This window comes from Agelaius tricolor, unplaced genomic scaffold (assembly GCF_023055355.1).
Source record: "Agelaius tricolor isolate 1412-34295 unplaced genomic scaffold, bAgeTri1.0.p SCAF_8, whole genome shotgun sequence".
Taxonomy (NCBI): Eukaryota; Metazoa; Chordata; class Aves; order Passeriformes; family Icteridae; genus Agelaius; species Agelaius tricolor.
Genome location: NW_027269268.1, coordinates 15,838,733 through 15,910,821, shown reverse-complemented (window position 1 = coordinate 15,910,821; position 72,089 = coordinate 15,838,733). Strand labels below are relative to the sequence as shown.

The 72,089-nt window shown below is 40.0% G+C and overlaps 1 protein-coding gene across 1 annotated transcript; it reads left to right on the top strand.

The window, feature by feature from the left end:
• Positions 1–48,335: 48,335 nt before the first annotated feature.
• Positions 48,336–65,132, top strand: FAM241A (family with sequence similarity 241 member A). Its single transcript, XM_071431752.1, has 2 exons — positions 48,336–48,602; positions 61,412–65,132. The coding sequence occupies exons 1-2, from the start codon at positions 48,501–48,503 to the stop codon at positions 61,655–61,657; spliced, it is 348 nt and encodes a 115-aa protein (XP_071287853.1). The 5' UTR covers positions 48,336–48,500; the 3' UTR covers positions 61,658–65,132.
• The last annotated feature ends 6,957 nt before the right edge of the window (positions 65,133–72,089 follow it).

Genomic DNA, 72,089 nt, shown 5'->3' with positions numbered 1-72,089 from the left:
AAATTATTGGGACTATTTCTAATCTGAAAATAGGCTTGTATATCTTATGAAAAAAATGTGCTGTATTTCCCACAGTCTCCACACCCCAAAGCGCTCTATCTACTCTTTGTGCCAAATGCCAAGGAAACTGTGTGTTTATAGGAAAGTAAACACTATACAAGGTACAGAATGTGGACCTAACAATCTGTATGGAAATTTAATACGTGCCTAGAGATGTCATTCCTAGTTTGGTAAAATCCTGGCTCCACTGAAGGCTGGAAATTTCCATTGATTTACATGGAGCTTGGATTTCCTCTACATCCTTTTCTTGCCATATTATAGAAACATTTACCAATACAATTGAATTTGAGAAAATGAAAGTAGTTCTGTAACTATATTGATGGGATAACGGAGAATTTCTTTGAAAGATTAGGTTTGTGGGATTGTTTTTTTAAAAAAAATCCTTTCTATTTAGAGCCTACAGGACTTTTACCAAAGTTAATGACATTAGCTAATGATATTAGCTTTTATTAGAAAAAAAAAATTGGATAATTATTGGAGTTTATGGACATTAAGTTAGAATATTAGAGTCTAGTTTAGCTACCTTAATAATAAAAGAGAATTATTTTTTGTCATTAGAAAAGGACACCACTAGTATGAGTTTCTGATTATGCATCTAACAAACATTGAATTGTTCTTTTGGGGAGTGTCCCCCATCATCTCCTTGACTCATCTGCATTAGTTGGGTGGACAAACAAAAGCCATTTTGGTAGGCTTGCTAAAATGATTACTTAATTCTTTGCACAGTGCTTCAAACATAGCATTGCGGATATGTGTTGTAATTTTATTGTCAAAAACTGGGATGGGTTCCCCAACAGCTGGTTAGCTGTCACATACAAGAAATACTTCTGCAGTGCCACACAAATCTGTGGCCTCATGATTATTTCCAAAGCTGTGTTCACCAGCAGTAGCAACAAACAATTAATTATGGCTGATAAAATGTTTTCACATGTGAAAACATTTTTGTATAGAAAAAAAAAAGCCAAAACCTTTTTGTGAGATGATCATCTAATTAATATACAGTTTCAGAAATTTTTATATAAATTTATCACTGAAATCATCATCTTAATAATAAATTTCTAAGTAATAGAAGTTATGGGTTTAGTCAATAAAATAAATCTAAAACCATTCTTCCATAGGTTTGAATTTTAAAAAAATAAAGTGGGATATTATTTCTCTGAGCCCTTTGCAAGAGAGTTTGAAAAAAAATCACTGAAGTGGCTTTTGTGTATCTCAAACTAGTAGTTGCTAATCCTATATCAATTACCTACCTAACTACCAAAACATTTTGACCTAAATCATAAAGCTTGAATTTCTTTGAAAATCTTTAATTTAAAATATTTTCACTGAAGGAATTACTTAGATCAAAGGGACCAGATTGGACACAGCTCCAATTCAGATTATTATTTAGAAGGACTCATTTAGTGAGGACCTGGAGACTTTGGCAGGCAATGTACTTCATTCTATAATTTTTCAGGTATGCTTTCGTAGCCTGCTATTTTACTTGCTTGCACACTCTCTTTTTCTCATTAAAAAGTTTAGAAGTAGAAACTTCCTCAGCCATTCTTCCCGTAGGCTTGCAGAGTTGACAGTATTCCTGGATGAATGTTCTCCCTGTGCAAGCATTCACTTTGGTTCCTTGAAGGGGGCTTTCCAGCCTGTCTGCTGACACACACCGTGCGTTGCCAAGCAATAATGGAAATGAACCCATCAACTCATGGTTGCCTTCCCAGGATAATCTGCTACCCCATCTGTGCCTTCACAGCAAACTTCTGCTCTTCCAACATCTGCCCAATGGTTATTATACAATCCATTTAATATATTCCCGGGGAGCCATAACCACCGCTGTGCCTAGACGGGAGACCAGGGAGGCCTCAGCAGACATGCCAGAGCAACCTCTCCAGGGGATTGAACAGGAGCCAGATTCACCACAGTCAGTTAAGTACACATTCCTTTGGTACATGTGTGGCTAATCTACTTTTAATTGAGCTCCATTGTTTTCATATATTTAGTAAACAAACGTGCATAGGTACAAAAGCTGCTGCTTGTTGACAACACAAACAGTATGCAGCTTGCTGGAGCTTTGGGCAGGCACCCTTGGCAGTAGATGTGGTAGAGCGTTTTTCATGAGCAGACATATTTCTTTGTACTTTGTGCTTTTTGCCTTTTTCTTTTTTCTTTTTTTTTTTTTTCTTTAACATATCCTGGATCTTTTTGTCCCAGCAGCCTATTCTATGTGATTATCACAGCTGAGTGTAGGTGCAAACACAATGTCCTGCTCCATGCAGAGACATCTGTGTGCCAGCATTGTTAGAGGGTATGAAGTGGATTTTGTCTAGGTTTGCTCTCACTTTTTTTGATTAATATTAAGCCTCTTTAGACTGGGCTGAAAAGGCAGGGTTCTGCCACTGTGGTGACTCTTTTATTGCCTTATAGGGAACAGAGACATGTAATTCACTTTTCACCTATCTTTGAAAGAACAAGCATTCTATATTTTTGTTTCCCTATTGTTATTCAATATTCTGCATATGATATCTAGAGAAACCTTGACATCCTTTGTTTGGTGTGTTAGATAAATGCTTGGTTGCCAAAAGAACAGAGCAGCTCCAAAACTAGGTTCAGGTCATTTACTTCCTTGTTTTGGCAATGGCTTTAATTTGCTTTCTATTGCATATAAGGTCCTCTGGGAAGACATATCTACATCAGGACTAGTACCTGATTCCTGTTTGTGAGGGATGAGAGATGTTTGGGGCAGTTTCTGGATCAGTACTTTGATTGGATCCATCAGATCTCCTGTGGAAGCCATGGGGAGCTGCCCAAAAGCCATCCCCCTTCCTCCCAAGCTCGACCCTGTTCTCACTGTCACTGCAAGGGAGGACAGGATGGATTGTTGGCAAAGGCAGTGGTCTCCTCACTCCTTCCCTTGAGAGCAGTAAAAAAGATTTTAGTGGTTGGATAATCTTTGCAGGTACACATGTGGCATGATGGCAGCTCTTCTCCTGGCAGGTGGTCATGCATCTGTAAGCAGTCTCATTGTGCTTAATTCACCCCAGGGTAACATCCTACCGGGGGCTCCTGCTGCAAGACAGCTCTCAGCTCTTTGCAGAGCTGGGGGGGGAGGGATGCTGCATCGTTCATCAGGATGCTGTCCTTCATCTTAGCAAAGTCTCAAAGTGACATCTAGTGGAATACCTAGTCTCTGTGGGGAAATTTAATTAAACCACAGTCCCCTTATACCAGCACAAATATTGTGAAGGAAAACAACTCAACTCCTTTGACATTTTTACAAATAGGTTCAGTGGAAACTGCTGTGTTTACTTTAACTGACATTTGTTTTTTCAGTCAATTATCCCTCAGCCTTTTTTTCTTCCATAATTTATTACATGCTGCTCAGCCATAATAATAAATACAAAGTTGTTCCCCCTTTCTGTTGTTGTCTTGCAAGCTCTGCTATGAACAAATGAAATAAAAATGAGTGCCCCTAATCTCCCTTGCTTTTCCATCTCTGTGGTAGCCTCAAACTATTTATTATGGACCTTAGCAGTCTCATATGGAACAGAGTTTAATCCCAAATGTGAACAGAAGATTAGTCTGAAACTCTAGTGGTTTTTTTCCTCATGCTTATGTCCTGCTTCAAAATGCATGAAAGACACTAAGGGTTGTTTGGGTTTTGGTTTTGTTGTTTTTGTTTTTTTTCATTTCAGTGGTCTTTTGAGCAAGCCCTTTAACCATGACACTTAAAAACATCTTTTAGCCAGATGACATCTTTCTTGCTTAGTTGCTCTCTCTGAACTAAGAGACAAACACTTCATCATTATTCAGTTCTTTACTTCTCACTTCTATTTTTTTTGCAAGAATTTCAGGAAATCTTTAGAACTCTCCAAAGAAAAGGTACCCCAAAATCCAGCTTGTAAAAGGAAGGCCCTTATAACGGGGGTTGGAATCACAGGCTGGACTTCGGTTTCCATTGGTTTCAATGCTTGGGTTGCAGCTAAAGCTGCAATGAAAAATTGTTTTTCAGGTTCTTCAATGAAAAGCTGTCTGAATAGAGAAAAAACATTTTTTTTTATTTAACTTACTGTTTTAGAATGAAAATAATATGATTGCAAGGGCAGAGCATGTTCTTCACTCTTTGTCATGAAGCAGCTGTGCTTTAAGTGATTTAAGAAAAAGCAGTGAAACAGCAGAGTGCACTATGCCGTCATTTAATCCATCTGGTACTGTCATGCTGCTAACTTTCCTTTGTGCAGAGAAATAATCTGATCTTTAGTTAAAATCTTTTATTGAAGCAAACCAAATATTTTACAGCCAACATTCTTCAGGTGGTCATTTTATCTGAAAATGTTTCCATTTTCTGAACAGTTATTTTTCATAAAATCCTACCGGTCAAAAGCTATTTTTCTTCCTTTATTCTTCATAAAGAGCAAAAGGAGAACCTCAAGAGCTACATAAAGCTTTATATTCCATCTGGGAAGCTCATCAGCCATCCATAGAAATGAAGCTATTTAAAGTAACAGTAAATAGAGATGTGAACATTTGGAATTTGGAAAGCTGAATCCACTGGAAATAAGTTATTTTTCAAAGTCCTTTTCAATATGGCTTTTGCCAATAATACAGTGAATCTGGGACATATCTAATGATTCTATAAAAATCCTTGATGTTCAGTCTACCAAATACTTAGGAAAACAGAAGGACCATAAAAGAGAGGAGGAAGGAAAATTTATAGCAAATCAATATAGAAATCAGCTGTTATTTTATCAGGATGTGACAGTGTTAATTTTTTTATTCCTTTAGCCTTAAACTTATGTGTATGCTTGCTTAGAAATGCTTCCTTGCCATAAAATGCTTAACAATGAAATATTTAGAAAACCAGTTAGGAAGAGGAATTTCCTTTAATCAGCTTGGACCTTAACAGTTCACTTATGTTTTAATTGGGATATACTGGAAAATGCCCTTCACATTACAATTGTCCTTTTGAGCCATAGGTCTACTTTGATTTCTGCAGTAAGTTCCACAGGTGACAATGGAAAGGGCTTGGTATGGCTCCTAGAGGAACTGAAATAAGAAAAAAAATAAGGAAAATCAAAACAAAAATTAAAAATGTGGTATGGGCTTACTGCCCTGGCTTTCCTATGAGTCTGTTTTTCCTGATCTGATACTAAACCTGGGTTTTGCCATGTGTGGATGAAGAGCTTAACTTCTCTTACTCTTGACTGACTCTGGTGGGGCATCAAAGAAATCCTCTGACTTACATTGATGTAAAAGCAAACCAAAGACTAACTGGGACATGTATAATTAAGTTCACCACACAGAATGCATGAGGTCACACCTTTGCTAATGTAAATTCCCAAAGGAGCTTTTTAACTGGAAAGGGAGACAAACGGTGAGAGTGCAACACAATACCCTGGGGAAAGCTGAAGTGGGTAATGGTAATCCTGCTCGGAGGAAGAGTGGAGCAGCCCAAAGCTTGAGGTTGTCTTCCCAGGTAGAACACTGAAACAGAGCAGTTGAAAATAAGAGAAAAGGATCTACAGTCTGCACTGACATGTTTTAATTTAAACACTTCAAATCAGCTTGCTTCTTTCTTTCTTTCTTTCTTTCTTTCTTTCTTTCTTTCTTTCTTTCTTTCTTTCTTTCTTTCTTTCTTTCTTTCTTTCATAAAGAAGTTGGCAGCTTCTTACACGTTGGTTTCACTGAAATTAAGCATTTGAACAGCTCTAAAAATGTGACCCAGAAAGGTCACCTCCATTGACATTGCAAGCACAGCAAAATAGCTGAGATATCCTACTGCAACTTTTGTGAAAAGATGAGTTCAAACCTTGAGACTGAATAGCTAATTTTGTATCAAATTATGTAAAATGATATAACCTTTTTATGAGGTACTATTTGATAAGGATTTTTATTAGTTTTAAGTTTAAGGTAATTTGATTGAATGTATTCATTGAGATAGGATTTTTAAGTTGTCATTCTGCATTTCAGGTTGCCTCCTGAAAGAAATAAATGAATGAATGATCTTTGCTTCAAATACAGATGTTTATCCTAGAATAAGGGCCAGATCTTACCAGTTCAGCCCAAATCAGAGACAATAATTCTAAATGTGATTCTGGCCCTGGAAACAACAACAACAACAACAACAACAACAACAACAAAAAGACAAAAAAATTACAACCCAAGAGAGAACTACACCTGTGCTTGTCAATAAGCAGTTTCTTCAGAGAAGTTAGACAAGCATGTGACACAGACACTACTGCATATAATTTCTAATTTCCTGAGAACCAGTTTACTTTTGACCACCAGCAGGGTTTCTTTGTTTTTCATTAGGACATGACTAAAGCTTTCTGTGTAACCATATCCAGATTGCTAATGAAAAAATATTGTCTGGAGTCACACATGTAATCTGCAGACTGTGGGTATAATGAGGGTAGGGAGCAATGTATCAACCTGTGCATGTACTGAGTGGCTTTGTTACAGTACCACTGCCTCAACTGAGCCTATATTGTGCTGCTTATTTTGACAGATGTGTGTGAAAATCTGCCTCTAGGTGGAGTTTCCATAGACTAGTTCTTTCGCAGACTTCGGGCCCTTTCATCTTTCCTTCCTTTTCTTTTTTTTTATTTTTGACTTAATACCCTATCCTCACTAGTGAAAATTGAATTGAATTCTATTTAACTTAATAGAAATAGCATAGATTCTTATATTCTGGGAAATGTAATGCATTGGAACAAAATTGCCTCCATTTTTCATATTACCCTTCAATTGCAAATGATGCTCATCGTGTACTGTCATATTTTTTGGTGAGGACTGACAGATTTCCTGAGACAGTTCTGTGCAGTAAAAGCTGTATGATAAGGCAGGCTGGGCTGGGTTGTGGATAGTAACAAATCTGTCATTGCTTGTACAGCCACAAAAGCACAGACTCCTTCACAACTACAAAACCAGTGTGGTGCAAACAAAGGACAGATGCTTCTTGAAACCAGAATAAACCTGATTCTGATGATCTGGGGCCCTCTGAACTCACCCTCCATTTTTCCATCCAATGCCAACAAGGCTGTAGTTGTTGTAAGATATACCATGTGCTTCTAGGGTGCTATCCTGTCCTCTTATTTGCCCTCTGCTCTCCCATGCATTTCAGCCAAGTTTTATCTACAAATGCCTCCTTCCAGATCAGACCTCACCTCGTTCTTATGGTGGTGTAAAGTTGATGCCCGGGGCACACGGGGAGAAGAAGCAGAAGAGGGAAGCAATTATTCTCTCCATACGTAGGCGCTTCCTCCTTCTCTTCCACCCCTTAGAAGCACAGGAAGTTCATCCTCAAACCATATGGTACCTAGAGATATGCTGTCTTGGGGGAATGCCAAGGGCCCAGCAGCACCCTCAGGGGCCAAGGGGGTCCTTTGCCTCACCTCCTTTCCCCAAGTTTCTATGGCGTGCTTTCCTTCACAAGTTCCCTTATCACACTTCTCCCAGTGCATCTCCTCCTGGCCTGCAACACCTGTGCTGCATTACAGTGCAGAAAACAATACCCACACTGAGACAGGCAAACTGTATTTCATTTGTCAGCCTTGCTCAGCTCCAGAAAAGCCACTGGAATTAATCCACTATGCAGCCTTTGATAGCCTGTTACTGAGAGGCTGGGTGAAGGTTCTGGGGGCACTGCAGGAAGGGTCAAGGCCTTTGGATCAACATTTGAGCACACCAAGTTGTGCTTGAAGTAACCAGCAGTAATTATTTTGTTCCTGTGATGTGCTTGTTTCTCTCTGAGCTTGCCATTAGCAGTGATGTAATCAAAGTCACTTGGCGTGGAGTTGGGGAACACACAATGGTTTGTCTGCCTTGGCATTTGTGATCCACTTTGTTAGCAGGACCTGCTTATAATTTGAAATATATGATTTCCTTCAAAGTGGCATAGTTTTGAAAAATAGCATGTGATGCACTAATAAATTATTCAGCCTTCTGAACTGGCTACATGAAAAGCACATTTTTCCATCTGCATCTGGCTAGGCATTTGCAACTGTTTCTCTTGGATCTGTACCGCAGCCCACTTAGCCCTGGTTTTGTGACCTCCAGGAAGGATTAATGCAATATGTTGTGCAGGGGCCTGCTAGTGAAGGTCACTTGGAAGTGCAGGCCAGTGTGACATGTGGCTGCCCACCTGCTCTGTGCTTTGGCTGCAGGGAGCACGTTATCCCATGTCTCCAAACTGCTGTGAGCTCAGGCACGGCACATGACAGACAGAGGGACCCACTCCTTTCTAAACATATTCCAGTTAAGTGCTACAGGGTTTGCTGGCACTGTTTCTCATGGGACCAGTAGTAAGAGACTGCCTACAGTCATATCTACAGCTACAGGTAATGCAATGCCACTTAAAGAAGTCAGACCTTGAGACCAGACCCTTAACACCACTTCTTGTGGAGGAAAGGAGAACCTGCTTTGAGCGCTGCCAGTAGGGAGGTCCTTTGCCAATCCTGTTGAACTTACACAAGGGTTTGGTACTACTCATCCATTAACAAAACCTCATCCTTTGTGCTTTGATTCACTTTCAAGAAGTCAATTCAGATTAGACACTATTTTTGTTGAGTTCCGTTGCAGCACTCAGGACTCCAGTCTAAACCCAAGATGTCCTTAAAAGAGGGACATAAGGATGGTGTTAGTCCAGGGCAACTGAAACCTCAGCAGCTTAAGACTCCTTTTTACTTTCTCTTCTGCCTGGGAAATAGCATTGTTTAGTCTGCTCTGAGATAGGAAGACTTACGGGGAAGATGGCTTTTTTAGGACCTTATTAATTAATTTTTTTCATTGTGTTACCTGCTTTCTGCACTTGGAGGTATATTTCATCAATCAAACAAGAAGCATTTGTATGTGAAATGACTACTGGAGCAGTTTGCAACAAGCTTTAGAAAGCCAAAATTATCTCTGTACCTTAAGCATACTGATTTTCATAGGCAGTGTACTCTGTTGTTAGGCACTGGATAAACAATGATGATACAGACTGAAAATAGAGCTACACAAACATTTTATTTTTGTGACAAAAGCTGCTCAGTGTGCCAGAAACATAATCATGATCATATTCAGCTAAAAAATATCAGGATTTAAATGCCCTGGGCCTTCATTTTGATGAAAGACTTTTGCATACCACCAAAAAGAGAAATAATCAGTACTGCCTAGGGTCTGGCATCAATCAGGCTCAAAATTATTTCTTTGCCAAGGAAAATACATCTTCCATATCTTGGGCTAGGCTGGATGTCTGATGTGTTGGTACTAGAAGAAAACAAAAATTGGGCATGTTTAGACTAAGATGAGAAGCTTGAGTTCTACATGACAAGGAAAAGGTGCATATTCTTGTTAACTCTGACAAATCTGAGAAGTCACATTTGAATCCTCGTTAAATGTAAAATAAAAATAGCATTGATGAAGAAAGATTTGCCAGATTATGCCTTCCTATTATCTTAATGTGTGATTTAGTAGAAGGAGTATTAAGACAGGCTATGAATGAATATGATATACTGCACTTTGGCTAGACAAATCAGGCACAGATTTAAATGGAGAAAGGTGGGGGAATGAGTTATCGCTTTTTCTCCGCCATGTGTATCACCACAGTGGGGGAAATGCAGACAGAACAGCCACGATCATGCCTTTACCTCCCAGCTCAGACAACTGGTCCTCAGCTCCCCTCCTTCTGTCCCAGCACCACACTGTCCCTTGCTTCAGCCCCACATCCACAGTACAGAAAGGCTTTGTCAGTCACTCCCATAAAGGCACCCAAGTTTCCAAAAAAGCTTCCAGAAAATCATAATTACCCAACTGCCATTAGTACTACTGTCTTTCCCAGGTTACAAGACCTGCCTGTGCATGGAGTGATACACAGGATCTCACACACAGGCAGAGAACACCTTGAGCCACTTGGCCATGTGTTCTTCTGGACTTTCCTGCTACTCCTCCTGCCTTGCCCCCCCCCCTGCATGAAACACATGGAAAGGCATCGTGGAAAGGTCTTAGCCTGTATCGCACAGACACAAGGAACATACATTTGGTATAGAAGTGGCAGAATTCAGTGAGACTCAGGAGTGAAGAAAACTCATGGGATTGAGGCTGAGAAAGGGTCTTTCCACTCAGAAGCTGTTATTGTCCCAATAATTTTGGTGGTTGGGGAATACAACTTTTTGTTGTCTTCTAAATGGTGAAGCTTGCATTGCCCATACCACATAACTCAGCCCCTGCATGTGTCAGCAGATGGCCAAAGGATGATATTTCACAGATCTGCAGTAGTTGGGCTAACCTTCTACAAGGCTCTTAACCTTGAGCTAATAAGTTTTACTCCTTCAAGGGGTAAAACATTTAACTGCAGCTGTTTACTATTTACACAAAGGGACTGACATGGGGGCCCTCCCGTCATGCAGTTTGGTCCATATGAACTCTGTTCAAAAAGAAAGGAGAACAAACATTCAGATTTTATTACATTTGCAACTTACAGAGGGCAGACTGTCCTCAGCTGTGTCACTTGTGAGCTTTTTCTTGAGCTTTGCTCATTGTTAGAGACAATATTAATTTTTTCAGTCATTTTCCATTTGCTGTTCAACACCAAACCATGAAAAATGAGCACTGACGTAATGATTGATCATGGAGCTGGGGGTTGAAAGTGAGCACTAGAACTGTTGGGCTGTATATGAAAAGGGTTTAGGATTTTTTTTTCTTTTTTTTTGGATGATAATATATTGTTTGTGAATGGGTTATTTATTAGAGCCATGTGTAGCCTAAAAGGTTTCTAAAGATGATTACTAAAGCATATCCATATGTGGAATGTGTGTGCATATTTGTAAACTTGGCAATTCCTCCAGAATTTCTTTTTCAATGTTTGTAGAAAAAAGGTCCCTGAAATTGTGTAGGGTCATTCTTTTTCTTAATAGTAAACAACATATTTTCAAAACTATTGTGCTTTGCATAACTTTTAATTTAGTTCTTACATCACATGCTTATGTACCATTGTATACTTCTAAAATTATTAATTATCTAAATATTTGATAGTCTGGCATCAATCTTAGCATAAAATTTCTTCTTTGACAGCATAGTGTATTCTCCAAATACTGTATTAGATCAGATACAGACTTCTTAAGGCATCTCTGTTGGAAGGTAACAAAAATTGGGCATGACTAAACTACTGTTTAGTAGATCTGGACTGCTTTATTACAATGGAAATTGTCATGGTTTTTGTTAAATTTTGGAATCCTGGAGTATCAGATTTTTCTTAAAGAAACATTTGGCCAGATCACACTCCTGTGAGTTTTGTAAATAGAAACTTTGGCGTCTCAAGCAACAAAACAATATTCTGGTTTCCTGCTCTTCACTAGTGGGTCTAAATGCAGAGCTGTTCCACTACTGTGAGCAGAGAAGTTCAGCTATAGCCCTGGTGGGGCTGAGAGCAGGACTTTTTCTGTCATATGTTCCAAGACACCCCAAATGGTAACAGGAATAGGTTCTGTTGGGTCTGACAGCATTAAATCAGGCTTTTACAAGATCTAAGCGTTGTACAAAGGAGACCGTCCTGCCGAGCACCTCAGAGGCAGGCTGCTATCTATTAATCTCATTTTAAAGGAAATGAGGAAAGCAGCACAGACAGGTGCTCCCTAGCAAGGCATCACAAACATAAAAGGAAATCCATGAGCTGATACTGCAGAGAGGAAATGGGCCTGTAACTCAACATTGACAATACACAACCAGTGGAGACAAACCCAGGTACTTCTGCGTGCAGCTAAATTCAGGCACAGGGCTCTGCTGAGGCTCCGCAGCCTGGGGAGTTTGCCATCATCTGCAATCATCTCCCCTTGTGGCTTTTTGGAGCTGTGCAAATGCCCTCAGCTTCCTTCTCCAAGTTGCCCAGAGCAGCACTGGGCTGTCACTCTGTGGATTGTCCTGTGAGGTCCATGTCTTGAACACCTTTGTGAATATTTTCCAGTACGTGTGTAAATTTCAAAGTAAGAAAAGAAATAGGTAAAAGCAACTTGGGAAAACAGATCCCTTCCATGTAGTTGAGAGTTTATATTTCAGGAATAGGGATGTGATTAAATTATGCATTTATTTAAGTGTCTTGTTTTAACAAGGTATAATAATTGATTTACAATACTCTTATAAATGAAGGCATGGATCATTTAAATTCATTTTCAGTTTGCCAGAATGCCTTGCTGGTTTGGACTGGACTTAAGAAAGATCAAAAAGTCATGTCACAAACCCAGCAAATATATAGAATACAGGTTTACTTGAGAAAAAGATCTAGTAAACAGAGCAGTCTGAAACTAAATGAGAAACTTAAAAGGGATTTGGGAAGTCAAGCACTGGAAGCTATGATTTGCTTCTCATGTTAAAAATAGCATCTCCTTCGCATCTCTGTAGGATCAGGCTTATTTCAAACAATTCTAGTTTATGGAGACTAGTCTATGGAAAAATATTTAATATATTAATTTTCCTTTAGGCAGACATTTCAGCTGCAATAATAAACCATACCTAAATTTCATGAATGAATTAATTTCACATCAAAGCGATGGTTTATGCCCATAAAAAGTTTCATGTTACAGCCCAACATGGAAAAGCATTTAGATATCCTGGAAGCATTTAATTCCTAAAATATGCAATAAATGTACTTGAAAAAGGTATGAAGTGTGATGTCAGTGATGCTGTCATTTATCTTCAGCTAGCTATTATTTTGGGGAGCAATTTAAGTATATAAATAATTGTAGACTTTTTAACTGCAAGTTATGAAAATATATAACTAGCTTCTTATTCTTCAGCTTGGTCATAAATAGTCTCTAATTTTGTACCAACTATTTTATGAAGGAGGTTTGGAGGGGGTTGCAGTTACTATGTATGAGATTGATGCCAGTTTAAAAGTCTTCAGAGCTGGCTTGTTTCTTTTTTGTCAAAGATCAGCAATAGTTACACAAGGTTTAAACCATTACTGAGTACTTAAAAATTTCTTACCAGATGTCTGTATGATTGTGTTTTCTAGTCTAATATTTAACTGGGCATCAAAGCAGGGTCTAGGATTTTTTGTGTTCACAGAAATGAAATTCAAATCCTTACTAAATTCATCAAATTAAATCCTTGATACATCCCATTGCTTGGTGTATTGCTCTCAAGGAAAATTTACCATTCTATTTCTGTCTTAGATTCTTTCATTTATTCCATAACTTTTTGTTTGGTGATTGTCTAGGGCTTCTTTAAATTCTTTGGATTCTTTAGGATCATTAGTGTTAAATCATTGCAGGTTGTCCTCTGTACACTGTGATGTGAACTTGCCCAAGACATATTGGTGGCTACTGTAATGTATCACTTGATCAACTGCTCCTTCCCCTGGGCTTTTGTCCCTTCTGTCTGAACTTTTATTAGTGCCTGTTAGATTATGGCAGTACCATTAGTGCCTAACAAATGTCTTTGTTCTCCTGGAATTGTCACTGTTTGTTGGTCTTCTCCCAGCTGCTGGTTACATAGTTTCCAATTTTGCCAGTTGTAGTAGTTTGCCAGTTTTTCATCTCAGATGCAGCTCTGGCTCGACTTTGTTAAATGCAGCACTCAAACTTCTCCAGCATTGTGTCAAGATATTTTCCCACCTCTTCTACATTGTTTATTGAGTGCCTCTTTTTCCTCTTACCTAGATGGTCTTGTACACTAGGGGAGGAGTGTAACAGAGATTACTTTAGAAATGTTTTCACAAATCCTGTTAGTCATCCATTCAGATTACCATTGTTACCAGTATGAACTCTAATCACTGTATCCATTTCTCCCTTGCACACCACTCCTTCAGTATACATGTATGATTTATTTTATTATCTTTGCTGACAGTTAAAGGTTTCTGGCATTTGAGAAAGTAAGTGTTGGCATTCCCAATCTTGTGATCATGAACTACGGATAAGCATTCCCCTGCAGATACTCAGGGAGAATTGTGTTACTTGCTAACTGAGCTGATAGGGCTGCAAATATATATGCAATGTAAATACAGGTTTTGAAAGCACCAGTGAGCAGTTCCTTCCTTTTTCCATTTCAAATTATACGTGAGAATGTCTGTGCCAATACCAGTAATTCTTGCACAACAAATACCAAATATCAGGTTTTTCAACTGAAGTGGTAGAGAGTAAGAAAGATCATTGGGTACTAAGACTGCTTGCTAAAGCATCATAGTCACATTTCTCAAAAGAATGTAACCTCAGTATAAGGTGGCCTTTTGGTATCTATTGTCTTGCTGGTAGGCTGCCTACCTCCTTGCTGTGTCACTTGGCAATCCTTTTATACAGAACTCCCTCTTCATCAGAGTAATAAACACCAAAAGCAATGAAACACATGAGATACAAAGGTTTTTCTAGTGAATTGTTTTGCTTTCAGTGTCTATGATCTGTACTGCATGTCTGAACCAAAGTCATGAGGCCACACTTTTGCCCATATACATGACTGATGAGGACATATCACTGCAGAAGCTTGCAAAAGATTGCAAATTTTAAGTCCTAGGTACTACAATGTGATTATTTGCTCTAGCTGGTTTCTAGTCAGTGTAGGACTGAGTATTAGTGGTACTCTAGGCTGAGTATTAGTAGTGTAATTTTAGAGCCACTGGAGGGCTGGGGATAAGAGGGAGTGAGAGGAAAAAGGAATCACTTTTTATGGATTGACTGTTTGGCAGTAGTCATCCAAGTAAACACTGAGTGTAAGCTATTCAAGCTGCATCACACCTTTCTAGGCACCTGTATGGGCAACACTCATTTCATTTAATTGAATGATAAACAAATGAAGCAGATGGATAAACTGAACATGTCACCAGCCTTCCTGAAAGCAAAATTATGACCCTCTTATTGACCCTCTTACTTTCATTCACATACTCCAGTGCTAGTCAAAACATCTCTCCACTTTCCTAGCAAAAATTATCAAATCCTAGATAAGAGAAAGAGTGTATCAAGCCCAAGCACAGGTCATATATTTTGTGCAAATGCTGGAGGGAAAACTGGAGAATACCCGAATGACTGTTTTATTACTGAACAGAACTCTTTGTCTAACCTGTCAGCTACCTGGCTGGGAATCTCTCATCTTGACACAATAACGAGAGAACCAGTTTTAGAAATGAATGTTCAGATGCTGAAAAAAGCAAGTCCCAACTCATATGCTCCAAATGTCACCTTTCTGTTTAATAAGGTGTAATTTAGATGCCAGTTGGGTGGAGGTTTCACCCCTTGCTTTTTCACTTCCAGGTAAGCATGTCAGTGGGTTGAGATGTACATGCCCTGCAGCTGTGGCAGTCTTCCTTGATGACAAGCATAAAAAGGATTAATGACAAACACTTTTTTTAAAAAATATTCCTCCCCTTGGTTGGCTAATCTTCCACTCAAAGTTCTCATTTTATTCATTTGACTCACTGCAGTAAGGTTTAACATTGGAGTAAGGTTTGACATTACAGTAAGACATAAAACTCCCTCCTCTGGGAAGTGTGATAATGTAGCTCTCACTGTTGCAACAACACTGTCCCAAGTTACATTTCCCCAGGCTCTGTCCATTCATTTTTAGGAAGTCAGACAAAAAAACTGCAAGTCTTTTCTCCAAAGCCTGATGAGCCTTCTGCATGTGTCAGCTGTCTGTCAGGTTGCTCCATTCAAGTCTGTAGGATTTGTAGTCTTCTCCAGAAAAATGATCTCACTTGTTTTGTCTGAGGTGCCTTTTACACCCACAGCTGGAATAAGTGTGCATGTGCAATCCCTGTGATTTTAAATGTCAAAAAAGAGAGATGTTGGATGTGGGCCCAGCTTCAGACAAAACACCTCCTCAGTAATTTGTAATTGCAGTGCTTGTGAAGGTTTGACAGCTCTGCAGGCAGAGACCAGGTTGTGGCTACTACAGAGGTGAGTGATAAAAGAACCCTCCATCACTGAATGGTGCCTCCACAGAATGGAAGTGCCCAAGTACCTTGAAATTGGGCAGGGGCCCTCCCTCAAGGCATCAATTCTCTATCAGCAAAATGAGTGGAGGTATAGAGGGACTAAGAAAAATGTGGGAAAAGCTAATGATGATGAACATAGGATCAGTTTCTGCGCTACCAAATGAAACAGGTCAAGAAGGAGGAGACTAACAGCAGCCTGAATCAGTGGCTGGAGTCCAAACAACAAAGAGGCACAAGGTGCAGGTGACAATGAAGGGATACTGGCAGATACTGTGCCAAGAAAGGAACAAAAGTTCAGCATGGATGGAGGAGAGAGACACAAGCCATGTAGGAAACAGAGAACGATGGTTTCTTGGAGAGGAGAGGGAATCCCATCCCAATGAGAATGACAGACTCTTGGTGACAGAAGGGCTTTTCCTGAGGGATGAGTTGATCAATTAGTTAGCTTTACTGCAGCTTTTCTAGAGATGGATGAAGCATTAGACCAAGGTAAATCAATTGCTGACAGAATCTGTGTCCTTCCTTCAATGTTGGCAGACATAGCTGTGCCTCAATAGGGAAGGGAATTTTGTCAGAATTTGAATTCTGCCAGTGGCCACCTGTTTCCCTACCTGTAGCTTTTTTGATTTCAAATATGGCCCTTATTCAGTTTTATTCACAGTTCTCAAACCTTATTAAATGTTCTTCCACTGGCCTTCTGGTTGATCTTGGAGACTACATACCTCAATTTGTACATCTTTAAAGTAAACGTAAAATAACTCATCTAAGGATGTCCTATTCACTAATATGTGGGAGTTCTGAACTTAGAAGAGGGAAAAAATATTTTTATTAGATTAAGTTACCTTTCTAAAAATCAAAATATTCTTGTAATACATTTCCTTTCCATTTGAAATCCTTTTTAATAAGTATTGCATACAATTCATTAGATATGAGTTGTCACTTATCTACCTTATTTTCAGGTTTTTATTTGACTGTAGAACAATTTAAATAGAATCCAGAAAATACCAAATATTTGTCTGATCTGTCTCTGATATTGAATAGCTACATTGCAGGAGTTGTGCCTATCCAACCAGGACATGTCTATAATGATGACAGGTCCTGACTTTTTGTAAAAACAAGGTTAGCTTATCTGACACTAAAATCTCTGGCTCTTACACCCAAAACTGAGAAGCCCACTGGGTGTCTGAGAAGCATATGTTCCAAATCAGCTGTCAGTAAACAACAGAGTAAATGCATGGAACAACTCAGACATTCTTCACACTTTGCAAATGCAGACACTTTTTCTTATTTTTAAGTTTTTCCTTTACACTTATTTTTATATGGAAACCTCTCCAAAAGCCAGGTAACATGGTGCACAATGGGAAAATAGCACTGAAAGTGATTGATTGCAAAAATTGGAAGATGTATTGTGTAATCATACGCCGGGAGAAGGAGCAGGCAACATGACTTGGTTTCCATTTCAAATAAATAGACAGTGGAACAATCAAGTAACTGCCAAAGTAAATTAATTCAGCATGGTTGGAACACCAGCACATCGCTGCCTCAGAGAAGGTTGCTGTCACAAGTTACAGCATTAGCAGTGAAGGACACAGATTTTCTGTTTTATTTTTCACTTTCTGAGCCACACTCTGCTCTCAGTCAGTCTAACTGACATATGGAGGAACACTGCTGAGTTCACTCAAATTAGTCAAAAGTTTAAATTATTTTAAAACAGATCAGATTTCTGCCCACTGTCCTTGAACCCCTGAGATATCCAAAATGTATGATGGACTCTTTCTCGTGGGGATTTATACACTGATTTAACTGTTCCCAACAACTTCTTTACCACATTATGAGCTTTAGGGGAGAAAGAAAAAAATCTTTTACCTATGAAAAAGTGATAGAAATAAAGAAGAATTAGTAGCTCTTCATGGAAATTGCAAGAGGTCCCAAGGCCATATCAAAGCACATTATTTAAATTCTTTTGGCTTTCACCCACAGAGCTGAACTTCTCTTCCAACATGTCCAAATCTGCATTTGATCTTGTAATTTGAGATATGGTAAGGTAGAGGTTATCATACCCCTTTGCTTTGAAATCTGTCACAGAGCTTCTTGTAAAAGGCTTTGATTTTGTATAAGGTGAATATAAAATCACAACACGCACAACATGCTTGACACCAAACACTGTCTTTACAAACTTCAGCAGTGTTGTGCAGGTGTGAGCAAGGATTTACCAACACACAACGTTTTTTACCAATACACAGCTTGTGTCAGAAGGGCAGAGCACTCAAACGGTATCGCAGCCTAATACCTGACATGCTTTATGAAAGCAGGACACTCCTTCATTAGCTGAAGGTCACAGATTATAATAATGCTTGGCACTTACAATCCTGGAGGCGTTGTACTCCATCTAATTAAAATTGGCAGATATGTCAGCTTTTATGCATAGGGAAAATAAAGTCGAGATTTCCCTAAAGGCAGAGACAGAAGAGGAAAGAATTCATAGGCACAGAATCCTAATTCTATTTTGGTTCCTTGGTACCCAGTTCTTCCTCAGATTCCTGACCAAGCTTTCTAATAATAAGGGGAAAATTTGAATTTCATTTAAAAAAAATTGAGGAATAAATACTAAATCAATCATTTATACTAAACCAGGGCACAATATTTTGAATAGCAAAGAGTTTTTTCAGGGCTATGAATAGAAAAGCAAAGCATAACCCCCACTGGTGTTAAAATTCACAGGCCTATTACAAGCCAAAAGTTATAGCTTGTTTTTCTTAATACTACTTACACACCTTCTTTCCCAGAGCAAAATCTTGGAGTATGAGCAGAAGCACCACATATTCACCCTCCTGCATTTGTGAACATCTAACACATTCATCTTATATAGACTTTGCATGTCAATGCATTTATTAAGCTGGACACCATAGCATTACTCTTTAGCTTATATTAAGCATGGAAGCAGAAGGGAAACCCAAATCTGAACAATTCCATTTTTATATGTTTTATTCTTTTTTCTACCAAGTTTTTCTAATAGATGAATACTTCATAATTAATCACAGTTGCATGAAGCTCACTTCAGCTGGGAGTACAGCTATCGGTCATTCTTCATGCTAGTACTACATGATGTGAGAGGTCTCCACAAAGTCAGTTCCCTTGGTGCTCTCCATGCTCATTTGAGGTTGGCTGTTACTGATATTTGGAGCAGCAATGGTCATATCCCTGAGCTGCCAACTGAAGGGACACATCTTTGCTCAGAAAATTCCATGACATCTACAAAGGTGTCCTGGTTTAGGGCAGATTTGGGAGAAATTTGCATAGGACTAAAGGTAAAAAAGCATTTAGGAATTTCTCTGCAAGCATAGACAGTCTCAGCTCAATCTGGCAGAGTAACACCACTGATCTTCAGCAGACCCACTTGGAGGAGTGGGAGAAATGCCCAAGTGTCCTGCATCTTTGGGATGCAAGCTGGCAGTATTAATCCATGCAAAATGCCATGGAACTTGGTTTAAGTAACAATGTATGTTAAGGCCTATGTATCTTATTAATTAATAAAGAGAGAGGCTGTAGAGTGCAGAGTACATGCACTTGGCTGGCTGTAGCTTGCAGCTCATAGAATCTGTTATTCTGTGTGGTAACAGCACTAACTAGAAATGTTTAAATAATCACATGTATTTTAGTATGTCTTCCCCACTCCTAAAATTGAACACAAGACCAACTCTTCTAAAGAACTTTCTCCGTCTCATTGCACACTGGCTTGGAGAGTGTCTCAACACTTAATAAATACTGTGGACTTTTCAAACCATACTTTGCACTCTTAAAACATTGTGCAATCATTGTCTAGAAACATCTGAAATAAATGGAGAGATCCAAGTTAAGTAAAGTGCATTATATATGCCTCTTACCCTTATTCAGTGGCTATAATTTCAGAGCAGGCTGCTACACCCACATAGTTGTTTTTTTGCTACCAACCTGATTATTTTGTTCAAACTGTAACAATCAAGAAGGTCATTTCTAATTAAAAGCAACAACTATGGACAAGATTAATTGTATCCAATTATTATTTTTTCAAGAAAGCAGAATGTTCTCTTACAGTGTCTTGTATCTCCTTGTTTTTAAAACAGAGTAATACTCTGGAATAACTTTTCTTAATAGGCCACGTGTGCTTAAAAAAATAGTGAAAATGATAGTGTGGAAAGTTGAGAAGTTTTTTTCCTCAAAGCAGTAGGTAGAAAATATTTCATGTAAGAATGTGAAAGATATTTTTTCTTTGAGTTGAATAAGCAGGGCCAGTTATTTATACTGAAAAATTCCAAAGATTAAGCTTCTGCTTTTTAACGTCTCAGCCCTAAAATGTATGTGATATATGTGTTCAGTTTGTTCCTTTTTACATTTGCCCTTTAAGTGCAGCATCCATTGATAGCCATCTAGAAAGCACTTGAGTGCTGTGTGTTTTAGCAAAGCTAACAAGAGAGAGGTTTTAGATATAAGGACTAGTGTTTAAAACAACCTTGTGAAATTGCTGGTTTCTGTGTGCTGCCAGGAATCAGCCTGGGGTGGGAGGGGAGCAGGGAAGCTTCAGAGGAAATCTTAAAGTGAGCCATAGCCAATGCTGTCATCAAGGCCAGTGAGAGTCAGACTGGCAGTTTAGTCAGGGTTTAGCTAGTGTCTGGAATTTAGACACCTCTGAACACAAATCCTTAATGCCAGGGAGCTCTGTAGCTGACTGGCACTTGAGCCAGACATACAGACATGGAGTGGTTATCCTGCTGCAGATGGCATGTCCAACCTTTGGAGAAAGTAAGAAATGACAACTACCTGCTTGTTTCATCCTGTCACATGAGATGGCCAGATCACATTTATCCTTCTCTAACAGTTGATTCACAGATACTATTTTTTTCTCCATATTGCTCCTGCAAGGAGTCATCCTTGTTGCTGAACAAGGCAGGAGATGTTGCAAAAGTATTCAGTACTCTAGAGATGTGTTTAAAATGTAAGCCACCAGGTTTAATGAGGGGACAGGCCTTTTCCAGCAGCCACCAGGTTGCTGAAACTTTTTGTTTACCTTGTCTTGCTTGGTCTTGCAAGACACCTTTTATGGCAAAGGTTGCGTGTAACACAAGAGTTTCTAGAGAGGAGTGCACATTTGACCCACTGCAATGATTTGATTGTGGTGTTCCTGGAGGCTGAGTATGCCTGAAATGCCTGAAAGTGTAGTTAATCTTCTGTGTTATTATCCAAACTGGTCTGCCAAAGTCATGAAATTGAGGCTGGGGTTCAGTGAGGCTTGCCACTGCCTTTATCAGCTGCAGAGGAACAGAGTTCCAGGGGGATTGATGGGAATTGGTGAGTCTTGATGTTTTCTCTGCATCAGATCCACATCCCTTTCAGGATAAATATTGCACCGTAATTGATACAGCTTTCAAAAATTTAGACTATATTTGCACCCTTTTTTTTTTAACCTAAACTACAAAAGCCTTGGTCTGAAACACTTCAATGGCATGATAAGCTGTCAAGAACTGGTGGCCTAGGGCACAAACTTGGACTATCAACCCATAGTTAATAGTCCCATTCATTCCCAAGAAATGTCCAGTGATCAGGGTTGCTTGATTTGTAGTAATCTCTCAGGAAGTTTCTCCCAAGCATGTTACTTTCCAAACTGCGTCCTTTAAAAAACCTTATTCACATTATTCTTTAGATTTTTGACCTCCCATTCATCCTTCTCCTGTCATACAACAGATGAACTTCAGTCCAGCATGAATGATGTCACGTGTTCATCTAGCAGGAGTCCTCATCAGCATTGCTCTGTTGTTCAAGGCAGTTGTTCTGCCTTGAAAATACCACGTTTCAATAAAAACGAGAAAAAATGCCTTTATCCTCATCTCTCTGTGAAGCACAATTTATTTGGAGGATAAGCCTAGATTTGTTATGTTAATCATAAATCAATTATATTTATTGCAAACCTGTAAAGCATGAAAATACCTTCTTTCCTAATTGTAAAATCCAGTAGGATATTCACAGTAATTAAGGCTTGTTTTGTACAAATCATAAGCTCATATCATAATCATTAGAGCTACAAGAGAGTATTTGTCTATCTTAGAATATTTGAAATGTCTGTTTCAATTGCAGTGGAGGTTTGGGAATTTATTTATTTTTGATAGCTAAAGTAAATCCTTCCATGAACCAGGTTTTCCCTTTTTATTCCTCATGTAGCCTTTTGAATTTAGTCAGATTTTACATGACATGAAGAAAGTGAGAAGGGAACTATGAGGTTAAGCCTGTAAAATACTGTCTCTGCCCAGTACCATTGGCCATTGATTTGGCAGATAAGCACCCTGCAATATTGCTCCTTACACCTTTAGTCTGTAAATAGATTATGTCAGTCAAGCTGTCCCCACTGTTTGTTATTACTAGCACTTGAATCACCAGGTTCAGACCTCCTCAGTGTTAAGGAATGTACAAGGAGAGTCAAAAAAGCTCACAAATAAAGAAAATATGTTAGGAAATAAAGAAATATTCTTAATTCTGCTATATGCATAAGTGGCTGAGATGCAAAGTAAAGATACCTAATTTTCTTCATGATCCTTATTTTTTGCAGTAGGGTTTTTTGAGGGTGTTTTCTTTGTATGTTCATTGGGTAGCTTAGGTGTTTGGAGATTTTTTAGGGGATGAGGAGGGATTGGGGGATGGAATTTACAGTTCTGATCCCACCCGGTAAGCAGAGGTTTCAGCTTACAGGAAAACAGAAAAAGTTTATTTATCTAAAATCTGTAGTTTCCACATACTATTCCACACCCATGTCTAAAAACTGGCTAAGTTCATTGTGGGCTTCAACACCCTTAAAGCAATTTACCCCATTTGATACTGAGGTACTGGGTTTGGCTCACATTGTGACAAACAGTGCCAGAGAATAAATTCTCTGCATCTTTCCTCACAATTCAGTTGCCAAGATATCAAATAAGTACACTTCTGCTTATGAGAGTGCTCATTTCATTGTCAATGTCTAGAACTCAAGCACCAGAAATATCCCATTATTCTGTGTTCATTATTAAGTGTGTGTCATGGACTCATTTCTCCCGTTCATCTCGTACTCTGTGGAATGTAAGTATGATCTTATGGACAGGCCCTGCTGCCCTTTGGCCATTAAGTACCAAACTGTCAGAATGAATGGAAACAGGTGTATGCAGAGAAAAAGAAATGGCTATATCTGAAAGAGTGACTTTGATTGTTGTTGCCATGGTTGAAATTAAACCCGGCTGAGAAGTGCAACCAAAATTTTCAGGCTCTTTTGTGCACCACCATGGCTACTGACCATCATGCCAGCAAGCATGTTAATAAAAGGGCATTTCTAAAATTCCTTCTTCATGACAATACCCAAAACAGTTGTGCGTTATTTCTTTTTGAAGCTTCTGGAATATTTTGTCTTTGTTGTGTCAAAACTTCCTAATGAATAGGTCAAAAGACTCAAATGCAGCCTTTATATTTCTTTCAGTTCCCTAAAAATTACTAAAAAATCAATCCCAGTGAGGTTGTGTGTAATTGCCAGTGCTGAAAAACAGGCACCTGAAGTATCCCATCATTTCTCAAGCACTGTGAGGTCTGCTCTGCCTGGCTCAGGCTCTCTAGGTACAAAGTGCTCTTTGAGGTTATGTGCTCTTCCTACAGGCTGATGCTATTATGTCATCATGGATAAAATCAGCTGCTATTTGAGTCAAAGTACAGATATGACAATTAATTTTACAGGATATATAGCATAATGAAGAACTGCATCACTACAGACAGGTTTAAATTGACAATTCAAGTCTTTTGTTATCCTTTTGGTGGGGAAAGAGGGACATCTGGTGGGAGGTCTTTGTAAAAAATTGGGCAATGTAATTTTTTATTTGCAGTAGGATACAAATCCCTAGAGAAGTTGTATTGTCTGTGTAACCCATAGACTTTGCATAATTTCTAACCAGGAGAGTTGGTTAATTAATTTGTACCAAACCCACACAGCAAGATGTGGTGCAGTGGTGCATACTGTAAAGCCCTCACTTCCCTTTATCAAGTTCACAAAGTATAGCTAAGGCTGGATAATGTCCAGTACCTGCTTGTCATGAGATTTTCACAAAAGATCTGGGAGAAAAGTGATGGGATGAAGACTCATCCAGAAAAAGCACTTCATACTTTTTGTTCAGAGTTAGAAAAGAAATATTAGGAATCCTCTAGCTTGCCTGAGTACATAAAAAAGCAAGACATTGTGGCATTACTAAGCCTTGAGTAGACATCTTCTAAAGGATTATAACCTACTTAATCAACCTCTGGGAATGCAACAGAGCAGGAAGCAAAACATACACTTATACTTGAGCATGACACTTAAAGTGCAGCAGATTAAAGGAAGACATAAGAATGTGGCACATCTATGTTAAAATGCCCAGGATGCTTGGGCCCATCGGGTAAATAATAACTAAAGATTGCATTTATTGATAAAGAAGAGGACAACTACAAGTCTTTGTTGTTTCCATCTTCTTTGGTCCTTTCCTAGCAACAGTCAATCTGGAATATGCAGCTTCGCTCCTTCTGCTGCCATTTCAGAGCTTCTGTCACATTTTGGGAATGATCCCCTTCAGAAAGCATCCTACAACGAGGTGGCTCCAGGGTCACAACAGTCACAGGGTGAGAGCTTCAGTCTTGCTGTAGAGGAGCAAAGCTGGAAAATCATTCCCTGCACAGCTATTGCTGCATGGGGCATTGAGGAGAAGACAGCCAGCATGAGGTGAGACCTTGCCACAGCTGCTCACTCTGCCAGGCTCTTGCTTTACAGCTGAGCTATCTACCCACTGCAAACCGGGTGAATTTAAGTTCCTGGGAATTCTGTGACAGAAGCATTTCACCAAAGTCAGCACAAGAGATCTGTTGCAAGCTGAGAATTGAAATGAGTGTACTTTTTTTTCCCCCTACTCCACTGCTATATTTAATTTCTTTGTCTAAATCATTTCATAGTCTGTGTCCCATGGCAGCACTGTTACAAATTCAGATGTTTTTTTAATATTTCTCTGTTCTCACTAAAGGATTCTCTGAGTGCATTCCAGATTTATCTGCAGCCTTTAAAGTGCAGTAAGGGACTATCAGTGCATCTAATTTATGCTTGCATTTGTATTTAAGTTGTCATTAGCATAAGGTATTAAATCAGATTATGATTAACTTGTTTTTGCAAAACTAAAGCAGAACTTTCTAAGATCAAGTGCAACTCACTACTCTCCAAAAAGTTATTTCCATATAAAGTATATTTATTAAATGTGCTGAACTGTTATGTAGTTCCTTTAAATTTATGAAAAGACTCAGAAACTGCTTGGCAAGAATACTTGAAATGACAATATATATCATAAATGCCTTTCATACTATATAAAGAAGAGCATGTATAAAGAACAACTAAAAAAGTTTAGCATGTTCACTTATGCTCTGAGTATAATATAAGCCAAGCTAACTTCATTTTATATGAGGCCCTTTTTTATTCAAATATATCACTAAGCTTTATTTTATCTGTTGCATTTTCATTATTTTTGGCCAAATCTGAAGTGAGAGCATTCAGGCTTCTAAGCTGCCTGATAGAGAGGAATTTAAGAATGGAACAACATTCAGAACTGATGGATACATAATTTATTTTAAAAGATGGGCTCCTGAGCTAGCACAAAGAAGCAATGCTAATGTTGTGATCCTATCTGGAATGCACATTGTAATTGTCTGGACTTTTACTGCAAGAAAATTTTCACTTCTCTTTCAAAAGCGAGTGATGTCATAGTTCATGAATTTTGGCAAACACAGAGCAGTTTAGTTTTGAAACATGCTACAACTGGTAAGATAAGCCATTAGGAAAATTATTAGAGCTAAGTGCCCTTTTACTGTCAAACAACGAAGAACATAATTTGTTGCATGAAATCTTCAATTCCCACTGTTTCTTGTAGGGTTTTGTATCAGTGATGCAAACTCATTTTCAAAGGCAGGGTCTCCCAGCTGATGGTGGAAAACAAAGCAGCTCTGTAGAACACCAGTGCTCATCAGTTACTGCACCCATGACTCTTCATCAGTGCTTCAAGACCATTAATCAAAGAATAAAGTTTTAGCACTGAATCTGAACTTGCTCCCATATTTGACAGGGTGACACAGGGAGTGGCAGCTGTGCCATTTTTGAGAAAAACTCAGTGAGATTGTTCTGCAGGGGAGAATACATTGGCTAAGCTGTATAACTTAACACTTTCAAGACTTGACCAGTTCAATTGACTAGTTCATGGAGTTTTTCATTCTTAGAAAGGTAGTTGAATTTCATCAGCAGCCTGATATGTTCCTCTATTTCTACCTCATATTAGTCTGATGGGATTTTCTGGTTTTCTGTGGGACATTGATTACTTATGATTTGCTTGTGAAAAATACCAGCCTTGATGGAAAAATCATCCAGTACCTTGTGGTGGATCTGCCTTTCTGAGAGCCACAGTAGCTTCAGAGCCAGGGTAATTGCTTGCACTACCAGAGGCCAGCTGGAGAGTCAGTTAATGCTTGGTGAGGTGTACAAATGGCATCATCCCTAAGGACTGGTGGGAGTTTCCTTACAGAGTCCAAAAATTAAAAGGTTTTCATGACTCTCCATTGTGTATGTGAACATACGAATTTTCAAAATAATTTCAGATCATTTTTGTGGAAATGAATCCATCGGTAAACTTGTTCTTTGTCTTAGTTGTGCAATTTTCATTGTCCCAGACTGTTGCATGAAATAACAGGTGGTCAAGATGTAGTTGCATTAGGAAAAAGATAGGTCCCTTGTGGTAGTAGATTGCAGAAATCTCCAGCTCAAAAAATAAGTGAACAAGTGTTTGCAATAGACAATTTATGGATATAAAAGAGATACTTTCAGTGATTTGGGTTAAAATTATCTTAGAGTTAATGCTTACCCACTCTTTTCTTAGGAACAGGACAATAAAGAAGATTTGTCTATTTTTTCTTTTTAATTGAGATTATGTGTCAAATCTTGAAAAAACAAATCCAAACTCTGTCAAACTCTACAAGCAGAATCCATGACAGAATAATTTTTGGTATGGATGCTTATGAACATCACACACAAGTGGACCCTCTGTAGCAGACTGGCTCCCGGTGTAAGGCTGTTGACAAATGACCTGTGTGCAACATGTACACAGCTGAAGGTGTGCAATGCATGCATCCATACTTTTCTTCATAAACTCTGCATAGGAGTCTTCCATCTTCCTGGGAAGTTGACTCTTTTTCTTTGGCTGCAGAGAGGTGAAAGATACTCTGTGGGAGAATTCAAAAAAAGGAAGCATTCATTTGAATTGAAAACACAGACAGGAAAATACGTGACATCTATAGCTCATGAGTTTATTTCTAAGGGATTAGCTGATGAGATTTTTAGGAATAAATACAATGTACATTAGGTTTAACAAAGGCTTTTCCCTAGATTACTATAAGAACATTATGCCATTGATTTCTGACCCTGGATTTGTAAACTTAAAATGTAGTGTTGAATCAGTAAGCACAGCTTTCATAGAACTTAAAAATCATCTTATGCAGTAATAGTTTCAGCTGTAATTCTGACACCAATAGATGTGTGGGAAGAATGATTTTTGTTCTAATTGTATTATGATTTGGCTGAAATTGTTACTTTCAATGTAATTCCATAGAATTAATGAAGGTGCACTAGAAGAAAATTCTTTTCTGGTTCTAATTTTCAACTGTATATTTATTTTCTTTTTTTTTTTTAACAAAAAGATAATTGTGAGATGGTTGTACTGGTTGCATCTTAAATGCTCATGCTAATTTAACACCTGTATCATATTGTGCACTACTTGTTTTTTATAAGGAGGAGGAGAACTCAAATACTTTTGAGATAATCCTATGGTCATCACTTGTCAGAAATTAGGGTTGACACATTAGATTGTTTTTGAGAGTCCTGGCAAAAGGGCTTGTGAAAACATCACTGAAACTGCTTCTTAAAGCTGGAATAATTTTTTGCAAACAAGTCTGCTTAACACATTTTAAGCTCTCCTACTTGGCAGAACAAAAACCCTCCCTGCTTGGTCTTGGTTCAATTTTTTTTTCAATTTTAATGAAAAGAATCGTCATTTCCACATCTTTGTGGAAGTAGCAATAACAATTCAATAGTTTCAGTAATACTACCAGCAAAGGAGATGCAGGAGGGATGTCCTGAGACTGAAAACTCTCTTAAGATGTTTCTGTTTAGATAGTGCATAGTGAAAAGATAAGGTTTAAAGTATGCACCCAGCCTCTTCCTGCATAGGAAAGCTAAACACTGTTCATACTTGCCTGTTTCTCAGGCTTATCTCATATTGGAAGAATATCTAGGAAAATGTGCTGTTTATAATCTTGGAACTGATACAATGAAATAAAAGCCTGATGTTTCCTGCTGTTGCCAAGTCTTCACTGTCAAGTTAGGGTTGACTTTTGGTAATCTAGAATCTGATCTTTCATCATTTTTTAAAATATTTCTGTTTCTTTCATTATTTCTCCTTCCTATTCCTTCTCCTTTTCCTTTAGTCACTGTAGAAACAGATATCAATCTATATTTCTACATATGCATATGAGCCAGCCAAGAAGGCCAGTGGTATTCTGGAGTGCCTTAGAAAGAGCATTGCCAGCAGGTTGAGGGACATGATCCTGCCATTTTTCTCAGCCCTGGTGAGGCACATCTGGAGTGCTGTGTCCAGTTCTGGGCTCCTCAGCACAAGGGAGACATGGAGCTCCTGGAGCAGGTCCAGTGGAGTGCAACAAAAATGATGAGGGGACTGGAACATCTCTTTTATCCAGAAAGGCTGAGGGAGCTGGGCTTGTTCAGCCACAAGAGGAGATGGGGAAATCCCCTGAGAGGGGATTTCATCCGTGTGTATAAATGTGTAAAGTGAGGGTGCCGAGGAGATTGACTCAGGCTCTTCTCAGTGGTGCTGAGCAATGGAAGAAGAGGCAGTGGGCAGAAACTGATGTACAGGAAGTTCCATCTGAACATGAGGAATCCTTTTTTTATTGTGCAGGTGACTGAGCCCTGGCACAGGTTGCCCAGAGAGGTTGTGGAGTCTCCCTCACTGGAGATACTCAAGAACCCTCTGGACACAATCCTGGGCCATGTGCTCTGGGATGGCCCTGCTTGATCAGGGTGGTTGGACAAGGTGACTACCATTGTAGACCCTTCCAAACTTAACCATTCTGTGATCCTGTGATATGTGTTTAATTCCATGTATAAACATGTCTATATATAAATAACCCTGCAAAATCATCAGTAACTGAAATTCCCTTATCTGGATCAACTGTGCTGAGTTCACCCATCAGGAATGAGAGAACCGCAAAACATAAGAGAACTCACAGACTCTTTGGAGGCAAATCAGGCAAAGCAGACCAGGCACTCTTTCAGTACCAGCTCCCAGGATACAGACAGAGAAGGTGACTGGAGTGCCTGGCCCTCCCTCAGGATGCCACCAATGCTCTGAATCATTTTGACTTGCCAGCACATTGTTAGGAAATATTTATATTTCAGTGGTGTACAGGAGCACAACTCAAGATAAGGCACTATTGCGCAAGGCTCTAAGGCAAACTTAGCAATAGCACACAGACTTAGGAAAGCTCACATCAATTTAGAGACCCCTCAGGAAAATCACTCCTGTAACAGAAATTACTCATCCTCTGAACACCAAATGCTCCGTTAAGCTCTGAGATGTGCAGTAAGACACAGTAATCGCATTTTGCCCTGAAGCGTTTGGGAGTTAATAATTCTTGTAGAGAAAATCCACCTCATTCAATTCTCAGAGGAGCTCACTGTCCACACAGCCATCAGATCAGTCCAGTTTTCATCTAGAGATGTTGCTTCAGAGGGCCAGCAAGTATTTCATGCTGTATGCTAGAATGTAATTCTGCATTGCTCACTCATAAGAAGATAATAATGAACAGTGACTTAAGTGACTTAAGTGACAAGGGCCACAACAGTGATGGATGATATTGGCCAATACCAACTGATAAGTGTGTGTGGGGTACAGAAATGTCACTCAGTAGCTCCAGCTTGTGGGACACACTGCTGCCCATGTACACAATGCTGGGTCCCATTTCTGACTCCCAGCTGCCCCCCAGGAGAAGCAGGACCAGGCACAAGCTGGGGGCTACTCAAATCTCCCACTGCTCTTGCTGAAAACAGGAAGCACTTTCTCTCGCATCCATGACTGTAATTGTACAAGCCTACTTGAAGGGAAATGGAAATCAAGCTTTCACTGGCCCTGTAGCTCAGTTCTTCCTCTTTCAAAATATTGTGAAGGTATATTTATTTAATATTGTTTTAAAGTTCAGATGCCTTAGCCACAGAAGCTTTTGACACAAATATTTGGAAGCTATTCTTATGCAAGCTTTTAAAATTTAACTTCTCTAGAGTACTCTAGGAGTCTAGACAGATTTATTTCCTCCACATATGCTTTCCTTCTCTCTTTCTCTGTTCATCTCCCTTTCCCCATGTTCTGTAAAACATATTAACTCCTTTATACTGAAAGGTATTTACTTTCAACTCTTTCAAGAGACAGACCTTAAACTCCACAGCTACATCATCTAGTCCCTGGAACTGCAAATGTTGCTATGCTGCCTTAACTCTAAAAGAAGTTACAAAAAAGACTTTTTTCCTCCTCTCCAATGACTCATTAGGAATTATTCTGTATTAAATATCTCCACCCACTGACTTGCATGTTGTATCAATAGTTACAAGTATCCTGAAATAGTACAAACCAATCAAATAAATACAGCTGTTTTCTGGCTCTTGACTGAGACAAAAAGACAACCATAATCAACCACTTTAGAGCAAAAGTAGGTTTATGTGGCTGACTCTTGAATTTTTTTTTCTAGGGTATTTTGTAAAGAGGAGGAAATCTTTTAACTCATGCTGCCCCAGAGTTGTAATTATTGTACCATTTATTTGGATTTTAATGGTATGTCTCCATGTACCTAGTTCATAAATTCTCAGGAATTTTTTCCCCACTTTGGATACCTTTACCTCCTTTTGGAATGGGAGACCTCAGTACCATGGAAGTAAAAAATAAGCTGTTGCAGAAGAGACTGAAAGATTGATGAAGAACAGGAACTAATAAATTACATGGAGTTAGCATATCCTGCACTTACTTCACATAATTCTTTTAAATTATTATGATGTAATGATTTTTTTGTTCCATAAAGAGGGTTTTTGGCAAGAACTTGCCTAGTGAATACATCCTAGCATTAAACCTACACCCACCTTTTTTTTTTCCTTTTTTCTTTCCTTTTTTTTTTTTTTTTTCCTGGCAGGAACTGGCATTAAAAAAAAAGCCCTAAAGCTGGGAATAGGTCTGATGGAACTCACCACCACTGCTCCTTTAGTGGGGTCATCATCATTCAGGTAACCTTCATGCTGTCTAAAAACCCAGCCCCTGCAGAGCTGTATTATTTGAGTTCTTTTGCTCAGGTGAGTGTTTCAGAGCATTCACCTCAGCAGCTTTGTATCTTTCAAGCACAAAGCATCTGATTCTGCCAAATCCAGTAACCAAAGTAAATAAAGCCGCACTTGAAAAAAAACCCCAGAACTAACTATAGAAATATCAGAGATGGGTACCAAATACCCAGAGGTGGGTACCAAAACTGATTGTTTTCAGACATATTGTTTTCAGACTGATTGTTTCAGACAACTTGCTATCCATAATAGCAAGTTAAAGTAACAATTCATAATACCATAACAGGAACTGATCTGTGCTACAAATGATAAGCAAATGGCAGTGGAAACTAAGCCTGAATGGGTTTGTTATGTTCAGCTGTAATTTGTGTAACTCCATGATCATTCTCTCTGATTTTGGGAGAGCTGTCTCAGTTCATCTGTCAACCATGCAAACAGGGGCTTGGCATTCTTTCTGATTAAAGAAGCTTCACACATTGTGTCACAAATCTCACCTTTGAAGAAATTAAGGATTTAAAGGCAGGCACAAAGGACCTCAGCTCCAGAGCTCCAAACAGGAGGTTTACATTGAATTAAGGGTGGAAATGGTTTGGGCCCTTCCAGAAGCACCATCTGTTTCTACGGCTGGTCATTGTTTAGATTATTTATGACCATAATTTTAAATTTATCTGGTTAACCTTTGGATAGCCTCCCAAAATAACTATTGACTCTTTGAGTTTTCAAGGTAATATATTAAGATGCAAGGGTTTAATGTTATTATTTTATGGAAAGAACCACAAGCATTTTTTATGTAATATATCAATACCTACAGACCCAGGAAATAGCTATACTATCACACAGCACAAAGAACTGCAGCATCTGCAATATCTGTTGTTCATACCATGACCTATTCAGACTGAAATTTCTTCATGAGAAAAAACAAAGGACAGTTTGAGGGTTTTTTGGGGTTGAGGTTTTTTTTGGTTGTTTTTTTTGTTTTTGTTTTTCTGAGACTCCCTCTCCCCTACAGTATCCCCATCTGTATGTTATAGTCCATCTTCATGTTATAATTCAACAGAGTACATGGCATGAAGCTCCTCCAAAAATAACAGAAAAGAAAAAGGAAATGGGTCTTGAGGACTCATGACTTGCATCAGATTAAAATGGATGAAAGGAGATGAAAAAAAGTTACTTACATAATAGTGTGTATGACCTCATCCTGAACTATTAGAGGTGCTGGGAGTCTTTCCATTTTCCTTGAGAGATCAGGTCCCATAATTCAAAAACATTGTGCAAAAATAAGAAATGTACAGAGCCTTGGCTGGTTTGGCAAACATTGATCAAGGATGGTTCAAATTTAGGTTGAAAATAAGCTAGTAGAAATCAGTATCTGTGGGAAAGGTTGTGTAAGACTGAGATAGGTTTAGCTGGAATATAATTACAGTTTTTATGCGCACTAGGTTATGCATACCAATATATTGACTTCAGAATTAAAAAGCATCAACTTTCATGACTTTGTTTGTATTTAAAGGGCAGAACTCCAACTAAATGAGAACATTCATAGAATTTATTCTTCAAAAAGGGTGAGGCCACAATCTTGTGTAGCTTTTGGCTCCTCTCTGTGTAACAGGCTAAAAACAAATCCTGAGATTAAAACACCTTACTGTTTTACTTTGGACTTCGTGGCTTATTCCCAGTCTTAGTCTAAAATTCACTTTGCAGTACTGTGGATCTAAACAGCCCTGTACAAAATGTACATTAATAAGGATATTGGCAACCCTTAAAAATTTAAAATATACTGCTAGGGAAAGTTTTTTCTTAGCAAAATAAGAATAAATTAAGGAAAGCTTTTTAGTCTTCCTAATAATGTACTGCATTCCTCTTCTCACCAGAGAAAATACTTTTCAATTATGAAAATCTACAAAAAGGCTTTCTTCCTGATTGTCTCCTTGCATTCCCCCATCATTAAAAAATAAAACCAAGAGAAAGATTGCAGTACAGCCCTACAATAAACAATAGCCCCAGGTATTTTGGCAGGACCTATAGAACCTGGTAGAACAAAAGAACATTAGCTGAGGATCTCAATGAAACATGAATTCAGGGCTCCCAGGTGGTATTGCAGAAAGTTCAGATTGTTTCATTTGTGTGAAAAGCAGACAAAATGCTGCATATCTGTTCTTTTTGTTGCTTACCCAAATTCACTTTGGCATATCCTTTTTAGCAGTCAGTGAAGGCATTCAACCAACACATTATCACATGAGCTGCTCAAGTCAAACACAGCAGATGCAGCAAAACAGGATGACTTATTTCATTATAGCTGGTACCTTCCCAAAATGCACTCAGTATTGTACCCTGTGGTCATGGCATCTTCCTTTTTATCATTCTACACCTATAAAATTGATTTGTCACGTTAGACCCAGATTGAAATTTCCATATTCATCTGAAACACTTGCAAAATTGAAATTAAATTGTTTCCATGTATATTAACACCTAATGAGAGGGAATAAAGAAAGAGCCAGGGTCTCTTCAGTCATGCTTACTGACAGAAGAGGCAATAAGGCACAGATTTAAAAAAAAAAAAAAACCCAAAATCACAAAATCTAAGCACAAGGAAGCTTCTGTTTACTCCAGGTTGTCAAATAATGGCACAAGTTGCCCAGAGGTGTTGAGGAGTCTCCATCCTTGGAGATTCTCAGAAGCAAGCTGGACATGGTCCCGCTTGACCCGGCATGGACTAGATGACCTCCAGAGGTGCCTTTCAATCTCAGCCATTCTGTGATTCTCTGAAAATGAACTTCTCCTATAATTAGTTCACCTAATTCAGCTCCAGTGTGAGATTCACAGCACAGTGTGAAGAATTTGATTGTATTGTAGTTTTTTGTTCTAAATAAGATTCTTCAATGACTAAACTGTATTTGGTTACTAATCACAAACTGAAAAGGTGAGGGAAAAAGATGGGGTAAGGTGTGGTGTGTACCTATTGTCCTGGTGTTTGATCAGCTTCAAATAATGCATTTGATCCATAGTTAAGTGAATCTTGTGAGCCATATTTTTGTTCAGAGTTTTGCTGATTTGATAAATAAACAGAGGAGTGTTTTGCAGTATTTCCTATGGTGCTGGGATGCGTTTCGAAGTTTGCTGCAAAATGAAAACAAAACTACCAGATACTGTTGCATGAGTTAATCTTATACTACCGCCTAGTGGCTAAGGTCTAAATGAGTCACAGTGAAACTCCACTACATTCTATATATATGGGTAGGTACAGAAGAGTTGTGTATGATTATATTATATTATATTATATTATATTATATTATATTATATTATATTATATTAATATTATTTCCACACAGTAATAGTGTTGCCAAATATAGAGAAGAACAGGAAAATTCCCATGTTCAAGGACCCTAATATTCATGTTGAGCACAATCTTACTGTGAATGGGATCTCCATTTTAAAATAGTTATAGTTTGAGATGGAATAATTTTCAAAAATGGACTTTAGTGAAGGACTTCAGCTGTGATATTTGAGATATCTATCAGTTGTCATCCTTACAAAAAATCCATTCTTTGGGTAAATTGTATTACAAATGTCCCATGAAGAGTGTCTTGCATCTTCCTGGAAAGCTCTTGTGCCCCAAACGTTCATGGACTTGGGAGTGAATAGTTTATTTTGCTCAGCTGAACAGATTCACGGACATTAAGCCTTCAGGCCTCCATTTCACATTCACTGCTGAAATTCCTGTACCTGGAAAAGTTCACAAATTAAAGCCCATTAGTGTATTGAGTTTGAACAAGTAAATCCTTCAGGAGTCCCAGGTTTTCCCATTTCCTCCAAACTCCATGCCATGGATCTTAGCAGGAATATACAACTTAGCAAAAAAATCAGGCTCTTGCAGAAGCTTGGAGGAAAACAGTAGTAGTGAAAATACTTCTCCAGCCAACAGTGAGTTTCCAGCTGTTTGCAAGACATGGCTTTTAATTCTTGGTTTTCTGTGTGCCTGTCACCAAAGCTGCTCCTGCTACAACTGTCAGCTCTCTGTGAAGGCAGGAGTTATCAGGGGCAAGAAGCAATAGATATGCACATTGACTATGTCTGGTTGTGGTTTTTGGTTTGTTTTTTTTTTAAGCCAATATATCTATATGTAGAGCTTGATATATAGAGATAAATTTAATTGCTTGATTTAGGTCTCTTCCCTGGAGGCTTCTGTAACTCAGGTCTTGCTGGAAGAGGAATTTCAGCACACAAGGTTAGACGAGGACAGGAGAAAAAGTCATTTTGTCCACGAGGTGGCACATGGGCATCGGGCTTCTATGTTTAAAAATCATGTGAAGGCAAAAAAAACTTCAGGTAATGATTATATGAGCTGTAAGATATTATTGAGCTGTAATCTACTCAGTTCTCTTCTGGGGAGGTCATTTTGATCTTAACCCAGGGAGTTGAATTTCTGTCATTGACTTAAAAGGAAAGTGACCTGGCCCCAAATGCATGGAAGTATTAGGGAAACAAAATATCTTTGCAGTGTTGCAGGACAGACTATTTTTCTTCTCTCTGTTTGTTAGACGAGCTACATGAGTGATGGTGAGTGATTTATATGTAATTCAACAGAGAAGGGAAGTGGAAAAGGTGACAGCCACTGAGTGGCACAAACTCAGAGTTTTGGACAATGAATAAGCCAAACAAGCAGGACAATTCAGCCTGCCAGAGCTTCCTGCAGTGATGTAAAACACCCAAGCATAGAATTCATAAACCTTTATTTTCATGCTGTTTTAATCCAACACACCCATTGCTTGATGTCCCTTCTCCACCATACCAGCTGAGAGTTAGGCTGAGGAATTGGTACAACGTGAAGACATCTGTATGGCATAAATGAGGAAAAAATTACTTGTGGTGAGGGCAACACAGTTGGAGATTGGAAAATGTTATTTTGCCAGTCATCTGTGCAACAAGTATAGTTGAAAGCTTTTTATAATTTTTTTATATTCTATTCCGTGCATGATTAATATGAGTATGTCTAGGTAGATGTCAGGTGTAAGTGACACGCAATATACTGATGGAAGCTGAATCTCTTTATCCAGTGAAATAAATCCACCTCATGTGTCAGCAGCCAGTGCACAGCAGAATCCCCAGCCAGTACATCCTAGACAGGCAAATTCAGATCTTACCACAGGACCCTCTGAGTTCTTTCCTTGCTTTCCACAGAAATTACTTTCCCAAAAACAACACAGTGAGATCATAGAGAAGAGCTGCCAAGGCCTTTGTGCTAGGACAGGTCTGTGACACTGTTTCAGCTGGTAATTATGGAATATTGTGTTGAGGACATGGAACTGGAGAAGAGCTTTAATTTCCTGACCAGCCAATCCACTTTTTGGCCTTATATTTCTGTTCATTTTCCATCAAGGGTCATTTAGAACCATTTGTGGTTTGCTAGTCCATCTAATTTCCAGGCTTCTCAGAGACCTCACTATACTCATAACTGTTTGTAAAAATAAGGGAACTTTCTGTCTCCTTAGTGCAGTACATGTACAACTATCGAACATTTCCTCAACCCTGTCTAGTTTTGTTCTGCTGAAAAGCTTGTAAGGTAACTGGAAAAAGGACACGTAATGATTGTAAGAGCACTTACAAGAAAACAGTACATGAGGTATCAGCTGTCTTTCTTAGAAAGAGCAAAAGGCTTCATCCTGTCAATGCATGAAACTCACTTAAAAGTTCCGTTTGTTTCTGTTAAGGAAAACTCTTTCCAGAGAATTTGCCTAAATTGGCTGTTCTAGGAAGTGCAATTGTGTGCTAATCCACACCATGCAGGAGGAATCTGCCTGACCCCGTACCATCACTGGAAGCAGACACAACTGGAAACAATAGGTTCAATTAGTTTGCAGTCATAGAAACAAGCAGGTCCAGTAATAAGCAATTCCCAGAAACATAACAGCATCCTGGAATCATGCTGTTGCTATTTCTGATCTGAAACATTTTGCTAGGGTTCTCATGATGAGTTTTAGATGAGTTGTTAAATACAAATACTATAATGAAAACTGGCACTCATCTTGCTCATGGAGGCAGGGTACAAAAAAACCTCAAAATCTGCTCTACCTGCAATGCCTTGGAAGCTCACAATGAGTTGTATTATTCTAATTATCCAGCCACACTGAAAGTGTTTGAGGGCCTCTGCACAGATCTTCATTATACATCTCAGAGGAACCTCTTATGTCAAATCTTCCCACAAAGGAAAAATTTCTAACCTTCTCTTTGCTGTCATCTCTGCCTCCCTTCCTACCTCCCTTCTTGCTAGTTCTACCCTACTTCTACTGCTCCCTCAACCCAGAATTAGTATTAGAAAACTTTACAAAAGGAATTAGAGGGGTAACTTTCTTGCCTCTACCAAATAAATTCCAAAAAGTACTACAGGAACAGTAAAAAGTACTCTAAAATTGAGAATAAGACTATACTTTATCATTGTTGCCATGGTAACCAAAACTAGGCCATTCACTTTCTCCCCCCCCCCCCCCCCCCATTTTTCAGTCTGTATTTCTGATATGCTAAAGAACTTGGATCCTGAACAGGGGTATGATTAACTGCAAAACACCCATCAATGAACCATGAAAAAGAAAATAAATTAAGTAGTTGAGAGTTTTATTATTGTTTCTCCAAGGAGGAAAGAGGAGGGGGAAAAAAGCCAGGGATGAGAATATGCTCCTACTGAGAAAGGAGGAGAGGTTACAAGAAAATGAGGATGAGGCTAAGATATGGGCACACAGAAACATTTTAAGGTGATGAGAAGCAGGCAGTCCTCTTCATGTCTTGAGACTACTCCTAATGGCACTCAGTGCTAGACTCTTGGCCCAGGATCTCAGAGGAGCCACAATACTAAGGAATCAGAGACCAATTTTCTTGACATCTATTTCCAGGCATTCTTCTTTCAGATCTCCCTTCAAAGAAAAGAGATTGCTTGGTTCCAACTCCAGTCCTGAAGCTGCAAATGGCAATGTATTTTTCCATGACAAGGCAAGGACTAAAAGCAAAATTCAAGCTTACATTCATTTTTTACAAGACTGAGGTGTATCAATATTGTGCATCTGTAAGCACAATACACCAGTAAGTTTCATAATGTCTATAATTTTGTCTGCTTTGATCAGAAAAGGGTTTCTTATAGTGATAAGCACTATTTGATTGATATTGTAAAGAATTCAGTGGTTTCACAGAGTCACACATATGCCATAGCAATTACTAAACAATTGCATAAAACAATGATGACCATAGTCAAAATTCAGTGCAGCTTCTTAGCACACAACCTCATGGTTTTATACTGTGGTTTGCAGAAGTGGTTTGCCTGTCTACAAAGTCCATTAAGTTACAAAATCATATGGCAATAAAAGAAAAAAAAAAGCCAATCAGACAGGAAGGATGGGAAATTGGGAAATTCTAATCTAAAAACCAATGATCATATAACTTGATGAGAAACTCAAAATGAAGAAAATAAGCAGGAAAGGCACTGAATTGCACAAATATAATTTGAATGGGGTTTGGTTTATTTTCACAGAACTTACATTTCCAAATGCTAAAGAAGCTTTTATAGATAATACACTTATGAACAGTTCAGCAAAACTTAATTTTTCTTAGAACTTCTGACATTTTCTCTCTAAAAAATAAAGAAAATTTTGCTTTACACAATCAGCCTTTGCTGCTTTGAAGCAACACACGTTCTTATTATTCTTTTGCTTGACCACACCCTCACTCATATGATAGTGATGAAGCTGACTGAGAACTTCTACAGTCAGGGAGTTCAGGCTGAGGTTCCAGGTGTAGCACTGCATCTAAAGTAGCACATTTCAAATGATCAGTGTCAAAGGCAGTGTCATGCCAGCCTTGTGTGAGATCTGTAGCTTTTAGTGCCAGTTCTCCTCTCTAACAAACACACTCCAGACACACTCCCCAAAGTGCTGTTTCCTAGCACCCCTGGCTGCTATTGCTGCAGCCACGTGGAGCATGGGCAGCACATTTCATCCTGAAAGCTGCCCCTTGTGTCCTACTGGAACTGTGCTTAGGAGGAAAGGCTACAGGGTGCTAAATTTATCCAAAAGTCATCATATCCTTTAAAGAAACCCTTGAATTCAAAACAGGCATGGGTTCAACAGCTTGCCTCTTTTTTGACTAGGTGTCTTAATTTAATGAGCATCTCTCTCTTAGAATCACTGCCCTGAGTCTGTCTAAATTGAATGGCTGTTTTAGCATCTGTTAGATGAGCAGAGCTGGTCTGATGGGCTGGTCTCCGTGAGATTGGTCTGGATTAAGTTGTCCTACTATGAATGTTCCAGGATAACTGTTCAGAGTGAAAAACCCATTAAAATTAAATAAAATAGCTTTACTCCAGTATTACTATATTCTGATATTTTTAAAAGTTATCAACTTGCAGTTATAGTAATTAAAAAGGGAGGAATAAGGACACAAACAAGAACAAACAGGAACATGAAACAGCTTTTAGACAAGCTTTTAGTAACTTTCCTTTTCAATTGTTTTTCCCTTTGGGATTAGCCATTTTCTATTCTTTTTTAACAGTCATGCAGCACCAGAACAGATTTTCACTTCTTCGGGAACAATAAATTTGCTCTGTTTTGTTTGGATGTCTCCCTGAACATGAAGTACAAAAATAATCTGATAAGGGAAAAAAAAAAATCCTAGGGTATTTTAAAAGCTAAATACTTCAGTTAGATTTTTTATTAAGTACACCAGCTCTCCATAATTAGGCAATAAGTCAACTAGGCATTCACTGAAGCCTAATCACGATCCCCGAGCAGCTTTAAAGACTTAACAGCTGCTGCTTTAATGTAGGTCCATAATAATATTTTACACTCACTCTCCAACACTGATGTGAAAGCAAAAACAAAGTTAAAAAAAAAAATAATAGCAATTTCAAAGCAGAACTCATTCAGTATTCTCAGAATCCTAGTATATAATATTTAAGCCAATTTGCTCAGGAGATAAGGAACAGAAGGCTTGACAGCCATGAAAAATTCAGTTATTCAGTATTTGTTTGGGGAGGGTTCCTTCATATTTCAGGGTTTCTCCTTTCCTACTTACTACATTTGTCTTTTGTGGCCCCAAGGAGAAATTCTAATAGCAATAGTAGCTTCTTTGCATTTCTTTAATTAAGTTCTGAGAGGTGCCAGATGCTTCCATTTTGCAATCTCCCTTTCTCTTACTAAAGCACAGAGGAGTTAATCATATAGTAGTCTTTAGTTTACTCTGAACCCAGGCTGGGGCAGAGTAATTAAGTCTTACCTCTTAGTTGAAGTTTAGCCTGTCATCACAGCAGGTCTCTGTTGCATTGCTTTGTGTTGTTTTTTAACCAATAGAGAAATATCAGATTTTATTACCCTCTGTAGTTTAAATTATTAAAGACTTGATCTGTAATAATTTCTTCTTGTCCAAGAACTAAGTGTTATAATTTGGCCCTTAGGAAGGGCCTGGTGCAGTCATAATGAAATGTAGGTAGTTCGGGCTTGGAAAAAAAGCAGAAAAATTCCAAAGTATAATTGTTCATATTAATTTTAATCATATTCAGAGGTTATTTAGGTGCCCAGAGGTACCAGTAGGTGTTCCCTGGCACTTTCACAAACATCTCAGGACACTTTTGAAAAGCCTGATGTTGCATTATCTGCAGCCTTAGCTGTCCAAACACTCTTTGACTTAGTTCATGGCTCTTGCATCCCCTCTTCAAGGATATGGCAATGTTAAGCAAGGCAAATATTTTGGCAAATACCCCAGAAACAGCCAATGGGTTCAGTCTTTACCTTTCCTAATGGACATTTCATCCAGTCAGTGGTGCAACTGAGATGCAGTTCACTTCCCAGCTACATCTTCAGGTTGATCAGATGTGGTATTTATCACTTTAGCTTTCTTCTCACCTTGGACAAGTCAAAAGAGACCCCCAAAGTACTTTGAGAGGGTCCCCAGCTGAGGGACTGGATATTCAGTAAACAAGGGACCTTAGCCAGGAAAATGTGTCCAGCTCTACCTTCCTGTCTCACATGAAGACTGTCAGGTATTCACAGAGATCTAGTCATGAATTAACTGCAGATCCAAAACTTTGTTTAAAGGAAAGACTTTAAATAGGGAAAGACTTGCAAATAAATTTTAATAACAAACACTTTTGAGAAAAACTTGCTCTGCTTGGGCACAATTAGCAAAGAAGAGAGGTAAAATTAATCAAATAAATTACCCATTGTGAATTATTCACATAATTTTATGGAAAGCCTTAAATTAGTCCAAGATAAAAATCCTAATTTATTACTCCCTTCCCTGAAGCACAAGAAAACGTGACAGCTTCAAATAATCAGGCTTTTTTTAAAAAAAATCAAGTTTAAACCAAATCACTTAGGCCTTTCTGAATCTTTAATAACTCTCTTGAATGAACCTTGTCAGATTTGTAGTCACATTAAATTAATTCCAGCAAATGAAACTGGGGCCACATAAACTCAAGTCACCACCAAGCATAGCCCTGACTCCTCAGACCCAGCTTGAGTCTTGCACACACGCACATACACATGGAGCTTTCTCACAGGCTGCTATTGTCAGAAAATAAAATACTGTCTCTATTGCCAGGCTAAAAACAAAACATTAATTGTACAGGGATTCTGCCAGTCTGTCTCCCTATGTCTGTGGGCCAGAAGCTTTCTCAGTGAAGTGCTTTGAGTAAGGCCATCCCTCTTCCTTATCATGCACATATATATTCATTGATATTTCTTTGAGAAAATCATGCTACCACAATCACTTGTGGTTGCCTGAGTGCTTAGGATTTTAATCAGGAATTAACATGATCTTTCCCAATTTTAACTAAAGGGCCTCTTCTGCTGGCACATATCCCCTTGGTTCTTTCTGTAGTTTAGTTTTATATGCTCAGAATTGCTCAAAACCCTAATTCATCTGTCCACATGAGACTTAACACACATGCACACACAACCCCCCTCCCCCCCAAGCAGCAGCCTACTATTCTGGCCTGTCCTTACTTGCACTTGGACAAATGACAGCACATTAAGGACAGCTAAGGGTTTATTTTTGCCTAACAAATTTTGCATTATGAGTCCATACTTATTAAAGTACCCACTGGCTGAAAATCCTTGTCCTTAAAACAAAAACACAACCAAAAAAAGGGCTTTTTTCATGTAAACAAAAAGAGATTCTCAGTGGAGGAGAGCAAGCATAATTAAATATTGGGGGTGAGGTCATAGATTCAGAGTGTGGAGTGTTCAGCACCAGTGCCTTATTAAGAGTTTTCCTCTCCCTTCTCTTTCTCATGCCTCGAGCCATTTGTTTCTGTTCCTATGACTCAAAGCTCCATCCTGGCTTAGTGGCAACCAAACTGTTTGTGGGACTGGGCTAGGAATAATCACAAGCTCTTTGTCATACTTGGCCAATATGTTTCTCTCCAGGGCCACAGCAGGGTCCTCCACGCACCTACAGCTGTGGGAGGGCAGTGGGCCACAGGGATGGATGAGGAAGGGAGAGGGACTGGTGACACTGGTGTGGTGGCACTGTAAAGATAAAGCACTGTATTAGTACCACATGAGATTTATTTCAACTTCCAGATGAACTGAGAGAAAAGTCTTATTACTATGGAACATAGCAAAAAAAGAACTGCAAAAAGAAAAGGGCTCTATTCCCGTGGAAAACTGCTGGAAGCACAAGAGCTTTGTGAGTAGCAGTAAGCAGCAAACTCTACCCATACTTCCCACGTCCTGAAGTAATAAATAAATAAATACCCTGCAGTGAATTTGGACTGTCTATACATTTTCAAAATATTTTTTGCCTGCTCTGAGCTTATACTGCAATGGAGTAAATGCTTATAAAAGGCTCATGACAAGATAAGAAAATCAAAACTCACTTCTGAGGTGGTAGCCAAGAAGAAAGGTAATATATCACAAAAGATCAGAGCAATTGAAGTAAGCAAATTTAAGTTTTAAAATTTTGTTTTGAAAGCCTACTAATTCCAATAGGGTGGAGGTAAATATTGATCATTCAAGCAGGCTATGCAGAAAATCAGCCTCTCATCAAGGAAGATAAATAAACCTCACCTAAAAATAGAATGAAATAAAAAGGAAATTTTTAGACTTGATAGCCAGGAAAGAGCCTTTTGTCAGATTTTTTATAATGTGGAATAATATCCAAGGGAAATGGCAGAATTTACTTGAAACGTTTAAAATATTACACTGGCAAATGCATTAGAAAAGGTACTACAGAAAACCACCCTGCAATGCCTAGGAGTGCTCCAGGTGACCTTTTGTAATAGAACTTCTCTGTTACTGTTTTGCTTCTGCCTTTCTGAGCCCCTGTATATGAGCCCATGTATATTTTGCTTTGACCCTTAAATGAGATTTCATGATACATATCAACTGTTGGAGAAAGATATTGCTAATGTGAAGTGATCTTCAGTGTCCTTTTGTCATTATACATGGAAGAAAAAGGAACCAAATTAATTGTTTCATTTCATTTTTATTCAGTATCCTTTAATATATTTTCATGTTTTGAATTCCAATTTCTTCCAGTTCACTTTGTATCCGGTGCTGGAAAAGCCCTTTCTTGTATTTCTTAATATTCTTGAAGGATCTAAGGAAATTACAAAATTTAACAGCTTTACTTCAAAAATCCATGTAAGAGCTGCAATGACCATCATAAGCTGCATGGTCATACTGGACAAATTGTCTGAGAGTTTAGAGAATTTACTTATATTAACATCTGGAATATAAAGTAGATAAAACCCATCAGAGAGTTTGAAATGTTCCATTCATCAGTAAATCCATTATACTGTATAAAACTACATTGACCTTTTACCAGTTATGACAAAAGTTTCCATTAACCGAGCTTTAAAGAACCTCTGTTTTTTCCAAGCCTTTTAATATTTAGATGAACTCTGGAGATTGAAAAGATTTGGATTAAACTGTGCAGTCAGCAATCTGAGTGAATCTCATACTGAAGTCAATTACATCTGTTGGATGCATATAAAGAGGGAAAAAAAGTTTTGGTTGTTTTTATTTCATTTTTTTTCTCTGAAGTTCTTCCTCCTTATTAAAGGAAGTTAGCTGAGTTGCTACTGATAGGAAGTGCCAGATAGCAAGCTGGTGAGAACTCCAGACATCCACTATATCTAATTCCTGTTCCTTCTGAGTCTCCACAAGAATGAGTTTTGTGTTGGGAATAGCTCCAAAGGCTTGGTCTGGAGCAGATGCAGGCACACAGACTTGTGTCTGTTGAATTGGCTGGTTTATGGTGCCTGATTTTAGGCTGATGATGGCTGTTTGTGCCAGCTTTCTACCAAGTGGGAGAGAGGACACACAGTGCCTGCCCTGGTATAAGACCTTTACACACAGTGCTAATCCATCAAAAATGTTTGACCTGATTGAAGCAGGAAGGAGTCTGTGTGCTACATGGCAATGTCCTTTTCCATCTGGAATTAAATGGCCAAAACCTGGTTTTGTTGTATCGTCAAACCACAGCCTGCACTTCGGCAGGCTACAGCTTTGCATGCATGCCCTTAGGCAGGTAGCTGGGATGGGCAAATCCTGAGGGCAGGAGCAGCTGATGTCACTAGAGAGGGGGCTCACTGCCCTGGCCATGACAGCAGCCTAAGAAGACATGATTGAATGCCACGGGCATGCAAATAAAAGTCAGGGTGAATGGGATACATTTCCCTGGGCAACAAGACCAACAGAACACCCTGTGTGACTCAGCTGCATGTGATCCCTGTGGTAGCACACCTTCCTCTGCTGCCTTTAAAATACTGCTCTCATTACCCAGCTGCACCCGGGATCAGGAAGTCTCTGAACGTCAGACTACTGGAAGCCACAAGAATACTCTCAAGAAGTATCACTGCAGCATCTGTTACCCTCTCCTCACCACCTACTTGGCTTTGGTCAGAGCCAAATAGAGGAGTTTAGTCCCACTCATTCCAGCTGTGTCTGTGTTTGCAGCCTAGAGTGGTGTTTCAGCAAGGCCAGAGGGCTCAGCCTCTCCTGCCTCTCAGCAAAGCTGCAGCATTCAGTCTTCCTCCAGCTGCAAGCACCTGTTTTTCACAAAACCCCTTTAATTACAGATTTTTAGCATGAGCTTCTGACTCTCCTTAGTGGCCCACAAATAATGGAGTTATGCAAGGTGAGCTCTCTTTATTCCTTGGGAGATATTTTTTCTGTACACGCATTTACAAATCAATGAGAAGTTGCCCCATGCAAAACAATTATTTCAATTATTTTGCAGAATCTGCCCTTTAGCTTCCACCTCTGCTTGGATTTTTGTGGGTTTGGGTTTTTTTTGGCACGTTGCTTTTTTGCCTATCACTTAAATTACAGTGAGATTTATCCTTGCATTTTCTAAAAGTATCACTACTGGGAGAAGGCACTGTCAGAAGATCAGCCATGTCCAGAAGGCTTTGGGGAACTCCCCTCAGTGATCTTGAAAGGAAAGTTGCTAAGTTATGGGATTCTCTTCTGATGACAGATCCTTCAGCTTGTGATTACATCCTTACGAAGCTACCAGACACTTCCAAACGTCAGGAAAAAATCCAAATCAAATTTCAGTAAGACAAAGGAGAAACAATCAGAGCAGTTTGCAGCAGCTCAGCTACATTCACAGACCCAGGCACCGGTGCACAGAGCACATGAAGCCTCAGAAAGTTCACCTTGAGAAGAGCTAAAGGTTGCCATGAGAGCATTTGCTATGAAGGGGAATGGGTTTCATTAAGGTTAGCAAAGTTGCACAGGTTGCAATGGTGAATGCATCCTAAGAGAACTCAGTGAGGGCTTCTGAGTCCCTGTTCTTTCCCTGAGCACTGGATCCCAGAATTGCCTTCACATGAGGAGAGTGCCAGGGAGCCTGAGGCAGTTCCACTGCACTGAGTTGCTCAATGTGAAGAAGCAGTCAAAGGCTGCCAACTGCAGTAGGAAGGAGTGTGGCTTTTTAAGAAATATGACAAACTTTCCTTCACTACAGAATTAATGGAAGAATCTTTGTCTACGGGGAGATAGCATCAAACCAATGGTACTGCAGATATGTGAGGAAAAAAGAGCAGCACCAAGCTAGCAAACATGTTTTAGTACTCCTGGCAGGATGGTCACTGCTCCCCAGGAGGAAGTGAGGTCAGAGGCTGTGCTGTGAAGAACAGTGGTGGCTTCAGCATAAACTTTTCCTAAAACATTTCTAATGTGTGTTTTTGTGATACACAACCCAGCAAAGGTTTATGGATGTAAATGTACTGAAAGGCTCACTGAAATAGACACCTAATCTATGCTTAAATTAAGGCTTTTTTTCCAGAGGGCTTTTACAGAATGTCGGTACTATGTGTGACACTTCATTTCTTCACAAATCGCCCACAGAGCAGAGAACCTCGGGGATGTTTTACTACACTGCTGCTGAGCAGTCATATTGTGCACAGAGATGTATCACCACAGTGCCTGGTGGTGTAGTCCATAGGATTTTTTCTCATGTCCAGGAATTTTGCATGCCAGCAGGACTGCAATAGTTTATGGTCACTGTCTAAACAGTGTGATATTTCTTCAAGCTTCTCTCTGTTCCTAAGAAAAAAATACTAACAAAAAAATGGGTCATGGATGGAAACTCTGGTCAAGCAGTGAGTCAGGCCTTCAGGGAAAACTGCTTTTGGCCACCCTGCACTTTGGGGAGAAGATTGGGCCAGTTGTTCCATCAGGATGAGGAGCCACAGTCGAGCAGGGTGGGCAGAGCCATGACCCCTTCCCCCAGTGCTCAGTCCCAGCTGTCTCCCCGTGTTGGCCCTCAGCCCCTGCAGCCAGACTGAGGGGCCTGGCAAGTGCAGTGGTTTGTGTATTTCCCCCCACTTATGAAGAACCTTTGCTTGTAGCCTGAAGGTGTCACAGCACACTGAGTGGTTTTTGCGATGGTTTTAGGTGTGCTACAAACAGCTACTGCTGTTTATTGCCCAACAGTAATGACAGGAAAAGCAAACAGCAGGTAGAATTTGCTCCAAATGACAGTGGGATCCACACCCAGCCACTGCAAAGCCATATAATATTAATCCAGATGTCTGATTTCCTCTGAATCCTGCTGTTAACACAACCTGTTAGCACCTCCACTAATTGCTTATGGAACGAAAACTGAGCCAAGGAGACCAATGCCACCAATAGTGCATGAACTGGATGGGGAGAAAAGATGCATAAGGATGACAACAGTGATCCCACCACATCTGGGGAATGCCACACATTGAAATCTGTGGTTCACTTTCAGACTCTGTCCTTCCTGTACTGGGGTGGACAGCATGGATAAGGCGTGCAGGGCTGGCAGGAGTGAGGCCTCTCTACAGAGGGAGGGTGGTGCTCAAAGCGGGAGCCAGGCACACCCTGTGCAGAGGCACTTCATTAGCAGAGCATCGGAGAATCCCTTGGAAAGGAAGACCACTGAGTCTGTTAACCCAGCACTGCCAAGCTCACCACTGAACCATGTTGCCAAGTGCCACATTACACATCTTTTAATACCTCCAGGTATGGTGGTTTCACCCAGGCACCCTGTTCCAACGCTTGACCAACCTTTCAGTGAAGAATTTTTTCCTAAAATCCAATCTAAACCTTCCCTGGCATTGTCTATACACTAAGTCTTATTTTCGGGGTCTGCTGTTGCGTTTCCTTCTTCCTGGTGTGTATTAGTTCCTTTTAAAGAACAGAAGACACGATCCAAGCAGCTTCGGAAGAGCGAGGCCAGTGTTTCCTCTTTCCCGAGGGAGGAACAGAGAATGCCACATCTCACACTTCCAAGAGCAGCCGTTCCTCCCCAGGGACACACCGACGAGGAATGGTGCTAAAATTAACGCTTTATTAACACCTGGCACTTCCTGCTTTGAACAAAAGCTTTAGAAATCGGCTGCTCGGGGTGGGTTATTTTTCGCTCCAACGAGCAGCGAGCGCCCGCCCAGCCCGAGGCGGGAGCCGGCAGCTGGAGGTTCCCCGCCCCGGGCCCCCCATCCCCGCCGCGGGGCCGCTGCCAGGGGCCGCCCCCCGCTCCCGCGGCGCCGCCCTCCCTCCGTTCCTCCCTCCGTGCCGCCGCTCCCCCGGACCCCGTGACGGCCCCGTCCCGCCCCGGCAGGCGGGAGCGCGGGCAGCGCTGGGTCCCGCTCGGCGCGGAGCAGCCATGGGCTCGGCGGCGCAGCTCCCGCCGCCAGCGCCGCTCGGGGAATGCGAGCGGGAAGCGGGGGCGGCGGCCGCCCGGCACCGGCGGCGCCCGGAGGAGCAGGTGGGTGCCCGCCCGTGAGGGGTCTGGGAGGGCGGGCCGCGGCTCCGGGGCTGCCCCCGCCGCCGGGCGGCAACAGAAAAGCAGCCACGCTTCTGATTCCTCTCCCGTGGCGTTCCCGGTACAGCCCACCCGTGCGAGCCGCTCCCGGGTAACGCTCCATTGCGGCGGGGCTTATGCAACCTGCGTGGGGCTGCCCACGCCTGGTGCTGGGGTGTCCCGCCTGAGCCTCGTTCTTCCCTCCGGGACGCTTAGTCCGCCCGGGGGAAAATGGGAGCAGATGTACAAGGGTAGTCCCGGCACGGCATCCACATGGATCTCCTAGAAATAACCAGGGTGCTCTTGCCATCCCCGGAATTCCCCCCAGTAGTTCAGCTCTTGTGTGCGTTCACTTGAGTATTTTAAGCTTTTAGTCTCTATATTACTTAGGAGACGTAATATACTGTAATTGGAGGAAAACACCAACTCTTTTTTTTTTTTTTTTTTTTTTTTTTTTTTTTTTTTTTTTTTTTCTGCTTCAGGATTTATATTTTTTATGGCATGGAAGTGGGCTTTTTGCTTAGGAGCCGTTTTCCTATTGTTAGCTGTAAACTGCCTTTCCAGGCACTCTTTTGTTTTGTAGACAGCATCGTCCCGGTGTTTAGACAAAGGCAGTGCTCTTAATGCACCTTTATTGATGTTTCATTTAAAGGAAAAAGGAACACAACCTTTTTCATGCTCAATAGTAGAATGCAATGATCAGCTCTGAAATATACTAGCGCTCATGATTGCACAGGGGCGAACAGAGCTGCGGGAGCGCATCCATAAGTAATTTCCGAATGGTTTTGATTGCATTAATCATTTTTGTTGAAAATTCTTATAAGATGCTCTTCAGTTAACCATAAATGAGCCATGTCACAGCTGAGATCGTTTAATACTGGAAAGTGTCTGGTAGTACTTGCCTGACATGACATCTAGAAGCGGGCCGCTTTCAAAGATTCTGGTACTTGAGAATTCACTTAGCCACATTTACGCCACGTTTACGTAAGTCAGAGCATCTTCTTGCCCCTTTCTCTAGAAAAATGGGGCAGAGCAGAGCACATGCCCGAATGTAGGGTAAGGACAAATGCACCCAGGGAGGCTCAGAGTTCTTGCTCAGTCCATAAGCCCTCCTGCAGGATGTCACAGGAGGCAAGCAAGGAATATTTGCTGGTTCTGGTTGCTCTCCTTCCTTGAAAGAGAGGTCAAAAAGTTGCATCAGATCATTTCATACATTACTGTGTTCAAACTAGTTGTAATTCCTCGCCATGGAGCTTTTCCCTGCAGTTTACAGCTGCTTCTCAGCGACGGGTGTGTTGTGGTTTCAAGGGGTGGTGCAGGCTGAAGAGTTGCCTTCAGTGGTGCCTAAACACATTTTCAAATTAAACTGGTAAATGTACTTGGTGGTCACAGCCACACTTGGCTGACAAATTCTCTTTCCACTTTTCTCAAGCACAGGTAGTGATCCTGGACCTTTTTGACAAGTTGGGGTGTAGCAATAGGATAATAGAGATTTTAAATATGCCACAAGGAAGGAGAAAATCCTTCCTGATTCTTGGATATGTTTCACTGTCATAGCACAGAGTAGTTTTTCTGCATACTGAGGTGCAGTCAGCTGGGGAAATAATAAAGTAGATTTGGAAATAAGAATTATCACTTGCCTATATTTAATATACAGTGAGAATTAAAATATTGGATAAAGTATCAGTAAAAATAATTGGATAAATATTTTATTTTTATGTGTAGGGAAGACATAAGGACACAGGGAGTTGGTGGTACCTACACTTGCTGCAAACTTTGACAGAAAGTCACAGATTCTTTTGTTCAGGAGAAGAACAAAGTTTTAGCTTGATTTGGAGGGGCTCCTGTGTCACCAAGCCTTGTAACTCTCTGTACCTTTTTTGCTTTCTTGAGTGTGTTCAGTTTTCTCTCAAAATAATCCTTTTCGCCCCCCTTTTTTTTGCTCTCATGGAGGAATTGTTGCTGACCTCTGCTGTTCCAGCGGGCAGGGATCCTGTTTCCAGGCTAGGTTCTTACTGGAATCTCTGGTGGAGGCCCAGCGCTGTGGCTGTGTTTGCTGAGGGTGTTTGCACTGCCAACACAGGCTCTGGCCCTCAACCTGTGTTTTCCTGTTCTGTGCCTCTCCTGAGCTATGTACGCGTGCGCCACTTTAGTCATATGTGCCATGCAAAAGAAAGGAGCCAAAGTCTGCTTTGCTGTTGGTATAAATGCTTATTTCTCTCATCAGGTGTGAAGTGAAGCCTGCATGATAGAAAATCCTATGGCCTTTTTTGAGAGGGACTTTTAGGTGAGGATCTGGTGCTTCAAACCTGGGTGTGATTTGGTTTTTCCCATTTCCTGCAAAATAAACACAGTTTGTTTAAGATCATACCTTGTAACAGAAAACTAAAAGAATACCTTCCTGACAAGCAGGACCTAAGTAATAATGAGTATAGTCTTTAATTTTTTTTTTTTTAAAGAAAGAACACCCTGTAGGAAATAAATCAATTAATGCCAAACCCTCTGGCTTTAATTTTTTATTGAAGCTTGTTATTGTGTCAGCACAGGCATGCTTAATGAAATTACTGACAGGTACATTTTTGTATGGATGGTTACATATCTGTACATTCCGAATGGATGGATAGGTAACTAAATGTTATACATAGCCTTTGAAATTCATTATTGCAATAGACTGCAGAATTACCTACTTCTGTGATTAGATTTGAAAGCTGAACTGGATGATAATTTGATTTGTGTACTTTGTAGGTTTGCATGCAAAGCTAATTACACCTATTTTAGTCTTCAAAGCACTGCAGGACGTTGGTAGTTTCTTCCACCTCTCCTGTATTGCAGTGCTGGGGTTCAGATAGTTCTAAGTGAAAGCACCCAAAGATTCAGCTGCTCCTGAAGCCATGGGAGTAGGTTGCTGCTTTGCCCCTCAAGATCACATTTTTTTCCTAACTGTTGATAGCTATTAGTCAGACACATCAATTGTCCTGTATTTTCAACATCACTAGAGATAAGGACCTCAAACCTTTTTCTCTAACCCACTTCCTAAAATAGGTTAGCCACTGTCACAGTACTGCATTGTAATCTCATCAACACCTGTAAATTAAACTATTAAATATGAATAGAAAAGCGTGAGCGTGTATTAATAAAAGTTGATGCAGAAGTCCTGTGTTTGCATCGCCTACATCCTGCACATGCCCTACAGCAGGGCACGAGGTGGCATCAGTGGGATGCACAGCCCCTGTCTGTCTAGAGGGACTTTGGAGCCACGCTCTGTGTCACAGTGGAGCTCCTTCCGTACTGACAGCTGTGGGCAGTTCTGTGTCTGGGCAAGAGTGGGGTTTAGTTCCTTGTAATCAAAGTTGAAGGCAATAAAAAAATTCCCAGTTGCTTCAATGAGGCCAGGATTTCCACGCTGGTTTAAGATACACAGAATCCACAGTGCTGTTCAAGTGTAAAGCCAAGGCTTCTAGAAAAAGTTTAAGTTCAGAGTTAATACGTGATACGTGTATTTACAAGTAGATTTATTAGCGTAGACTATCACCTTTTCATTAACCTGAGTTTGTAAGCCTTTGGGATGTTTTATTATTATTTTGAACAGTGTTTTATGGCTGTACATGGAGTATTTTATCTTCTAATCGATGGCTTCAGATTTAGAGGTGCTGTTACAAAAGGGCTTTGAGAATTGAGAATTTTGTTGAGGAGGTATGGGTGTCTCAGCTAAGTTCAAGCCCTGAACTTTTTGAATATCTTTACAGTATCACTAGTATTTCTCCAGAATTAGGAGGATGAGTAGAAGGAGAACTAGAGAATAATATCAACAGACCTGTGGTATGCCTTGTGTAAAATCTTCATCTTCCACTGTTAGGTGGTTGTGTGCTGTGTTGCTCAGAATGGCATAATTTCATAAGTCAGTAATGATCAAGAATTATCTAAAGTACACTTGTATATGTGGAACTTGCAATGCCTAAGGCTGGAAACCTATTTCTAATTTATTCTACACTGAGATAATCTGAAAATTGTAGGTTTGTCCTGCTTACAGTTGTTGGAATTTGTTTCCAAAAGTAGTCATACTTGACAAGGAGGACTTAATCCCAAATTTGTTCTGGCTCTACAAATAAATGAACTCTGTTGCAGAGGTTTGTAACAATAAAATAATATATGATAACTTTCTTAAAAGCATTATTAAGTTTTCTGGGGCTTAACAGCATTTGAAGAAAAAAAACCCAACCCTTCAAACATACCTACAATAACTAGGATAATATACTCTGTTTGAATGATGGGAAGATCCCATTTTCTTAAAGAAAAAAAATTTTCTGGAGACAGTGAATAAAAATAGCCTCCCCTTAAAAGGCAGAATTAACAGCTGTTGCTTTTCAGCAAGCCAGTGCATTTGATACCACACTGAATGTACAGGGGTTGCAAACCGTTGTGCTGAGTCAAGCTGACCAGTTTTAGTAGGGGACCCTGATAAATGAAATCCAATGGAAATTAAATGTTGCAGGTGTAATGAAAAGATGGATTAGACACTGCATTTGATCTAGGCTCTATGTAAAATTGCAGTACAGATGGGATCAAGTTTCAGGGACAGTAGCAGGAGCAGGGAGTGTAAGCAGCATCCTGAAGTGGGGGAGTGAGGCAGTAGATCTTGACATGGGGGCAGGCAGGTTTCCTCTCCCATGGACCCTCCTGTGCCAGCTTCCTGTCTTTCACACTTTCTCATCTGGTCCTCTGATTAGTGGGGAATTTACTCGTGAAATTATGGGACATTTTTTGTGTTGATCAAGGGAAGCCTCTATTCTTTTAGAAGCTATCTCTGTTCCACCCATACACAAGTTAAAGTATCTGGAAAAGCCTTTTCATCTCTTTAACGCAAAACTTCTGGTATTTCAGAGTTTGTTCCAGCAACTGTTGATTCTAAACTTGAGCTGCTGTAAAAGCTGGCTGAAGGGAATCCGCTGCTGTTGCTTTTCTTATGTTGTTGCTTGTTTCTATAGAAACATCTTGTCTCAATTTTATAAATGATTTCTAGATTCTTGCTGTAAAATGAATGTTAACCCAAGCTTTGGTTTGCAATCTTCTGTTTAAACTTCCTCTAAGTATGTAACTTTTATTGATAACTGCTATAAAGTACTTTTGGTATTAAGAATTTTTCTAGTTTTCTTGCATTTGCTTCTTTTTCCCAGAGGAAGAAGTTAAACTTAGTTTGTTGTCTTGTTTTTCATCTGGAATTGAGGGGTTTTTTTTTCCTCATTTCCAAATTGATTGATCTTTTCATAGTTAAATACCAGATTAAAATTAACCTAGAGAAATGAAGTTGTTTGGTTGGGTTTTTTTTTTCTCCAGACAGTTGAAATTAATTTTGTTATCTTTGTAGTCTGTTGGCTCAATATCAAGATCTTTTTACTGCTTACGTTTACAAGGTCAAATACTGATTGTTAATTTTACGCTAGCTAAAGATGCAAAGGGAGACCGGTCTTTTCCTGTAGCAAAGAGGAAGAAAATGAGAGACATTGCCAAAAAATCATTTGCCCTTCTTGGGCAAATTTCACTTTCTTTTAATTAAATGTAAGATATCATTTAAGTGCAAGAAAGCAGAGTGAGATCCACCTGAGATCAGGTGCCAGGTGTTACCAGTCATAAAACTGTTTTGCATATGTGGAGGAGTAGGAAACAGAAAGGCAGCACCCACCCGGCCAGTGCATCAGCAGGGCTTGTGCTGGTGCCCTGCAATGGGGTGAGGCTGTGCTTTGCACAGAGAGCAGGCCACCAGCTGGGAACCTGCTGTTGGCTGCAAATCTCCAGAGCCTGTCCATGGCAATCCACTGGGTGGTCATATGGCTGAGTACCAGCGAGATTGGATCATTCCTTTCTTCAGGACTTCCATGGTTGGCTACCCAACTATTAAATATCTGTAGCTGCGTGTCCCTTTCTGCACCCAGATAAGTTGGTCTCTTATTTTGGAGGGGAGAGGACTTGTGGTTTCTTCCATCCTGGTCTCTGTCATCTGCTCACTTTCTTCTCTTTTATTTTTTTTCATTATGAGTGGTCCTGAAGTATTTTCAGTTTCAGTTTTCATCTTCTGTAAAAGATAACTCTGAGGCACTCTCTTCTGAACATTAACATCTCAACTTCGTGAAAAATGCTCCTATGTTTTTGAAAGTAAGCTTGTTCTTAAAGTCATATCTCTCTGCCTTTTTTGACATTTAGGTGTCTGTGGGCTTCAGATAGCAGACACACCACCTGTTCCCTGGAGTAAAAATAACCATGACTGGAGTAAAATAGATAGTGAGCAGTTAAATGTTTCAGGGAAAACTTCTTACTTGGAAAAAAAAAGAAATGTTCAGAAAAAAGAGAAATGTTCAGATGGGTGTGTAAATGTGATATCCCTGCATTTCTTTATTAGAGGGTTGGGGTTTTTTTAATATCTCATTCAGAAGTCATCTCTGCATTCTTTATTACAGTGGTTTTTTGATGTCTCATTTAGATGTAATTAAACACATGCTTGCTATGGTACTCAAAAGTGATTTCTTTTCTCTACAATGTGGAAATAATTCTCTTAAATATGCCATTATTCTTTCTTTTATAACTATACGTATGATGAATTGTGATCAGAGGCATGTCACACAATTTAGAGACACTGCTGCTTTTCTGTGTTGGAGATGAACATTGTGTATACCTTTTGTGTCTTCTCTCATTGCCTTCTTTGCCCAGCAGCACTTTTTTGACTGTAAAATCATAAGCTTTTACATGGAGAGTAGTTATTTTCCCAATTCATTGGCCTTTTTTCCTCTGTTGTTGGAGTTCAATGTTTGTCTAATGCCCTTTCAGGCAGTAGATGCAAGAAAAGAGGCAATTATAGACTTGTACTCAGCCTGGTGCTGTTGTTAAGTCTGTGGTGGGAATTTTTCAGGTTGTTTGAGCAAGAGAAGACTGTTGAGGCTTCTTCTATTCATTAGTCATGACCAAATACAAGAGCGCTACTTGGTTTGCTTCAATGGATCTTGTACCTTCAGAGTGGTTGAATGGATTTATTTTTCTTAACAACCTGAATCTTCATGTGGAGCAGGTTCCTTGTGTTCATCTATTCCCTCCTTCCACAAAACAAAGGCTCTTGTACTTTATCCAATTATTTCACTCAAGTGAAAGTCAGTTACTTGGTCGGTCTTTTCCACACACACAAAAAAAATCCCAAACTAAACACACTAATCTCGAGATTCTTAGGCTAAGTGTGGAAAACTGTGGATCAAGCTGCTGCTTCAGCAGATGATATGCCTGGAAAAAATAACTATACCCATTCTCCACACGGCCACATCAGGGGTGAGCTCACAGAACTGAAACTTGTGGTTACTTTAGAGCTGTTCAGTCCTCCCAGCAGAAAAAATAAATGTTAAATCTGCGCTCCCATGCTCTTTTTTATTAGAAAATAACTTCCCATGTGTGTAGGGTAGTTTTGTGCCCCTCTTGGATCCATTTGTGTTCTGCATCCTCCACAGGCTTGGCAGACTTTCTTGGTGTGATCTGCAAATGGTCAGGGGCAGGAACTGTGTGCTCTCAGCAATTTGAGGGGAAAAGACTATAAACTGGCTACATTACACATAGCAGATGCAGACAGGGATCAGTCATAGGCCATAGAGAAGAGTTCAGTGCTAACTTTATCCTTCTCTCCCAGGGAATAGCATATGACTCACTGCAAAGATGGCTTCTTTCTGGGGGCAGGATGTTCTGATGGGATCTCATGTTTCACTGCCTGGTCAAAGCACCCTTTGATAGGAAGGGGGTAAGTAAGAAAAAGATTGTCCCATCAGGCTGGTGTGGAGCAGCCTCTGCTCGTGACAAACCATGTGCTTTCCTGAGTTTAGGAAGCAGTGAGTTTCAGTGAATGGATGGAAGTTTGCCATAAGCAGGGGTAGTTAGTGGTCAGAACACAGGGAATTTTGTGTTGTGTTGATGACAAACATAACTGGAAAAGCCACAACCGGATGTTAGTTGGGTTCAGTAGGATGAGGGAGGACTTTACCTTCTTTGTTGTTTTAAAGCTAGTCAAGGAAAAGACTCAGTTAAATGGGAAATTTTTTTCCAGAAGCACTTCAGGGATGAGGGAGCATCAGCTGTTCTGGAAACAGACAGAACTTGGCACTTAGTAGCTCCTCTGTGACCTCCTTGTAGGGTTTCATCCTGAAAAAAGGTGATTTTATGGCATCCTGCATCACATCTGTGAGGGCCTGTCATGGTTCTCCTTGAAGCATCAAAGCCCCTAAGCTATTTGACCTTAACAGAGGGGAAAACTTAGTTCCAGGTTTCAGTATAAAAGCTTTTCAGAGTTTGCATCTTCAAGTTCTGACTGACTCCCACTGCCAGTAAACAGTGGGAGACAGCAGACCATGGCTTTGCTGATGAAAATGTGCCATTTTGAACAGGGAGGGAAATTTTAAAACACCAAACATCTGAAAAGACCAGAGGAATTGATGGGAACCTGCAGGTACCAATGGGTTTGTGAAGGACATTGTGCATGCTGAGCAGTGGAGTGGATCAGCTGCTTCCCTTTCTGTTCTGTACGATAACTCTCTTTTTATCTTTAAATAATTTAAAACAAAAAATTAGAAGCCATATACAAAATTGAGTATGGAGTGCTGCAAGCACTGGAGCCCCCAGCACAGGAAAGACATGGACCTGCTGGAATGAGTCCAGAAGAGAGCCATGAAGGGGCTTAGAGATGATGAAGATGCACCTCTCCTGTTAAGACAGGCTGAGAGAGTTGGGAGAAGCTCCCGGGAGCCAAGGCTCCAGGGCTCTATAGAAGGCTCCAGGGAGCCATTATAGCACCTTGCAGTGCCTAAAAGGAGAGAATTGGAGAGGGACTTTTTACACGGGCATGTAGGGATAGGACAAGGGGGAATAATTTCAAACTGACAGAGGATAGATTCAGAATTCAGACTAAGTCATCCCAGTAAGTCTAAAATAAAATTACATTGCTGTAAAATTAATTTAAATTACAGTAAGAAGTAATTCATTACAGTAATTTGATAAGAAACATTAGGTTAGGAAACAAATGCAATCAGCATTTCTAATACATTCTGGTTTAGACTTATTCACTTAGGAAAGCCTTGTTGTCCTTTCTCCTTCAGGAATAATATCATATGTGTATATTTGGTGAGTGTCTTTTAGCCAGTTGGAGGAAGGGGGAAAGAGGATTCTTGTCTGGGAGGCAGTGCTGCTGTTCCTGTCTTTTCAGAAGATATTTTGGGCATATATTAATCTATATCCATCCATCTAGATCTCTGGCTGCACTGCTGTTTCCCCGTCCCTCTGAATTTCTTCACTCCTGTGTTTGAAAGAGTGAGGAAAGGCAAACAAATGAGTGAAGTTGAAGTGGCCCTCTCTTACATTCCCTCCTGAGCTGTAGCAGATAAGTCTGGGAGTGCCCCCTGCATGGCACTTAATTACAGGGAGAAGAGCAGCTGGGAAAAGCCTGGAAAGCATGTTTTCTCTGCGGCTAGTGCAGATCAAGACATTCCCTCTGCTCCCTCCTGATACACAATCGATTCTTAGAAGTTACGAAACCTAGGCTGCGTTCTTGAATTTTAAAATAGCAACTTTGCAACAGAAACTTCGGCTTTTACACGAGGAAGCTCTGGTTTTGCAGAGGCAAGGGGGTGAGCTGCTCAGAATGGGTACATTTCTCTCTTCACATTTTGTCTGTTATGGTAGTGTCTGTCTAGCTTCAGGCTGATTCAGCAAGATTAGTATGAAAATAGCCCTATGAAAATAGTTCAGTAAAAATTAAAGAGTCAGCTGGGAACTGTGTGTTCACTGAAGGCGGCCAATTTCTAAAATTGTTTAGAAAAGTATTTTTTTGACGGGAAAAAAAAGAATTTGGTTCTGAGGTTATGATTTGAGAGCTATGGTACATACATGGGGCTGCATGCCATTTTACTGTTGCCCTGCAAGTTAGTGAGAGAAATTTTAGCTGCAGTACTAAAGCCTATTTATTATTCCTTAGCAATTTGGAGTATTGTAACATTACTGGCATTTGCCCTAATCCTGTTTTAGCTACACCTCTGAAAAAAAGTATTTGTCCAGCATGTGAAATATTACACAATAGTAAAGAAAAATATGCCATCAGTGTTTTGTGACTGATCATCTGTTCTCAGCTTCACTTGCTTATTGCTGAGTTGCCTGAAGCAAGATATACTTAGCCTGAATTAACTGAAGCAGACTTTGAAGTCTTGAGAATTTCCTTGATCATTTTGAAAGGTTTTGTAAGCTATTGAAAACATTTGGAAAAATAACTTGACACTTGTTCTGTAGTTAAACATACACTTGTCAGTCTCTGTGCCTGGCAGCTCCCTGTGTCTAATCGCTTTGGAATCCATGAATCTACCCTTGTTTGAGAAGGTGTGGTAATGAAAAAATAAAAAATACCTGGACAACCTAAGTGAGGTGGAATTTACTGTGTTTAGTTTGTTTAAGAGAAGGTGTGCAACTTCTTGCTGTTAGCTTATCAAAGCAAGCGGGGCTACAAGTGCAATAGTGTGTCCTACAGCTCCTCATAGCAGGAAGGGCGTAGTTGGCATGAACACGTGTGGTTAATCCTGCTTAGCCCAGTGGGAGCTGCAGGGGACCTGCAGACCTGTGCCTGCTGGCAGCCTCCTGGCCAGTGCTGCACTTGCTCTGTGGGAAGGCTTCCAGGACCTCGCTGAGTACCACTTACAAGCCAGGGGTGAAGAAGTGATGTGCATGTTTCCCCCCTCCTGGTTTCTCTGGCCATGGCTAGAAAATGTAGTGATTTCTCAGCTGTTCTCTCAGAAGTGGTCTCTGCATTGCTTGGTGTGAGCTGTGCTCTGATCCTCTCCACCATCATCTGTCGCATGCTCTCTCTGGTGTCTGCATGCAAGAAGCAAATAAATTTATTTTCCCTTCTCAGCACATCCCTTCTCTTTTCCCCTAGTTGTTGTGGTCAGTATACACTTAGGCTAAGAGTCTATTTGTCTCCCTGTGCTCTTTGGGAATGGAGGGATAAGAGTTCCATTGTGTTCCCAGCCCTGCCAAGTTTACAGGGGCTCACAAGGGGTCCTGCTTCTCTGGAAGAGACTGATCTTGAAACTTTGGGATTATTGATGAGTCAATGTTTCTTTGAATTAAATTGAATTAAATAAAGCACAGTTAAAGCTAATATGCTGAAGAAAATCCAGTAAGGGGGAGTAAACAACCTGGGCCTGCAAAGTTGGCTGAAAAGAGGCGAGAGTCTGTCTGTACATACCCTCCAGTACTGCAGTTCTCCCCGCTCAGGATGTTCTGTAGCAGCACAGAAGGAGTGAACAGAGTATTAGTTATGAACGCATTACTATTTAGGCTTTCTGCACCTGTCCCTTTATGAGATTCAGTACTGAAGCTTAAACCAGACTCTTTATGAGTAAGCAAATTTAAAAAAGAAAAAAAAATCCTGGTACTTTCAGCTGAGGGACTGTTGGGGTTTTTCTTCCAGCAGCAGCTGTAGGGCTTTACCCAGAGCATTCAGCCAGCAGGTTCTGCATGGTGGCCTAAAGTCTGACCTAGAAACACAATACTGGCTTCCATTGGTCTTTGCTGTATGTTTTTCTGTAAGAATGGTAACTCAATTTATTATTTACTCTCTAATGGAAAGCCTGGCACTGTTGTGAAAAGGAATTTCTGTTTCTCTACCAAGACCAAGCCATAGAACAAGGGATGCAGAATAGCATTCATCCTTGAAGATGGAACATGTTTGCTTTGAATCTGGGAGTAGACTAATTGCACATAGAGCTTATGGGCAATTTGTAGGACCTATTGATCAGTCAACTGAATTATTTATGAGTACCTGCTGTATGTGTTTTCACTCCTGCCTAATGGAAGCATTAGAAGATTCATGTTCATCATCTTGAAAGCATGTTTGCCCTGTCATACCCAAACACAAGGCAATAAGGTTTTGTGCAAAGAATCTCTGGACACTAGGGAAGAGAGATGGGATTTCAAACTCTAATCTAGTTACAGTTTACATGGTAAAACATTCCTGTTTTCTGCAGTGATATTTACCTGTGGCATCTTCATTTAAAGATGGATCTCTGCCTTCCTGTGCATTTGCTCTGCCTTTTTTTATTTCACAAAAAGTCCAGAACTTGTTTCTCCTTCCCTTTGCTTTTTTATACCACCACTTTACATCTGTGCCGACCTTTCATCTGTCTTCCTTTGTCTGACTTGTATGGTTTCTTACACCAACATTGGGACAGATGTTTGTCACTTTCCTGGTGAAATGCAGTGCCCTTCTTTCAGCAGCGATTAGCAGCCCTTCAGTTCCCTGGCCTTCATTGCAAAACACTTCATAGTTCATGTTTAATAGCTTGATATCATTCTTGTAGTTCTGGAGATGTTCTGGAGATAGTTCAGCCAAATCCCCTTCCTGGAATTAGAGATATCTCATTACATTGTGGTTGCCCTGACAACCACAGGCAGGTTGCACAGACAGGTAAGATCTATGACCTGCAGGAGAGCTTTACACCTCCTCTAGAGTGGCATCTGGAGGGGAGGGAGGCTGTCATGTATTTGTAGCACCACTTCAGATGTCCCAGGTTTGGACAAATTACATCCTTAGCATTGTACCAAGGACACAAGTTATGTAGCATTTTCAATTTCTTGATTTAAGGAGTAGATTTATTGCATGTGTATCTTAGTTTTATGCATTCAGATAGAAACAGATGAGAGACTTGTTCAGAATCACAGTAATAAAATTGTACAACATGTTTCCTCTTTTTGTCTTCTGCCTACAGGTCCACCAAGAGCAAAGGAACCACAGCACGGAACCTGTGATAGATGACTACAAAAAGATGGGAACTCTGTTTGGAGAACTAAACAAAAGCCTTATCAGAATAGGCTTCACAAGGATGTACTTTGGAGAACGGATAGTAGAACCCGTGATAATTATATTCTTCTGGGTTATGCTCTGGTTTCTTGGCCTACAAGCTCTTGGACTGGTGGCTGTTCTGTGCCTTGTCATTATTTATGTACAACAGTAAAATTTTATAGATACTGATTGGATGACATATTTCAACACTGTCACTATGTCAGTGGATTTATGTGTTTATGTAAATGGATGGTATATCAAAAGCTGCAGTGCTTCAAATTGCTGGACTTCCGATGAGGGGGACTAAAATTACATTTCAAACCAAATCAGCACTGCCCTACTGCATCTTTTAGGGGGAAGAAAGGAGATGTTTGTAATGTAATGGTGTGAAATATACTGTTTTCTGCGCTCATGGGGCCTTAGCCAAAGGACTGGCTTTTCATTTTCCCTTCCACTCTCCCCATGATCTTGCTTTGTATAGTGAAAATTTCATGTCTGGTTTTAAGAGGACACTTGTGTGTCCTCTTGTGCTCTGTTTCACTGCTGAGAGGGCTCATGTGCTCTTTGTTCCCTGAATCTGCATAATTTGTTAGTGTTTTGCTGAAAAGCTAAATCTGTGCAAGGGAGATTTGGTAACAAACCTGCATTTGTAAGATGAGTACAATTTCCAGACACAAAAGCAACTTTGAGTAAGGTAGTTTATAGTAAGCTCTCCCCCAGGAAACAAGCTGTAGCAGCAAAATGCCCTTATACTAATGTTAGTGATATCAGACAAGACTTCAGCTGTTGTTCAGGAGGAATTGCAATCCTACATTGGCCAAGCAGTCTAGTGTAGCACTGCGTTGTTTTTTGGAAATGTACTCAGCTCTTGCTGCTATTTTTCTTTCTTTATTTTTCGTACTTGCTCTTTCCCCCAGCCCTCCTTCTTAAGATAAATATTTGGATAATTCATGGAGTTTGTAGGTAGTTCCAGCTGCAGTGTTGGACACTTGCCATTCCAGACAGCATGAATGTTGTCTGCTTCCTCTGGGTGGTGTGACAAGTGGCTGAACAACCAGATACCAGACCAGATCTCTCAATGCTTCCCACGTTTGCTGCAGTGTGGGCCCACACAAGCTAAAGTTTTGTGCACCTAAGCCAACTCGACCTGTTTCCTCATGCAAGGCAAGAATGGAGTTGAAACCAGGTGGTCATTTTATTTAGTAGTCTTAACTGGTTCCTTTCCATACTAGGCAGCAAAAATGCCTACCTACAGGTATATGTCACACACAGCCTAGAGATTAGGTTATATAGATTCAGGAGTGGGTGCAAAATTCACTCCCCTCCCCAGCAGCCACTTCAGGGGTGTGCTGGGTATATCCAAGTTCTCTTCTTTTTCTGAAGAGAAACAGAAAAATGGGACAGAATCTTTACTACTTATACTTTACTACTGCTGCTAAATAGGCTACCAGTTTAATATTTGTTGTACATTACTCTTAGCAAGAAACTTAATTGCAAAAATGATTTCATCTGTGGTAGAGTGAAATTACATATTTGCTTAAAGAGATGTAGTAGGAGATGTGAAATTTACAGACAATTACTCAACCTTTTGCAGTGTCTTTTTTCCTAAATGTTTTTACAACAATAAATTAGTTGAAGATGTTGTCTTATTCAAAGACTTTTAAAGTTAAGGGAGGGTTCTCTATAGTCCCATTCCTGCAGCTGGATTCTCAAGTCCAGCTTTTTGCATGGATCATTTGTCTGTTAGGCTATTTCCAGGACTCCTGGCCCCAGTTCTTATAGACTTTCCTGTTAGGAAAATAATTGTAATTTAGGGCAGTGAACATGAAAGCCCAGCTCCTCTAGACTCTTTTGTACTGAAATGCCATCTCTAGATGTGTCTCTGTGCTTTTCTAATGAGCAAGTAGGGTCCTTCTGTGGAGGCAGGTCACCTCTCTGGATCTTCAGATGACCCTGCATGTGGATTCAGGAGGCTCTGCTGAAGCAGCAGGACTGCAGGACTGAGGCCCAGCTGTGTAGTTAGATGGCAACCTGTGTTGATTGGCACCTGATTAAATAGTTCTGCTGGTGGCAGGGAAATCTTGGACAGCAAGTACAGGCTGAACTCAGAGCCAGGAGCTCTGTACTCAGAAGTGCCTAGGGGTAAGCTTTGGGTTTGTTTCAAGCCCTCTATAAGGAGAACATCTGTTTACATCTTTGCAGATTTGTATAGCTAGAATGATGGAGTTATGTGTATTCTCCTCCTGTATAAGGGCTGTATTACAAAAGCATCCTGTTGTTAAAAGTAAAAAAAAAAAAAAATTCCTTTCTTTCTTCCCACAATCCAGTTACTGTACAGAGGATCTCATCTAATTCTCTTCATCCCGTAGGAAGAAGTGTATCTGTGCTACCCTTGTTGCAGTAGTTCTGTTGTGTAAAGGTGCTGTGCTGTGAGATGGCATGTGGTATTTCCTTGAAGTGGTGATTGGGCTCTGTACATAAGGAAGGGGGAACAGTGAACCACGGGTGTGACCAACAGCCTCAGTGAGGACATTGTTGATGTGCATGTGGCCTTTCAGTGTGAGCAGAGCTGTGACTGTTGCACTCATGAATTCAGTTCAGTTGCTTGTTCAATGTTCATGTTTGTGTACGTGTACTCTGGGGAAAGGTAGGGTAGCTTTGGGGCTGATATTGTGTTTAGTGGATGTCTTAGGTGGTTTTTCTTATGGGTAACTATGTCTTGTCCTTTGCAGAAGTTTTGCATTTTTAACAACCTGAAAAAACAGTGCTAGTGGTGTAAGGTTGGCTTGAAAATGGGAAAAGAAGAATGCATTGCATGGATAATCCCCCTCTCCTGTTTGGTTTCATACATTCCCTTGTATATAACAATTTGTACTGAAATGTCTGTCCTAAATTTTGTGCTATTACTGTACTATCCCCCTCTCGTTTGCAGGGAAGGCAGGAGGAACTAAGGAAAAGGGGGAACTGGGATAGAATCAGACATAAAGAGTGGAAAGTGGAATGCAGTGAAACGGTGCATATGTGCGTCCAAAGAAATCTGATCATAAATGTGTGCCAAAAGTGGGGGGGAAATGGGTGAACAGTCCTTGCTTGTGTTCTTTATTCCATCCAGAAGGCAAAGGAAGCACCAAATGTTCAAAGGATGTCCCTAGCTGAAAAAGCAAGAGGTTAATTTTTAAAAAGAAAAAAAAGGCAATTTCACAGTTGTCTATATAGTAAAAATTGATAATGTTATTTATGCTGTTACATACTATTATTATTATTGATAGAACTAAAAGCACCTTTATGCATCTGTGTGTAGGACTGTATGAAAGAATTGTCCCTTAAATCTCTGTTAAACCACAACAAACAATATAATTCCTGTTGGCCAGTGTTTTACACATTACAAGCGTTTTACGTAACCTCCAGTTTTTAAGGGATGGACTCTTCAGTGCTGTTTCATGCCTGCCAAATGCATAAATGGTTGAAAGAGTGTGTACAGAGAAGCTCTGCAGGAGAATCTTGGAGAACCCTGTTGGCGCTGAAACATCATCGCATCAAAGCTGTCCTTATAAAAAGGAAAAATCTTATTTCTTAAAATCTCTGTATTGAATGAAACCTATGGGAAGCACTTTGTTACTCTTTCTAATAAAAAATATTTCCATCAATGAGATCTGTGAATTCTTTGTGGTATTCAGAGTTACTTGGGTCCTTTCAAAATGTCATGGTAGGCCCAGATAAAATAGGGCAGTGTTCAGATATCCACTGAAATCAGTTAACTTGCAGCTGGTGGAGGAAAAACTGCAGTACAAGAGCTGAATAGACTGCATCAGGTCTCTATGGTTGTATGCAGCAAGTTCTGCTAAACTAGAAGAAAATAAATAGTAGAGCTAGATGTTAACAAATAATGGTAACATTATGGTATGAAGTAGCTTTTATTTCACAGCATATCTATTTTGTATTCAGAGCAATCTCTGAAGGGAACCAGATGTAATCAGGGGTGTGAAAAATCCTTTGAAGTGACAATTGCTGTGCCAGAAAGGTTTGGGTGTTTTCAGTTGGTTTTTTTTTTAGATACACATAGAACATTATGTGGTTCAAAACAAATCTGCCTCAAGCTGTTGTTTTGGTTTGCTTCTGCAGGTCAGAAAGGTGTTCATTCTGCTGCATCCAGCAGACACTTCAATGTATCTGTGTTGCTCAGGATGCTCAGTGAGTTGAAGAGTTTATGTTTTTTTTAAAGTAGCAAAATTGAATTTTGGTCCTTTGAACTGTTAATGAATGTGCACAAAAGAAGCAAGGTTCATTCCTGAATAAATTCAAGCCTTCAGGTTTTATTTCAGTTAAAGTATCTTTGTCAGGCCTTTTATAGGGTGCATACAAATTCAGAACAGCCTGGCTTTGACTCGGATTCTTTCCATCCTGGTCTTTACTCTAGGATTTAGGAACTTCTTAGCCTCTCCCCTCTGCCAGAACTGACAGCTTTATCTGCTTTGTCCATTCCTCCTTTAGCTCTGGCATTTCCTTCTCTAGGGGTGTTCACTTTGAACAGTCTTTCTCTGTGCCAAAGGTTCAAGCTTTTTCATCATTCAGTCTTATTTAAAGCCACCTAGCAGAAAATCCATTTTCAGATTGGTGTTTTGTTTGTTTTACTGTGTGCCTGCTTAGCACCAGAGGGGAAAAAAATAGAGGATTTTCAAAAACTGTGTGTATGCTGGTCAGTCACTTCTTTTTTACAGTGCTTTTCTGCTGGTTTAGGTGATGGTTACCAAAGTGTGATTTGCATTCACCAAAGAGAGCATTGCAGGTGTGGAGGGTAAGGAGCTGTTGGGAGGCTGGCACCAGGATTTTGAGAACAGGCAGGTCAAGCAAGCAGCAGTGGCTTAGGGTTGTTTCAAGCTTATACAGGCAGGTGGACTTGTAGCTTCCCTTAACTCCTGCCAGTGCCTTGGTTGCTTCCAGGAAAATGAAAAAAATTCATTAATGAATGCAAATTCTCTGAATGCATATAAAATCATCAGTGTTCCTTCTGCTGAAGGAATCTCACTCTGAAGAAAACTGAGCTTTCACCAGCTCTGTTTTTCACAGAGGAACCAAAGGGAATGGGAAAGGGGAATCGGACTAATAATAGTGAGTTTTAACTTGCATGCAAGCTTCTGGTGTTTTCAAATTCTGGTATTTTCCTATCCAGATAATATTTATGTCTTGTGTGCACTTGTCACAAGTCTTTATCTCCCCCCAGCCTATATATGTATTTTTTAATTAGTACAAAAGTGAAGCTGCTGTGATAATATATGGTTTTCCCAATTTACTGAGAACTACACCCCCTCTTTTTCCCCTCAAGTGGCAGGCGGGGTGTGGCTGGATTAAAACCCTTCTGGTGACAGGAGCTGCTCTTGCTGCAGCCTCAGGGTCACTGTCTCCTTCCCAGGGTACAGAAGGTTGCCAGTACTGTTGAAATACCTGGAGTCCCAGTGGCACGGATGGGGAAGGACTGTCATACCACAGTCCAAGGGATTTGATCAGGCAGTGTTTGAGACAGAGCTGTTACAGAGTGCTGTGTCAAGATTTTATGTTCTTCTAATGAAATTTAATTAAGCCCCATTCTTCCTTGGCTTGTCCTGGTGCCATCACCTTGTGTTTGGAATGAATGTTGCTTGTGGCAAATTGTTCTGCATCTGGAACCCATCTGTGTGTGTCTAGGCATCTTTCAGTTGTACCATTTACTCTTAATTGCATTTTAAAACATTACAAGGGAAAAGGACTCATCTTCCAGTCCTCATTTGGATGAGGGTTTAATTAATATCTGTGAGAAGGGAGCCAAATTAGTCTCTGGCACACTGCTGAGGGCTTCCTTTCAGAGTAAAAAGATGCTAACTGAGGTATGGGGGATGAATGTACAAGGTAGATGGATTGCCATACTGTCCAGAATGAAGGGTAGAAAGTGGCCATTCTTCTGTCCTAGTTCACAAGTTAATTGTCTGGGTTTTATTGTAGCAATCTTCCTCAAGCTAGCTGGAACATGATTCCTAGGTGCACGAAATCTGTAACAAGGAAGTGAATTATTAATTAAGGAAAATTCTTTGTCAGCCAAAATCCTTGTCTGTAACAGAAAGTCTCTTCTTGACTTGAATGAAATTCAAGTCAGTGCTTTGGCTTATTCAACCTTCATGTTGAATATTTTACCTGTTTATTGTTTTAAACCATTTTTTTCATTCATGTCCATTCTAAAAGCTGGTAATATCAGTCCAAAATTCTTGAAAGCCACTGCTCTGTCAGTAGCTGTGACTGGTGGGGCTGAAGGTAGCCTGTGAATATGGAATGGCAGGTCACAGGATGAGACTGATGTGTCTTTAATGCTACCTGGCTGGTGTTACAAAGCCTTCAAGCAGATTTTGGCATTTCCTTTGCTTTCACTTTCTGTATTTATGCCTCTTGTTACATGCTGAATGAGAGCTTGCATTAGCCAAGTACCTGATTTCCTCTGACATTTCTCTGAGCCTGTTCTGTGCTGCTGAACAGACTCCACAGATCTGGGCACCCCCATTGCTGCCCTCTGCTTCCTGCTAAGAGTGGAAATACTGCCTGGCATCCCACTGTCATGTCCTCATCCTAATAGGATTAGGAAAAGCATGATGATGTAGTTTTACTGAGGCAACAAACATTTCTGTGCCTCTGAATCTTCCTGATGCCGAAAGGGGAAAAAAATTAACAGCTTTGAGTCTACTTTTGATGCTTTGTAGATCAGAGAACTGAAGGCATGCAAGTGTTTGAGTAATTTTGTTTTTCATCTTGCTTCCCCATTTTTTTCATTCAGTTTGTGATTAGAGAGATAAGACAGTATCTGGCTGAGCTCTGTTAGCAGTAGAGTTTAACTTGGCTCTTAGTTAACAGGGTATTCAACACATACATGCAAATTGCTGTATTTTTTACTTTTCCTTCAGAATATCTCAGAATATCTATTTTTTTTTCTTGTTCTAATGAATGAGCTTAACTTTTTTTTTCTTTTTTTTCTTCTTCTTCTTTTTTTTTTTTTTTTTTTTTTTTTTTTTTTTTTTTTGCTATTTTCTTTTGCCTTTTTTTTTTTTAAAGGAAGAAAACCAAGCACACTTTGGGGAGCCTCTGTTGCTTGCTTTGGATATACCTCAGTGGTGGTGGGACTGTTGGACAATTTAGTGTTTTGAGCCTCGCTGTTAAGACGTTCCTATCTTGTCAGCTGAGCTTTACCAGCTGCAGGGGAGGGGGGTTAAAGTACAGTTAAGACTGGAGATTAATCTAATTTGCTTGTGCTCTGGTGGCTTTGCTTCAGTTTCCCAGGAGACTAAGCCATGTGTTGTAATGACAATGTTTTCCACAGAACTTTGGAAACTGAGCTAAAGATCCTATAAAACAGAATTGGGGTCTTCATGAGTAACTGTTCTGCCATTAATATTCTGTTCTTCCTTTGCAACTAAAAAAAAGTAAATTCAGTGCATTCTGATGTCCTCCACTTATTTAACCCCTCTCCCACCTTTTCTGAAACTTCTTTCTTGATTGCCACCTCTCTTTCCTGTGTAATACAGACACTAGAGGGAAAAAAAAAAAAAAAAGAAAAGTTTAGCAATTCCCACTTACAAGGCACTTGCTTCCTGTTTAGAAGTAGTGCAGGCTGACTTTTCCTTCCTAAGTGCTTCAGAGTTCTCTGGGGAAGCTCAGAATCTATTTAATTCAGAGTCATCTCTGCTCCTGTATGAAATGTGTTGTTTCTTTTTACTTGTTTTGATGAGTAGCATTTAAAAGCAGGTTTGTGACTGAGCTTACTGGGGCCTGCTGCTGAAAACTCCCTTTGAGTTTTCACAGTGATTTTGTGGTGAGGGTGCTCTAGACAAATTATTAAAGAAGAATAAGAGGACAAGAGCAGTTGGAGCAAGGCAAAGAGTTGTACTGGGGTGTGGGAGATGCACTTTCCATTCCAATTTGAATTCAGCCCTGGGGACTTTTTCAGAAAGCTGAAAGCTGCAAAATCACTGTGAAGATTCAAAGGGAGTTTTCAACCTTCAGTAACCTTCCCTGTAACACAAAGTCATGAAGATGTTTAGCTGTCAAGGGATCTGATAAGATGCAAAGGTTTTTTTGGAGTTTCCCATAAAACAGTGGAAGTAGTCGAATCTTTTATTCCCTTAACTTTCAGCACTGTTAATGATTTATTTCCTGCATTCCTGGTGTTTGGGTTTTTTCCATGTTTGTAGTCAATGAATATTAGAATTAACTTTTGTCTTCTGAGCTCTAACATTCTCTATCTTGACATTTTTGCTCTATGTTTTTATTCAATCCATTGGCATTCACAATGAGCTGGAAGCTTGTTAGATGCTGCTGTTGACAGGGGATTTCTAGCCCTGCCCAGAGAAATATCCTTGTGTTGCCCTTTCTCAGCCTGGGTCCCAAGGTGTGTTTCCATCAAGGCTCATTCCATGGTGGGTTTGAAGCAGACCTGCATCCTGGCTTTTTGGCACCCTGGGAAGAAATCCATCAGGGCTGTTTCATGGCAGCACTGTTGTGAAGGATAGTGTGGTTTGTGACAGGAGTCACCTGCATCTCCAGTGACCTTCAACAGGGCAGGCACCTCCTTGCATGGGCAAGAACAACTCTGGCTCTCTCTGGGAGTGTAAAGCATTTGCCTAGATTTCTGACTGATGGTTTAGGTGGAATCCTCTGCCAAGTGCATATTTGCATGGACTAAAATAGAACAGGCTCTGAGCTTTAAAAACAAACTAAGGGTGGGTTTCTGATTTTCTCCTTTGGGGCTTTTTGTAAAGAGTACATAGAATAGTTTATTTCTCAAATTAAGAAGTGACATTTGAACTATTCTTTTGTAAAATGAAAACACAGGGAATCTTTAAATATGAGTCTTCCTATTTCACTTCCCAGGACATCCTGGGGTTTCCATATGTCCTAGCAGTTGCCTGAAGAGCCCTGCCACAGCAGGTGGTGTGTTTCAGCAGATACCGTGCCAGCTGAATGTGTGTGGGTGTCCTCTGTGTCTTGCTGAATCAACATTTTTTACTTGCTGAATTCAAAAGCACTTTATTGAGAGGAAAAGAAATGGAGTTTACTGCATGAAAAATGTATACAGGCACAAGGCTCCATGCCATCATTACTGTAAAAAAGCACTGAAGCATTCCACAGAAAAATTTCACAGTTAATAGAGCCTTACATTGGGATGATTATCTTTGTTACCTCTTCCTGCTTCAATGACTTTACTAACAGCAGAAATTTGTAAAACCACTGTAGCATTGCAGATCACAGATATGTAATATCTGTTACCTTCCCAGCTGGACAACAAGCTGTCACAGTAAAAAAATTATTAAATGTTTGTTTTGTTTCTTTCAGGAGTGTCCCCTTCCTATTCTGCTACCAATAATACACACATAAATGAAACTACTGTATTATTTAGAAGGTCAGTGCTACAAAACCCAGCTTAAAACATCTTCACATACTGCACACAGTACTTTTAATTTCCATAAAATCTCATGTCTAGAAACTTAGGTATTTCATCTTAAGGATCAGTGCAGGGGCCTCCTTCCTTGGGCTGTGCCTGGCACTTCCCTGGCTCCCATTCTGGTCTCCAGCCCCACAGTGAGCAGGGGGCTCTGCACTTCTCTCTTCATCAGTCACAAAACATGCTGCTCTGGAAAATTGTCTCTCAGACACAAAACCAAAGCTCACCTGAAGATAGGAAGGAGCTGTCAAGTTCCCTTCAGGGTCACAAAGAGGGGTGTTCAGCACTCAAAGGCACCAACAGCAGGAAGCCAGTACGTACTTAGGTGCCAGCTTACAACAGAATCAGCTGTAGACTGGACTAGGACTGAACTGGCTCCTGAGTTTCAGACAGCCTGAAGAGCTGTTGGTTGTTTAATTAAATTGAGCTTTTATTAGGTTTGTGTTCAGTCCCTCGAGAGATCTCCAGCTCTTCCCAGCGATGTACAGCTTGGACATGTGTGAGCCAAAGTGCAAATGTGTCCTGGTGCTGAGAAACTCTTTTGTAGCAGTCCTTTACAGTGCCCTCTCTGCAGCAGTTCAATCACTATTGTCTCCAAAAATTGCCTACTGCAAAGCTTTTTTTGAATACTTTTGGACTCTCAACATGGTAAAGTATGTTTCTGCTTTAGTGTGTTGTTTCTGTTCTTGAGTGGGACTTCCTGCTTCTTTGTGGGTAAGGGCAAAGCAGGAACCAAGCTCTGCAGTAGCGTTAACTTGTGCAGAGAGGGAAAAAAGAATTTAAATTATTTATGTGCCTCATGGCTTACTTTTGAGCTGATCTTCAGCAAACTCAGCTCTTCTTAAGCCTTTGATACTTTCATAGGTGAGCCTTCTCCTTTAAAAAATTAAATAAAAATAGTTTTAAGCCTTTTCCTGTATTTGGCTTTTCCAGGAAGTTTAGCACAGTTGTAGCTTTTGCGTGGGTTTCCTATTTTGCCTTTTGAACAGTGAAATTGTTGAATGGAGCACCTGAAGCCCAGACTCCTTAGAGTTATCAGGAAACTGCTGCACTATTCTAAAATTGCTTACTTGAGGCTGCCTATTTCCATACCAGAAAACTTACCCCTCTGTATAAAACTACATTAAAAAACCCATTTTATTTCTTA

What these genes read in the sequence shown, in the direction of transcription:
- FAM241A (XM_071431752.1), top strand. Translation starts at nt 48,501, where the DNA reads ATGGGCTCGGCGGCGCAGCTCCCGCCGCCAGCGCCGCTCGGGGAATGC. An exon ending in GGCGGCGCCCGGAGGAGCAG is followed by an intron (nt 48,603 to 61,411) that starts GTGGGTGCCCGC and finishes TTCTGCCTACAG; the next exon opens with GTCCACCAAGAGCAAAGGAA.